This window comes from Leptodactylus fuscus, chromosome 9 (assembly GCF_031893055.1).
Source record: "Leptodactylus fuscus isolate aLepFus1 chromosome 9, aLepFus1.hap2, whole genome shotgun sequence".
Lineage (NCBI taxonomy): Eukaryota > Metazoa > Chordata > Amphibia > Anura > Leptodactylidae > Leptodactylus > Leptodactylus fuscus.
Genome location: NC_134273.1, coordinates 42,737,896 through 42,809,984, shown reverse-complemented (window position 1 = coordinate 42,809,984; position 72,089 = coordinate 42,737,896). Strand labels below are relative to the sequence as shown.

General features: G+C 42.9%; 1 protein-coding gene across 1 annotated transcript; it reads left to right on the top strand.

Moving 5' to 3' along the window:
• Positions 1-21,286: 21,286 nt before the first annotated feature.
• On the top strand, positions 21,287-52,848 carry TAB1 (TGF-beta activated kinase 1 (MAP3K7) binding protein 1). The gene is made up of 11 exons (XM_075287815.1): positions 21,287-21,360; positions 24,409-24,542; positions 24,928-25,081; positions 27,074-27,160; positions 28,411-28,549; positions 37,371-37,484; positions 45,601-45,712; positions 48,440-48,584; positions 48,760-48,982; positions 49,081-49,231; positions 50,634-52,848. The coding sequence occupies exons 1-11, from the start codon at positions 21,328-21,330 to the stop codon at positions 50,842-50,844; spliced, it is 1,503 nt and encodes a 500-aa protein (XP_075143916.1). The 5' UTR covers positions 21,287-21,327; the 3' UTR covers positions 50,845-52,848.
• The last annotated feature ends 19,241 nt before the right edge of the window (positions 52,849-72,089 follow it).

Below are 72,089 nucleotides of genomic sequence, written 5' to 3'. Positions count from 1 at the left end.
GCAGATTTGCCTCCATTCACTGTGTGAAGTGTATGACTGCTAGTCTCCACACATCAGAGGAGAATGCAAACTGCAAAGGGGAAAATTGGAAAAATATAATGACCAAATAAAATATTAATCCTCGTGTACACACAATGTCCTATTGATTTATGCAAAGTTTGTTGGAATATACAAATAAGTGCTCATTAGTGGAAAAGGGTAACTTGCTTTAGAGCCACCATTAGGAATGGAGCTCCTTGTAGATCATTGCCTGATTTTCCCCTGAAACCAGTAGTGCAATCTAGGATTAAGCCAAAATTCTTATTTATTACACCAAAATTGTGGCCATAAACACTGATCCCTATAGTGACCAATAAAATTCCACATTTTATTTTTATAGAGCCTGTTTGAATTTTTTTTTTTTTAAAGAAAGTATCTGAGTAGTTGTAATTTTGTCACTGTAATGGAAAAATTCCAACTACACTACCTGTTCCATATAAAAAAAAAAAGAATCTTTAACCCATTTTCATACACCCGAGTAAGAAATTCTTACCCCTGAACTGGTGAGTGACAGATGGTATTTGATAAAGAATAAAAATATAATACATTAATTGAAAAGTAGAATGCACTACCAGAATGCAGCACCACCTCTAAATTTGCAGGGTCTCATATGCATCATTATGTTGTGTGGATTGCGGTGTTTATTCACACAAATGATTTCAATGGTTGCAATAAAATGCTATAATATCCTACTCTATTTGCTTTATTTCAAAGGATGTGAAACACACAACCCCCGTCCCATATGCCGGAGCTGTGAGCCAGAGTGGAGAGCTGCTAATATTGGGCAGCTCCTATTCTGACAGCTGCGGGTAACTTACCGTGGGCAAGTTATCCTCATATTTTTATCAATTGTTGTGGTTGTTAGCATAATAGAATCAGAAATCCAAAAGCCTACTAAAATAATAATGTCATGTGCAAAGTGATGTCATCAAATGCTAGAAGTAGTGGGCACTAAATGCGGCCGCTAAGCAGCGCCTCCTGCAATTTAAAGGAGGGGGTCCCAAATTAGTCATCACATGCAGTTTGCACTGGGAATTAATGTAACATGAACTGCATAGAAAAAGAGAATCTATAAAGTAAGTAGTTTTTTTAATGTATTTATTTTACATTTAGACATAAAACCCCTTTCGTTCAGCTACAACAAAATTTGTCAGCCCATGTTAAAGGAGCTGCCCAGCGAAGAATAAAATGTGAACTCATCTAAGAATAGTGTAGAAAAATATAAAAGGTGATGCTCATCAGTCCCGGATGCTTCTTGGAATCCCACTGGTCTCTAATTCCTACTAGGATGATTGGCTAAAGTCAGGGTCATTTTAATGCAATGGGCGGCATGTGCAAACTTTTTGAAAGTGGTGCTCTCAATGCCCCCCCCCCCATAATTTAATTTCCCCTGCCCCCTCAACCGCAAATGTTATATTGTTAAATAAATTAAAAAAAGAATACTTAGCGAACTTCATTCACACAAACCTACAGGCTCTGAGTTAGATAGAGTTGAAAAAACTGCCTACTGTCCGGAACAGCGGGACAGCACCTGAAATGTGGGACTGTCCTGCTCGAATCAAGGCAGCTGAGGGAGCACCCGCATTCATAAGGCCCAGTGCGGCTGTAACATTGGCCCTATAGTTAAAGCATCCCTGGCTGCAGTACTCGCATGTCTCTGTGTAAAGACACCATCACTTTAACAGGTAGTAAGGAATGGCAGGGGATGGGATCATTAAATTATGACTTTTTTGTTAGAGATGAGCGAACAGTGTTCTATCGAACTCATGTTCGATCGGATATTAGGCTGTTCGGCATGTTCGAATCGAACACCGCGTGGTAAAGTGCGCCATTACTCGATTCCCCTCCCACCTTCCCTGGCGCCTTTTTTGCTCCAATAACAGCGCAGGGTAGGTGGGACAGGAACTACGACACCGGTGACGTTGAGAAAAGTAGGCAAAACCCATTGGCTGCCGAAAACATGTGACCTCTAATTTAAAAGAACAGCGACGCCCAGGTTCGCGTCATTCTGAGCTTGCAATTCACCGAGGACGGAGGTTTCCGCCCAGCTAGCTAGGGCTTAGATTCTAGGTAGGCAGGGACAGGCTAGGATAGGAAGGAGAAGACAACCACAACAGCTCTTGTAAGAGCTAAATTCCAGGGAGAAGCTTGTCAGTGTAACGTGGCACTGACGGGCTCAATCGCCGCAACCCAGCTTTCCCAGGATCCTGAATGGAATACACTGTCAGTGTATTCCCGTATACCCGATATATACCCCCGATACCCGTTCCAACGGTGTGCCCCCCCACCTTCACCCCAGAAATACCCTGCATGTCCCCTAGCAATAGAATTGGGGCTATATACACCCACTATTTTTGCTACTGCCATATAGTGCCATTGTCTGACTGGGAATTCAAAGAATATATTGGGGTTATAAATACCCTCATTTCTTGCTACTGCCATATAGTGCCAGTTTCTGACTGGTAATTCAAAGAATATATTGGGGTTATAAATACCCTCATTTCTTGCTACTGGTATATAGTGCCATTGTCTGACTGGGAATTCAAAGAATATATTGGGGTTACGTGCACCCACAATTTTTACTACTGGTATACAGAGCCAGTTTCTGACTGGGAATTCAAAGAATATATTGGGGTTACAAATACCCTCATTTCTTGCTACTGCCATATAGTGCCAGTTTCTGACTGGTAATTCAAAGAATATATTGGGGTTACGTGCACCCACAATTTTTACTACTGGTATACAGTGCCATTGTCTGACTGGGAATTCAAAGAATATATTGGGGTTATAAATACCCTCATTTCTTGCTACTGCCATATAGTGCCAGTTTCTGACTGGGAATTCAAAGAATATATTGGGGTTACGTGCACCCACAATTTTTACTACTGGTATACAGTGCCATTGTCTGACTGGGAATTCAAAGAATATATTGGGGTTATAAATACCCTCATTTCTTGCTACTGGTATATAGTGCCATTGTCTTACTGGGAATTCAAAGAATATATTGGGGTTACGTGCACCCACAATTTTTACTACTGGTATACAGTGCCAGTTTCTGACTGGTAATTCAAAGAATATATTGGGGTTACAAATACCCTCATTTCTTGCTACTGCCATATAGTGCCAGTTTCTGACTGGTAATTCAAAGAATATATTGGGGTTACGTGCACCCACAATTTTTACTACTGGTATACAGTGCCAGTTTCTGACTGGGAATTCAAAGAATATATTGGGGTTACAAATACCCTCATTTCTTGCTACTGCCATATAGTGCCAGTTTCTGACTGGTAATTCAAAGAATATATTGGGGTTACGTGCACCCACAATTTTTACTACTGGTATACAGTGCCAGTTTCTGACTGGGAATTCAAAGAATATATTGGGGTTACAAATACCCTCATTTCTTGCTACTGCCATATAGTGCCAGTTTCTGACTGGTAATTCAAAGAATATATTGGGGTTACGTGCACCCACAATTTTTACTACTGGTATACAGTGCCATTGTCTGACTGGGAATTCAAAGAATATATTGGGGTTATAAATACCCTCATTTCTTGCTACTGCCATATAGTGCCAGTTTCTGACTGGGAATTCAAAGAATATATTGGGGTTACGTGCACCCACAATTTTTACTACTGGTATACAGTGCCATTGTCTGACTGGGAATTCAAAGAATATATTGGGGTTATAAATACCCTCATTTCTTGCTACTGGTATATAGTGCCATTGTCTGACTGGGAATTCAAAGAATATATTGGGGTTATAAATACCCTCATTTCTTGCTACTGCCATATAGTGCCAGTTTCTGACTGGTAATTCAAAGAATATATTGGGGTTACAAATACCCTCATTTCTTGCTACTGCCATATAGTGCCAGTTTCTGACTGGTAATTCAAAGAATATATTGGGGTTACGTGCACCCACAATTTTTACTACTGGTATACAGTGCCATTGTCTGACTGGGAATTCAAAGAATATATTGGGGTTATAAATACCCTCATTTCTTGCTACTGCCATATAGTGCCAGTTTCTGACTGGGAATTCAAAGAATATATTGGGGTTATAAATACCCTCATTTCTTGCTACTGGTATATAGTGCCATTGTCTGACTGGGAATTCAAAGAATATATTGGGGTTACGTGCACCCACAATTTTTACTACTGGTATACAGTGCCAGTTTCTGACTGGGAATTCAAAGAATATATTGGGGTTACAAATACCCTCATTTCTTGCTACTGCCATATAGTGCCAGTTTCTGACTGGTAATTCAAAGAATATATTGGGGTTACGTGCACCCACAATTTTTACTACTGGTATACAGTGCCATTGTCTGACTGGGAATTCAAAGAATATATTGGGGTTATAAATACCCTCATTTCTTGCTACTGCCATATAGTGCCAGTTTCTGACTGGTAATTCAAAGAATATATTGGGGTTATAAATACCCTCATTTCTTGCTACTGGTATATAGTGCCATTGTCTGACTGGGAATTCAAAGAATATATTGGGGTTACGTGCACCCACAATTTTTGCTACTGGTATATAGTGGCAATTTCTAACTGGGAATTCAAAATGCGCAAGGCTCCCGGAAAGGGACGTGGACGAGGCCGTGGGCGAGGTCGGGGGAATGGTTCTGGGGAGCAAGGTAGCAGTGAAGCCACAGGGCGTCCCGTGCCTACTCCTGTGGGGCAGCAAGCATTGCGCCACTCCACAGTGCCAGGGTTGCTTGCCACATTAACTAAACTGCAGGGTACAAACCTTAGTAGGCCCGAGAACCAGGAACAGGTCTTGCAATGGCTGTCAGAGAACGCTTACAGCACATTGTCCAGCAGCCAGTCAGACTCTGCCTCCTCTCCTCCTATTACCCAACAGTCTTGTCCTCCTTCCTCCCAAAATTCCCAAGCTTCACAGAACAATAACCCCAACTGTCCCTGCTCCCCAGAGCTGTTCTCCGCTCCTTTCATTGTCCCTCAACCTGCCTCTCCACGTCACGATTCCACGAACCTAACAGAGGAGCATCTGTGTCCAGATGCTCAAACACTAGAGTCTCCTCCATCTCCGTTCGATTTGGTGGTGGATGACCAGCAACCCACCCTCATCGACGATGATGTGACGCAGTTGCCGTCAGGGCATCCAGTTGACCGGCGCATTGTGCGGGAGGAGGAGATGAGACAGGAGTTGGAAGAGGAAGTGGTGGATGATGAGGACACTGACCCGACCTGGACAGGGGGGATGTCAAGCGGGGAAAGTAGTGTGGATGTTGAGGCAAGTGCAGCACCAAAAAGGGTAGCTAGAGGCAGAGGCAGAGGTCAGCAGCTTAGGCGAAGCCAGGCCACACCCGGAATCTCCCAAGATGTTCCAGTTCGTACCCAGCCCCGAAAAACTCCCACCTCGAGGGCACGTTTCTCGAAGGTGTGGAGTTTTTTCAAGGAATGCGCCGAGGACAGATATAGTGTTGTCTGCACAATTTGCCTCTCGAAATGGATTAGGGGCTCTGAGAAGAGCAACCTGTCCACCACTTCAATGCGCCGTCATTTGGAATCCAAGCACTGGAATCAGTGGCAGGCAGCAACGGCAGGACAAAGGCCGCCTGCCGTTCACGCCACTGCCACTGCCTCTGCCACTGCCTCTGCCTCTGCCACTGCCACTGCTGACTGTGCTGGCGATGCACTCCAGAGGACGAGCCAGGACACCACTTCATCTGCCTCCGCCACTTTGTTGACTTCTCCCTCATCCTCCCCTGTTCCTGTCTTATCTCCTTCTCCTGCACCATCAAAGGCACCATCAGGCGCTTCTTTACAACAACCCACCATCTCTCAGACATTGGAGCGGCGGCAGAAATACACTGCTAACCACCCACACGCGCAAGCCTTGAACGCCAACATCGCTAAACTGCTGGCCCAGGAGATGTTGGCGTTCCGGCTTGTTGAAACTCCCACCTTCCTGGACCTGATGGCAACTGCGGCACCTCGCTATGCCGTCCCTAGCCGTCACTACTTCTCCCGGTGTGCCGTCCCCGCCTTGCACCAGCACGTGTCACTCAACATCAGGCGGGCCCTTAGTTCCGCGCTTTGCACAAAGGTCCACTTGACCACCGACGCGTGGACAAGTGCATGCGGACAGGGACGCTACATTTCACTGACGGCACACTGGGTGAATGTAGTTGAGGCTGGGACTGCTTCCCAAACTGGCCCGGTGTACCTCGTCTCCCCGCCTAACATTTCTGGCAGGGACACGAGAAGAACACCCCCCTCCTCCTCCTCTACCGCCTCCTCCTCCGCCACCGCCTCCTCCTCCGCCACCGCCTCCTCCTCCGCTGTTAGATTGACCCCAGCTACGAGTTGGAAACGTTGCAGCACTGGCGTTGGTAGACGTCAGCAGGCTGTGCTGAAGCTGATCAGCTTGGGGGACAGACAGCACACTGCCTCCGAGGTGAGGGATGCCCTCCTCGATGAGACGGCAATATGGTTTGAGCCGCTGCACCTGGGCCCAGGCATGGTCGTTTGTGATAACGGCCGGAACCTGGTAGCAGCTCTGGAGCTTGCCGGACTCCAACATGTTCCATGCCTGGCCCACGTCTTCAACCTAGTGGTGCAACGTTTCCTAAAGAGCTACCCCAATGTTCCAGAGCTACTGGTGAAAGTGCGGCGCATGTGCGCCCACTTTCGCAAGTCGACAGTAGCCGCTGCTAGCTTAAAATCTCTCCAGCAACGCCTGCATGTGCCACAACACCGGCTTTTGTGCGACGTCCCCACACGCTGGAACTCAACGTTTCAGATGTTGAATAGAGTGGTTGAGCAGCAGAGACCTTTGATGGAATACCAGCTACAAAACCCTAGGGTGCCACAAAGTCAGCTGCCTCAGTTTCTCATCCATGAGTGGCCATGGATGAGAGACCTTTGTGACATCCTACGGGTGTTTGAGGAGTCCACAAGGAGGGTGAGCTCTGAGGATGCGATGGTGAGCCTTACAATCCCGCTCTTGTGTGTTCTGAGAGAATCCCTGATTGACATCAGGGATAACTCAGATCACACAGAGGAGTTAGGGATAGCATCCGATCCATCACAGCTGGAGAGTAGGTCCACACATCTGTCCGCTTCACTGCGTTTAATGGAGGAGGAGGAGGAGGAGGAGGAGGAAGAAGAGTTGTCCGATGATGTGATGGTGATACAGGAGGCTTCCGGGCAACTTCGAATCGTCCCATTGTTGCAGCGCGGATGGGTAGACATGGAGGATGAGGAGGAAATGGAGATTGAACTTTCCGGTGGGGCCAGAGGAGTCATGCCAACTAACACTGTGGCAGACATGGCTGAGTTCATGTTGGGGTGCTTTACAACCGACAAGCGTATTGTCAAAATCATGGAGGACAACCAGTACTGGATCTTTGCTATCCTTGACCCCCGGTATAAAAACAACATCTCGTCTTTTATTCCGGTAGAGGGGAGGGCCAATCGCATCAATGCTTGCCACAGGCAATTGGTGCAGAATATGATGGAGATGTTTCCAGCATGTGACGTTGGCGGCAGGGAGGACAGTTCCTCCAGTAGGCGACCAAGTTCTCACCGGTCCACACAAACGAGGGGCACACTGTCTAAGGTCTGGGACACCTTGATGGCACCCCCTCGCCAAAGTGCCGCCACAGAGGGTCCTAGTGTCACCAGGCGTGAGAAGTATAGGCGCATGTTGCGGGAATACCTTTCCGACCACAGCCCTGTCCTCTCCGACCCCTCTGCGCCCTACACGTATTGGGTGTCGAAGTTGGACCTGTGGCTTGAACTTGCCCTATATGCCTTGGAGGTGCTGTCCTGTCCTGCCGCCAGCGTCCTATCTGAGAGGGTGTTCAGTGCAGCCGGTGGCATCATCACTGACAAGCGCACCCGTCTGTCAGCTGAGAGTGCCGACCGGCTCACTTTGATAAAAATGAACCACCACTGGATAGAGCCTTCATTTTTGTGCCCACCTGTGTAAAGCACCCCAACATGAAACTCCATGTCTGTACTCAACCTCTCCAATTCCTCCGCATCCTCATACTCATCCACCATAAGCGTTGCACAATTCTGCTAATACTAGGCTCCCTCCAACATGATTTCCCCCAACTCTGCTGGTTAGAGGCTCCCTCCACCCTGATTTCCACCAACTCTGCTGGTTAGAGGCTCCCTCCACCCTGCTTTCCCACAACTCTGCTGGTTAGAGGCTCCCTCCACCATGAATTGGTCCAAACTGGGCTGGTTAGAGGCTCCCTCCACCATGAATTGGTCCAAACTGGGGTTTTTAGAGGCTCCCTCCACCATGAATTTGCCAAAACTGGGCTGTTTAGAGGCTCCCTCCACCATGAATTGGTCCAAATTGGGGTTTTTAGAGGCTCCCTCCACCATGAATTTGCCCAAACTGGGCTGGTTAGAGGCTCCCTCCACCATGAATTGGTCCAAACTGGGCTGGTTAGAGGCTCCCTACACCATGAATTGGTCCAAATTGGGGTTTTTAGAGGCTCCCTCCACCATGAATTGGTCCAAACTGGGCTGTTTAGAGGCTCCCTCCACCATGAATTGGTCCAAACTGGGGGTTTTAGAGGCTCCCTCCACCATGAATTGGTCCAAACTGGAGTTTTTAGAGGCTCCCTCCACCATGAATTTGCCCAAACTGGGCTGTTTAGAGGCTCCCTCCACCATGAATTGGTCCAAACTGGGTTTTTTAGAGGCTCCCTCCACCATGAATTGGTCCAAACTGGGGTTTTTAGAGGCTCCCTCCACCATGAATTGGTCCAAACTGGGGTTTTTAGAGGCTCCCTCCACCATGAATTGGTCCAAACTGGGCTGGTTAGAGGCTCCCTCCACCATGAATTTGCCCAAACTGGGCTGTTTAGAGGCTCCCTCCACCATGAATTGGTCCAAACTGGGCTGGTTAGAGGCTCCCTCCACCATGAATTGGTCCAAACTGGGTTTTTTAGAGGCTCCCTCCACCATGAATTGGTCCAAACTGGGGTTTTTAGAGGCTCCCTCCACCATGAATTGGTCCAAACTGGGGTTTTTAGAGGCTCCCTCCACCATGAATTGGTCCAAACTGGGGTTTTTAGAGGCTCCCTCCACCATGAATTTGCCCAAACTGGGCTGGTTAGAGGCTCCCTCCACCATGAATTGGTCCAAACTGGGTTTTTTAGAGGCTCCCTCCACCATGAATTGGTCCAAACTGGGGTTTTTAGAGGCTCCCTCCACCATGAATTGGTCCAAACTGGGGTTTTTAGAGGCTCCCTCCACCATGAATTTGCCCAAACTGGGCTGGTTAGAGGCTCCCTCCACCATGAATTGGTCCAAACTGGGCTGGTTAGAGGCTCCCTCCACCATGAATTGGTCCAAATTGGGGTTTTTAGAGGCTCCCTCCACCATGAATTGGTCCAAACTGGGCTGTTTAGAGGCTCCCTCCACCATGAATTGGTCCAAACTGGGGTTTTTAGAGGCTCCCTCCACCATGAATTGGTCCAAACTGGGCTGGTTGGAGGCTCCCTCCACCATGAATTGGTCCAAATTGGGGTTTTTAGAGGCTCCCTCCACCATGAATTGGTCCAAACTGGGCTGTTTAGAGGCTCCCTCCACCATGAATTGGTCCAAACTGGGGTTTTTAGAGGCTCCCTCCACCATGAATTGGTCCAAACTGGGCTGGTTAGAGGCTCCCTCCACCATGAATTGGTCCAAACTGGGTTTTTTAGAGGCTCCCTCCACCATGAATTGGTCCAAACTGGGGTTTTTAGAGGCTCCCTCCACCATGAATTTGCCCAAACTGGGCTGTTTAGAGGCTCCCTCCACCATGAATTGGTCCATATTGGGGTTTTTAGAGGCTCCCTCCACCATTAATTTGCCCAAACTGGGCTGGTTAGAGGCTCCCTCCACCATGAATTGGTCCAAACTGAGCTGGTTAGAGGCTCCCTCCACCATGAATTGGTCCAAATTGGGGTTTTTAGAGGCTCCCTCCACCATGAATTGGTCCAAACTGGGGTTTTTAGAGGCTCCCTCCACCATGAATTGGTCCAAACTGGGCTGGTTAGAGGCTCCCTCCACCATGAATTGGTCCAAACTGGGTTTTTTAGAGGCTCCCTCCACCATGAATTGGTCCAAACTGGGGGTTTTAGAGGCTCCCTCCACCATAAATTGGTCCAAACTGGGGTTTTTAGAGGCTCCCTCCACCATGAATTGGTCCAAACTGGGGTTTTTAGAGGCTCCCTCCACCATGAATTTGCCCAAACTGGGCTGTTTAGAGGCTCCCTCCACCATGAATTGGTCCAAACTGGGTTTTTTAGAGGCTCCCTCCACCATGAATTGGTCCAAATTGGGGTTTTTAGAGGCTCCCTCCACCATGAATTGGTCCAAACTGGGGTTTTTAGAGGCTCCCTCCACCATGAATTTGCCCAAACTGGGCTGTTTAGAGGCTCCCTCCACCATGAATTGGTCCAAACGGGGGTTTTTAGAGGCTCCCTCCACCATGAATTTGCCCAAACTGGGCTGGTTAGAGGCTCCCTCCACCATGAATTTGCCCAAACTGGGCTGTTTAGAGGCTCCCTCCACCATGAATTGGTCCAAACTGGGCTGTTTAGAGGCTCCCTCCACCATGAATTGGTCCAAACTGGGTTTTTTAGAGGCTCCCTCCACCATGAATTGGTCCAAACTGGGTTTTTTAGAGGCTCCCTCCACCATGAATTGGTCCAAACTGGGGTTTTTAGAGGCTTCCTCCACCATGAATTTGCCCAAACTCTGCTGGTTAGAGGCTCAATCCACCCTGATTTTCAAAACAAATGTTGGTGCCAACCTCAACTTACTACAAGGGCCAAATTCACTGCTGGTGACAAGCTCTCCTCACTGCAAGTGCCAAATACACATGTTTCAAGGTGTTTTCCTACTGTCAGAGAGGTGGTATTGAGTGTGTAAAGTGTGTAGTTGTTAGGCTGTGATGTTGGGGTAATAGAGGGTCTTTGGTGTGTTAGATGCCCCCAGACATGCTTCCCCTGCTGTCCCAGTGTCATTCCAGAGGTGTTGGCATCATTTCCTGTGGTGTCATAGTGGACTTGGTGACCCTCCAGACACGGATTTGGGTTTCCCCCTTAACGAGTATATGTTCCCCATAGACTATAATGGGGTTCGAAACCCGTTCGAACACACGAACAGTGAGCGGCTGTTCGATTCGAATTTCGAACCTCGAACATTTTAGTGTTCGCTCATCTCTATTTTTTGTTATTTTGTACACCAGTAATTTTTTTCCTTGGCTGGGAAACTCCTTTAATGAACATATAAGGGCTGAGTGTCAACCCATTTCACGCCATTAGTTCTTTATTTAAGCTGGGGAATCTGTTGTGAAGGATAGCAACTAGAGCTAGGCTTCCACTATCATGTCCATACCAGATCTAATTTCTGATGATAAGATGTTTTAATGTTTTGTTTTTTTAATTAAATATACAATATATATATATATATATATATATATATATATATATATATATATGTTAGTAGTATTTTGGTTTATTGCTTTCTATTTTTCTTACCTGGGGAGTTTTTGGCTGCGCAGTGTCTGGGGTGGCATCCTGGCGCTGCGGGGTTGTCCTGTCGTGAGTATTGCTGCACACCTTCTGACTTACACGCGCGCACTGCTGGTAGGCAGCTTTATCTCCTGGTTGATTAGTCTGTCCTCCTATTTGCACCTGGGAGGAGTGGTCTCTACTCTGTATTTAAACCCATGCCTCCCATGGTTCTGTGCTGAGTGTCGCTTTTACAGAGCTAGGCCTTAGCAGGAGGAGTAGGTGGTGTTCTGGGATAGAGGAAGTTCCGTGGTTGGTATTTGGGAGGTTTGGGTGAACTAGTTGGTGTGTGTGTTTTCCCTTCTGTGTTCACCAATCCTACCTCTGTGTGTTATTGACTGTGTGAGTGAATTGCCTTATCCTTTGATTTCTACTCAGTTTCCCTGTGTTTGTTTCCTAGTGTAAGGTTCCTTCCCATATTGGTGTAGGGGAATCCTTTCCCACATGTTACCTGTGTGCTGCTTGTGTTGTTAGTCAGCGCACACCCTTGTCAGTCCCTGTCAGTAGCAGCTTCACTTGTTCGTTAGGGGTGACCCCCTTTAGTCTCCAGTCCCTAGAGATCTTATAGGGCATTCCTTCTCCCACTTCCCTCTAGGCCTACGGTTTCAGTGAGAGAGGAGCTGTCGGGGTCAGGCTTAGCCTGAGTACAGCCGACCCACACCCGTGAGGCAGGGACCGGGATAGCTAGTGGGAGTAGTGCAAGGCGAGATTTCCTACTGCTATTCCTTTGCCCCGTTGCAGCTACCTGGACTGACATAACAGTACACTCAGCCGTAAAAAAAAAAAAAAAAAAAGGTTCGTTTGCATTATGACGGACCTGAAACAGTTGTACCAGGCGGTGCAGCAGATTTCCACTGAGATGGAGGGGATCAAGCTACGAATGGATGCCATCCAAGCTTCTGACGTATCTCAGTTACAGCAGTTGGCTCAACACACAGCCTCTCAGGTGGAGGGCATACAGAGGCAGGTGAGTAGCGCCCCTGTGGGTCGGCCTCTGGAGCCAAAAGTCAGCTTACCTGAACCCTTCCGAGGTAAGAGGTCAGATTTTTTCCGATTTCAAAAGGACTGTCTTTTGTATTTCCGGCTACGGCCGTTTTCCTCCGGTTCTGAGGTACAGAGAGTTGGGATTATTATTACTTTATTGAGAGATGATCCCCTCATCTGGGCACATTCGTTACCAGCCGACTCAGCTTGCTTACTAACAGTAGAGGCGTTTTTCTCCACAATGGGGTTACTGTATGACGACCCAGACAGGGTACGCACGGCTGAGTGTAACCTACGACGTTTGGTGCAAGGGGATCACGCTATAGAGAAATATTGCACAGAGTTTCGTAGGTGGGCAGCAGAAGTACACTGGAATGACCCCGCTCTACTTAGTCAGTTTGAGACAGGACTCTCAGACCAGGTTAAAGACCATCTGGTTTCTCACCCTGTTCCGGGAGATCTAGATGAGGCCATGCAGCTGGCAATTAGAGTTGGACGGCGCCTCCGGGAGCGTTGAGACAAGAGTCCTAGGGGGGTTAGCCCTCCTCAATTCTCTGTTTTTAGAGAGGACCCGGGGGACCAACCCATGCAGATTGGGGCCACTGTGCGAAGTGCTAGACCCAAGAGTGAAGGGTCCCGCACAGTACGCTGTTTTGTGTGTGGAGGGATGGGACATGTAGCAAGGGTATGCCCCTCCAGAGAATGGTTCGCCAAGGAGAGTAATAACCCCAGGTCTATTGAGGGTAAAGGGAGAAAACCTACTAAGGAGGGAGGTGTGCATATTTCCTGTACTCAGACTGCCGGGTTGACCCTTGAAGGATGGGTAAATGGGCAGAAGTGCCGGATTTTGGTTGATTGTGGTTCGGCAGTCAACCTTATTGACTCAGAGTTTTGCGAGCAATTAAGGGTGAGTCCTTTGGTCTTGAAGTCTCAGATACCGGTGTGGGCTATTGATAAGACCCCTCTACAGCAAGCTGTCATCTCCAAACAGGTGGAGGGTTTGGAGTTTATTGTGGGTGGCCACAGGGAAGAGATTGACTTGTTCTTGTTGTCTAAGTTACCAGCACAAGTAGTGTTGGGGTGGCCCTGGCTGAAGCAGCATAACCCTATTATCAACTGGGAGACCGAGTCAGTAGTTTCTTGGGGGCAGGGGTGTAATGGTCGATGTCTGCCCATATCCGTTATGTCTTTGTCTATAGACAATTTGCCTCAAGAAATATGTGAGTTCAGGGAGGTCTTTGAGGAAAGGGCAGCCAAGACATTACCACCACATCGCACCTATGATTGCTCGATTAAATTTATACCTAATGCAGTGCTACCCAAGACACGGTTGTACAATCTCACTATTCCGGAGAGGGAGGCGCTCAAAGAGTATATTGAGGGGAGTATAGAGGTGGGGCATATTCGCCCATCTAAGTCCCCAGTAGCAGTGGGGTTTTTCTTTGTAAAGAAGAAAGATGGAGGGTTGCGCCCTTGTTTGGATTTTAGGGAGATTAACAAAATCACGGTGCGGAATCCCTATCCCATTCCGTTGATCTCGGATCTATTCAGCCAGATTACGGGAGCCCGCTGGTTTAGTAAAATAGATTTACGTGGGGCGTATAACTTGCTGAGAATCAAGAAGGGGGATGAGTGGAAAACAGCGTTTAACACACCCCTAGGACACTTTGAGAATCTTGTGATGCCTTTCGGTCTAACCAATGCGCCTGCGTTTTTTCAGAATTTTGTTAATGATGTACTAAGTGCCGTCATAGGGAGGGGGGTTGTGGTCTATCTGGACGATATACTCATTTACACCCCGGATTTGGAGACTCATTGGGAGAGAGTGAGAGAGGTTTTAGATCTCCTGAGGGTTAACCAATTAAGTGCTAAGCTGGAGAAATGTGTGTTCGCGGTCAATAAATTATGTTTCCTTGGCTATATCCTATCGGAAAAGGGATTCGAGATGGACCCTGAGAAGGTCAGGGCAGTCTTGGAGTGGCCGCGACCCGAGAACCTAAAGGCGGTCCAACGGTTCTTGGGGTTCTCCAACTATTATCGCCAGTTTATCAAGGGATTTTCTGAGGTTGTGAAACCTATCTCGGACTTGACTAAGAAGGGGGCTGACTGTGCTAAGTGGTCGCCAGAGGCACTAGCCGCGTTTGAAGAATTGAAGAAGCGATTCTCGTCCGCTCCCATTTTGAGACAGCCGGATGAGAGGTTGGCCTTCCGAGTGGAGGTGGATGCCTCCTCGGTGGGGGTGGGAGCAGTACTTTCTCAAGAGTTCGAGGAGGGTACGCATCCCTGTGCCTTCTTTTCTAAGAAATTCTCTGCCTCTGAACGGAATTATGACATCGGAGATAGGGAACTACTGGCAATAAAACTAGCGTTCGAACATTGGCGTCATTTCCGGGAGGGGGCCAGAAGGCCAGTCCAGGTATTTACTGACCACAAGAATTTGGTTTATCTTGGGTCGGCGAAGAGATTAAATGCACAGCAGGCCAGATGGGCTCTATTTTTTGCGCGGTTCCATTTTACCGTGACTTATGTGCCGGGTTCGAAGAATGTTAAGGCTGATGCTTTATCCCGGTATATGTCGACTGAGGAGGAACGAGAGGCGCCTGCCACTATTCTTGGGGATGGAGTGGTGGTAGCAGTATTGGGCGCGAAATTGGAGAAGGCCTTGATCGAAGCGCAACACGCTGCACCTTCCAAGATACCTAGAAACAAGCTTTTTGTCCCAACTACTCTCCGACAAAGTCTCCTGAGGGAGTGTCACGAGTCGGTTCTTGCTGGTCACCCGGGGGTTTCAGAGACCATGAGATTGGTGTCTAGGAATTTTTGGTGGCCAGGGTGGAGTAAGGATGTCTTGCAGTTTGTTCAAAATTGTTCGGTCTGTGCAAGAGCCAAGGCGTCGCATACCCGTCCCCACGGTCTTCTACATCCATTGAAACCTCCTAAGGCACCTTGGACTCATCTGTCTATGGATTTCATCACGGGCCTTCCGGTGTCTAAGGGTTTCACGGTTATTTGGGTAGTCGTTGACCGCTTCACGAAAATGTGCCATTTGATCCCGTTTTCCAGGCTGCCATGTGCCAAGACACTATCAGAGGCGTTTATTAAAGAAATTGTAAGGTTGCATGGTCTTCCTGAGGAGATCGTTTCGGACAAGGGTCCGCAATATGTGGCTAAATTCTGGCGGGCTTTTTGCAGCAGGTTGGGAGTTACACTGTCGTTTTCCTCCGGGTTTCACCCAGAATCTAACGGACAAACAGAGAGGAAGAATCAGGATGTGGAACAGTTTTTGAGGTGTTTTGTTCGAGAGAACCAGAATAATTGGGCTGACTTTCTCCCCCTGGCAGAATTTTCCCTAAACAACCATGATTCCAATGCCACAGGTACCACACCTTTTTTTTGCTCCGGTGGTAGACATCCTGTTTTCGGAGTATTTTCTTCCATTTCTTCCCCAGTTCCGGAGGAGGAGCTATTTTCTAAAAAGCTGCAAGGGGTATGGTCCCGTATCCGAGAGAATCTGGTGCGGGCGTCGCACCAGGCTAAGGTCCAGACGGATAGGAAGAGAGGAGAGTTGCAGTTCTTCCCTGGTGAGATGGTTTGGTTGTCCACCAAGAATATCAGGTTGAAGGTTCCTAGCAAGAAGCTGGGTCCCAGGTTTGTGGGTCCTTTTAAGATCATCAAGATGGTAAATGAAGTGGCGGCGCAGCTGCAACTACCTAAAAGGTGGAAGATAAACCGGGTGTTCCATGTCTCCTTGTTAAAGAAGGCCAAGAAGGGAACGTCTCCAGTTAAGGTTCCACCAGTTTCTGAGTCCGGGGAGTATGAGATATCCCGAGTTCTGGATAGCAAATATGTTCGGGGATAGCTACGGTATCTGGTGGCATGGAAGGGATACGGTCCTGAGGATAATTCTTGGGTTCTGGAGTCGGATATGTCAGCCCCCAGACTCGTGAAGAAATTCCACAAGGAGTTCCCGAAGAAGGATGCTCCTAGAGAATCCGGAGTCTTCTCCTTGAGGGGAGGATCCTGTTAGGAGTATTTTGGTTCATTGCTTTCTATTTTTCTTACCTGGGGAGTTTTTGGCTGCGCAGTGTCTGGGGTGGCATCCTGGCGCTGCGGGGTTGTCCTGTCGTGGGTATTGGTGCACACCTTCTGACTTGCACGCGCACTGCTGGTAGGCAGCTTTATTTCCTGGTTGATTAGTCTGTCCTCCCATTTGCACCTGGGAGGAGTGGTCTCTACTCTGTATTTAAACCCATGCCTCCCATGGTTCTGTGCTGAGTGTCGCTTTTACAGAGCTAGGCCTTAGCAGGAGGAGTAGGTGGTGTTCTGGGATAGAGGAAGTTCCGTGGTTGGTATTTGGGAGGTTTGGGTGAACTAGTTGGTGTGTGTTTTCCCTTCTGTGTTCACCAATCCTACCTCTGTGTGTTATTGACTGTGTGAGTGAATTGCCTTATCCTTTGATTTCTACTCAGTTTCCCTGTGTTTGTTTCCTAGTGTAAGGTTCCTTCCCATATTGGTGTAGGGGAATCCTTTCCCACATGTTACCTGTGTGCTGCTTGTGTTGTTAGTCAGCGCACACCCTTGTCAGTCCCTGTCAGTAGCAGCTTCACTTGTTCGTTAGGGGTGACCCCCTTTAGTCTCCAGTCCCTAGAGATCTTATAGGGCATTCCTTCTCCCACTTCCCTCTAGGCCTACGGTTTCAGTGAGAGAGGAGCTGTCGGGGTCAGGCTTAGCCTGAGTACAGCCGACCCACACCCGTGAGGCAGGGACCGGGATAGCTAGTGGGAGTAGTGCAGGGCGAGATTTCCTACTGCTATTCCTTTGCCCCGTTGCAGCTACCTGGACTGACATAACATATATATATATATATAGATATACAGATGTAGCAAAGGTTATCATGTATTTTGACTGTCAATGGGTTGTCAATGGCTTCTGTTGTCTTCTGAGATAGGATATTTCTTCTATGTTACTTGAAGAAATAAAGAATATATACAAAATTGGAATTCATTTGTTGTTACAAGGTTATGCTTTAGGTAAAAAAAACCCAACAAAGTCTTTGTGAAACCTCTCCCAATGTAACTGCCTTTATCAATTTCTATTTCCCTCAATCGCATACAATGTATGATATTATGTATTTGCGTATGAAAAGTATATATTGTTAGAAGGTGACAGGTAAGATTCTGGAAGGTCGCTATGTCTCCCCCAAATTCCACAGTTATGTGTGGTAAGCGAGGTTACAATTCAGGTAAACCTTATCTGTGGGAAAGCTTCTGTTAACCTCTTCTTCTCCTACTAAGGAGGAGCCTTCAAGTACAGGTGGGAGCTGGGCCTCATTAAAGAGGACCTTTCACCACTTTTGGGCATATGCAGTGTTATATACTGCCAGAAAGCCGACAGTGCGCTGAATTCAGCGCACTGTCGGCTTTCCCGATCTGTGCCCAGTGTAAAGAGCTTACGGTGCCGGTACCGTAGTGCTCTATGGTCAGAAGGTCGTTTCTGACCATTAGCCAGAGACGTCCTTCTGCCTCGCGGCACCTATCGCGCTGTGCTGTGGAGCGGGGAGGAACTCCCCCCTCCCTCTCCTGATAATACTCGTCTATGGACGAGCTGTTTGAGCAGAGGGAGGGGGCGTTCCTCCCTGCTCCACAGCACAGCGCGATAGGCGCCGCGAGGCAGAAGGACGTCTCTGGCTAATGGTCAGAAACGCCCTTCTGACCATAGAGCACTACGGTACCAGCACCGTAAGCTCTTTACACCGGGCACAGATCGGGAAAGCCGACAGTGCGCTGAATTCAGCGCACTGTCGGCTTTCTGGCAGTATATAACACTGCATGTGCCCCAAAGTGGTGAAAGGTCCTCTTTAAAGGCCTATAGAAGGTTGGAAAATTCTCACTCCTGAGCAGTTCCTGGGGAGAGAGCTCAGTTCTAGCCAAAACTTGTGAAGACAGGTGAGACTCCTGGTTGAGCTGCTGCTAGTGTTTTGCCCTGTGTGTTGACAGTTTGGCTGAAGCAAGCCACATGTACAGTTAGGATATTTCCTGTTTAGTTAGAAGCTCAGACGAGCAGGAGTTTTTGTTACTGTTTTGCCTAAAATTAAGGCTTGCTTATTTTCTGCCAGTTTTTCCAATTTAAATGTACAGGGTAAAACCCTGTTGGAAGCTGAATTTTTATTTCTCTCTGACTGTCTGAGTCTGCTGCTAATCCCCTCCCCCACAATATATATGATAATAGTCTGCCTTTGCTTACATGTTCTATGCGAGATTAGTTTCTCTGACAGTGTGTTATCTAAATAAAAATAATGATTTAAAAAGTGGAAATAATCGTTATTATTCATTTTGTAGTCCAAATCTACACTTTGCTTTTTATAGTCACACGTTCACACACACGAACCAATTCTTCAACTTGCCCCTCCATATTCTCCATTTCCTCCACCAACAGGTTGTTCTTGAGAAAAAATGACAAGCTCAAGTGGGTCTTAAAGAGAAGCTGTCACCAGGATAGGTCATCAATATGTGACGGGTGGAGGTGACATTTTGGTGCAAGCCCTTATTCCACATAAGAAAACATTAGTTAAATAGCATATGATAGGTGGAACCCAGTTACGTCCTTGAGATGACTGGTCATACCTCTCTACAAAAAATGCTGGTTTTCTGTTAATTGTCATTAAACTATTATATAGAAAAAAAGTAACTGGGTGCTTGAAAAAATGTAACTTATCAGGAGGTCATAACAGAGTGGATTATTGCTTTTTTGGAAATCCAAAGGAAATGTATTATACAATAGTGAAATAGCAAACTTGAGATCATGAACTAGGCTGCAAAACAGGTGGTGAGATTGTGGAGGATCATGCCAAGGGAGTGGTGTCACTAGGGGTGGCTCTATAAATTGCCTCTCATAGTTTTTGCATTGCCTTTAAGGGTTTTTAGTGGATGCGTGACATCCATGTTACACACAGACTACAGGTGAACCTCTTGCATGTAGATGTCCTTTCTTTTCCCATGGACCAATGGTCAGTGGAAAAAGATTGGAAACATGATCTATTTTGGTCCTTGTTGATGAATGACATGTCCTGTGACTTGTGAAATGACAGCTGAGCTGAAGTCCTCAAAATCCCCTTTAAAGAGGACCTTTCATGGTTTGGGGCACAGGCAGTTCTATATACTGGATTCAGCGCACTGTCGGCTTTCCCGATCTGTGCCCTGGGTAAAGAGCTTTCAGTCCCTTTACTGTTGCTCTTTACAGTCAGAAGGGCGTTCCTGACAGTCAGTCAGGTACATCCTTCTTCAAAGCAGCGCTTATCGCGCTGTGCAGTGTGAGCGGGGAGGAACGCCCCCTCCCCTCCTGATAATACTCGTCTATGGATGAGCACTGTGAGCAGAGGGAGGGGGCGTTCCTCCCCGTTCACAATGTACACCGCGATAGGCACTGCTGTGAAGAAGGACGTACCTGACAGGATGTCAGGAACACCCTTCTGACTGTAAAGAGCCACCGTACTGGGACCGAAAGCTCTTTACCCGGGGCACAGATTGGGTAAGAGAAGAATAGCCTTTCTTAAGGCTATTCTGATGTGGTACCTAGAAAAAACTGTGTGTGAGTGATAGGATCCCTTTAATATAAAGTTGCACTTGGGGGTATTATTCATTATATGTTATAATTGGGGGTAGCAGCAGGATGGGTGTGCAGGTGAGGGCAATGTGGTCGGGTGCCTGGAAAAGAGAGGAGCCAAAGATGTCTGTGCTGCAAACTTTACAGAGATTGAAAGAAGTGGCCATGGCGGCCCAAACGGAAGAGAAATGAAATGGAGATGTGAATGATTAGTCAGAGACGTCACCTGTAAGTCACTAAATGTTACTTTCCTGCATTCACCTAAATCGTCTGCAGAGTCCTGTGTAGAACCGATATCTATCATTATATGGTCACTGTATACCTAAGTTGGGGGCCCACTTGGACATGTTCGTCCCCCCTGTGCTATAACGTACAGGAGAGATATTGTAACCCTTTAGGCACATTGCAGAAATGCATCGGGTTTTTTTTTACCAACGCCAAGAAAGGCTACAAAAGAAATGGGAAATATATAGGAAATACTTAACTTCTCCCTTCTGCTCTATCTATTCCTGACTTTGGCTCAAAAAAATGCAGCGACCTTTTTCATTTTCCTTTCCCGCCTTTTTCTAGGTTCACACCTGTGCTCGGGAGCCCCATTACACATTTTGCATTTGGGACCCAGAAACTTCCAGTTACACCTCTGGTAAGCACTATGGCCCACATTTATCTAGCTGGAGTCATTCTGATCAATCATACACCTAAAATTGTCCTGGTATTTGTTATTGTATTTTGTTGGGTTATACAAAGGCTGTATGAGTGCTATATATTATGCAGGGACTGTCTGGCACCAGGGCAGTATATAAATTGCTATTCCTTAGAAACTACTATTTTACGCATGTATTACATGTGTACACGAACATAGTTATTACCCTGCAGATCAATACAGTAAACCCGACTTCAGTCCTGTGAAGGAGAGACTTTATAAATGGAAGGGACACATGGTGATCATTGATCCATCTTACACATGGTGAGCATCGATCCGTTTTGGTGAGGATGGATGTTACGCCTGGAGACTTCCAATCATGTAATAAAATTGGATCTGCGTCATTTTGTATTTTGTCCACTAGAGGCCGCACTAATACCGTGCTCGGGTAACTTAGTCACGTGATCGCTATCAGCTGGCTCGTCACTTCTGGTCCAAGATGGCCGCGCTGAGGAGAAACCTGATGCAGAATGTAAGAGGGTGTACGAGGGGCTGTAGAGGAATGCTGAGGAGGAAGATAATGGGGCAGAGTGAGGTGTCTGTAGTGTGAGCAGAGGCTTTAATGAGAGCAGCAGTGTACTTATGTGTATAGGTGGCTCTTACCAGAGCTGTGCGCACATATGCCGTCTATACTGGACACTCTTGTGGAACTTCCATATTGGACTTTGTGGATTATAGTCTCGTGCATTTTAGAATATTTTGGTTATTTGGTGCAGTTTGTCTGTGGTTTTAGCTGTGAACCATTTAGAATCAAACCATTGCTGATGTGTTCCAATGTCAGACACTAGATGCCAGTGTAACCTTGTAGTCCAAGATTGGAAATGTAAAAACAGCGCCACTTCTGGCCATTGGTTGTGTCTGGTATTGCAGCTCAGCCCCATTCACCTCAATAAAGGTTAGCTGTAATACAGAAACTGTGAACAGGTGAGGCTACGATTTTGGAAGAAAGCGGCCATGTTTTACTAATTCTAGAGATCCCACTTAAAGGGATTCAATCATTAAAATGGATTTTTTTCTCCCTAACATGTAGGAATAGCCTTAAGAAAGGCTTTTCTTCTCCTACCTTTAGATGTCTTTTCCGCGCCGCTGTTCCGTAGATATTCTGGTTTTATTCGATATGCTAATGAGTTTTTTCGCAGCACTGGGGGAATCCTCAATACTGTGAGAAAATTTTCTAGCGCCAGCCTCTGTCTTCTTCTGGCTTGCCCCCCATGATGTCGTCTTCCGTCACTTCTTCTGGCTTCAAATGGCATGCATGCGCAGTCGGTTCTGCCATTGGGCAGAGCCGACTTTGCATGCCTGTGGCCATTGTCTTGTGGCCGCTTTACACAAGCATACTGAAGACATCCACGGACATGCGCAGTCGGCTATTTGAGCACTGGAGCCCGCTCCCAGTGCGGCGAGAAAACTCATTAGCATACTGAAGAAAACCGGGCTATCTACGGAATGGCGGTGTGGAGAAGACATCTAACGGTAGAAGAAGGCTATTCCTACGTGTTATTGAGAAAAAATGTCATTTTAATGATTGAATCGCTTTAATGTTTTCTGTAAATTGTTATGAACCTTAAAGAGGACCTTTCACCATTTTGCCCACAGGCAGTTCTATATACTGCCGGAAAGCTGAGTTCAGTGCACTGTCGGCTTTCCCGATCTGTGCCCGGTGTGAAGAGCTTACGGTCCGGTACCGTAGATCTTCTATGGTCAGAAGGGCGTTTCTGACACTCAGTCAGAGACGTCCTTCTTCACAGCACAGCCAATCGCGCTGTGCTGTGAGAGCTGGGAGGAACGCCCCCTCCCTCTTCTCGTAGTACTCGTCCATAGACGAGCATTATCAGGGAGGGAGGGGGGCGTTCCTCCCGGCTCTCACAGCACAGCGCGATTGGCTGTGCTGTGAAGGACGTCTCTGGCTAAGTGTCAGAAACTCCCTTCTGACCATAGAAGAGCTACGGTACCGGACCGTAAGCTCTTCACACCGGGCCCACATCAGGAAAGCCGACAGTGCGCTGAACTCAACGCACTGTCAGCTTTCCGGCAGTATATAGAACTGCCTGTGGGCAAAATGGTGAAAGGTCCTCTTTAAAGGGAAGATGCATTTAAGGTCACAAATATCTCGGTTGTAAAGCTGTCCACCCCTGTATTAAAAAAAAAAAAAAATTATACTTGCTCTAAGTTCAAACTAGTGTCGCCTAACCATTGTTCTGGTCAATTGGAGAACCAGAACAATATACTGGTGGACTCCAATAAAACCAGTTACACACAAAGTGAGACGGACCCTATTGACTAGTGTGGGGTCCTTCGGGTGTCCATTGTTTTAGAACTGTAATTGATTTTCAGCTGGAGACTCCAGTGCAGGTGTGAGCATAGCCTAACCTAGTATCTTTACTCATTGAGTGTGTGCAGTTGGTGAGGCCTGAGTGAGCACACCTTCACTGTACATGCGCCAGACCTCAGTGGTATACTTCTCTGGCTTCAGTCAGTAACTGCAGAGGCACCAGAGTAGACTCCACTGAGACTCTTTATGTTAGTTTTTCCTCCCCACCGTTGGTACAGACAGCTTTGCCACTTGGCTATTTGGGCGCTGGGGGTGGTTCAGTGTCACATAGCATCCTAAGGTTCCCTTTAAATTGGCTATTTGCTTTCCCTGCACTGGATACATTTTGTTACTAATATACGGTTAGATCCCTGGTAGCTACAATGAATATATTTACAGAGCACAGCGGGGAAGATCAGCAGTCCCTGGGTTTAGCCTTCCCTGCTGTGATGTCATTAAGCCTGATCTGGTGTAATATGAAAGACAAGATTCTACAGATATTAGTATACATATATGCAGCTCTTGTATCACTATAACGTTAACTGTGTTTTTAATTGGTAATATCTTCAGAAATAATACAGTTTTTTTTTGTTTTTTTTTTTTGGGGGGGGGGGGGGGGGTTGGGAGGACTAAAAGTCTTTGTCACAGCATCTCCTAGGTTGCAATGAGACTCCACTAACTTACAGTAGTGCAGGGCAACATGACAATCTTTGGGTATGCGACAGGAGTCATGACCAAAGTTGCTGTGTGGCACTAGAGTCACTTAAATTCCTTGCCTTTAGTTTAAAGGGATTGTCTGGACATTCTCGTCCACCAGCTCTGTAATTAGACATAGAGGGACATTGCTGTATACAGGACACGCTGAGGGTACGGGCACCCATTGTGGTTCACTGCACAGTGGCTAAAACCCCATCTATCCAGAGTGGCCAGTGGCCCCATGATAGTCTTCAGAACTGTGTCATTATTGGCTACTGCAGGTGAGATTTTTTTGGGGGGAGTGGGGGACCACCCCTTCTATGGTCTGATGGAGTGTTGTGCTCAGCTGTCTCCATCATTCCCGTATTCTATGGTGAACGCTATTCCACATTGTAGCTACCTAACAAAAATTGCTTTCTTGTAAATTTAGAAACACAATTTTCACTTTTGCATAACTTGCTGTATGTTTTCCTGTTTGGTTGCTTGAGCTTATTCAATCTGGAATTTTTACAGGAACAGTTGAGCTGGACAGATGACCTACCCCTCTGCCATTTATCTGGTGTAGGATCAGCGACAAATAGGACCTACAATTCAGATGGAAGTGCAAAAGAAGAGCATCCTTGTGAAGACAACTGGCTCAAGTTCAGGTTGGTTTTGTGGGGATTAAATATCAGATTACATCTATTATGTGTGAACCCAAAATATTACACTCTGAACAAACTGCTGTAACCAGGGGACTTTCAATGTCCACTCTAATTTTCTGTCAACTGAGATATTTAGTCATTTTAAAGGAGATAACTGTGTTGAAGAAGGCTCTGTTCACACTTTTCTGATTTCTGTCGTTCTGTCAAGAAGAATAAAGCTGCATGCCAACCTGCTCAGGTTCCCCAGCTCTCTTATATGCTGCCTGCAGTCCTACAACATCTTCACCATGCCATGTTAGAAATAATAGGTGGTCTCTGTTTAATCGTTCTATACTATATAACTGGTTATTAATCTCATAATTTGTAATGTACTTTTTATTATCTACAGAGGAGAAAATAATATATATCTTTATGGAGTTTTCAATGGCTACGATGGCACTAGAGCCACAAATTTTGTTGGTCAGAGGTTGGCAGCTGAACTCCTCTTGGGACAGGTGCATTCAGATGTCACAGATGTAGAAGTTCAGAGAGTGCTGTTACAGGTTGGTACCATTAATGACATTAATGGGGTTTATTTAACTGCATAGAGGATGGGATCAAAATTTGTAACATATCTTAAGTATAGATTTGTATAGGTGGATGAGGAATATGCACAAATTGTATGTTGTCAATTGGGTATTTGCCTAAAGATTATAACACATAAAATTATAAAGTCAGTTGAGAACAGATTGCTTGCCCTATCAGTGGGCATCCAAAATTAGCAAAAGGTGCCAGGTTTACATTAGCCTTTGTCGCTCTGCAGCCTTTTTAAAGAAATTATAAATGTTACTGACGAGCACTTTACTCTGTATTATACATATCACAGATAGAGTAAATAAAACATAACTTTTAATTAGTGTCTATTAAAATAAAGAAAAACCCTGTGTGTATTAAAACATCAACATGGGATAGATCTGGACAAGCTCAGAATGATGTCATCCAAGCCTATTAATATACAGTATGTATCCCATATAGTCTATAATCATCAGACTGGTCTCATATGACTAATGTCACAATTGTTTATAAATATCACCTGATATTAAGGTGACATGCATGGACAGGTAAAAGATTCTTCCCAATATAGGCAATAGATTGACTGTGCTTGTTTATATTGGCATAAATATCCCCATACACACACTAAAGCATATATGTATCTATGGGCTGAGAATACAAATATAAGCCAATATTGATAGTATCTAGGGGAAAAGAACAGAATGTACAAATTGTACAGCGCTGCGGAATATGTTGGCGCTATATAAATAAAATGTATTATTATTATTAAAGTAGCCAATAATGATGTATTAGCAGACATGGATAAATTAACGGGTTTGGTCTATAGACTGAACTCACTATACTATGTAGCAGTCTGTTTACCTGTCTATAGCATGTCTGCCTATAATCTCAATTCTAAAGGGGAAGCGCACGCAGGTTTTCGGTGGCCCATATGCGACAGCTCTGTGTTGACCGTTCCATTCAGGTAAAAATGCGCTTCGTCGTTCCACAGGATATTCCATGGCCAATTGGTATCCACTTCCACTCTGGCCAGAAACATTAATGCAAATGTCATGCGGGTGTCATTGTCACGAGGAAGCAGTTGGTGATGATTTTTAAGGTTGTTTTTTTTGTTGTTTTTTCATGCCGTCCATTTCCCCATGCCTTGATTAGCACACAAATTTTCAGGCAATTCCGTCCATTGGGTCAGCCAGCACATGACTCCAAACACCTGAGGTTATATTATGGCCACCCTGTATAAAAATGAGTGTCTGTCCGTCTGTCTGTTCTTCATGTGAACCAAACGACTGGACTGATCTTCACCAAATTTGCTACACAGGTATATCAGGTGTCCAGGAAGCCGTATTAATCTCTGGTCAAAATCCACCTGCCATGACAGTCACAGCTTCCCCCTCCAGAGTCGGTTCAAATGAATGGGCCGACTCCGGAGGTTGCTGCTGCCAGGTGGACACCACGGCTCAATGAGCCGCGGAATCCGCCTGAAGAAAGGGCAGCTCGCTTCTTTTTTCCGCTATTGGAAACATGCCGCTATTGGAAAAAGGAACGCTAGCGGTCTCCATAGGCCACCATTGTGAGGGGTCGGATTATGACGTGGGTTACGCGCCATAATCCGCCCCCTCTGTGCCCGTGTGAATGGGCCCTTAAAGCGTCTCCTAGTTATTGCCGTTTAAAATGTCACAGTATTGAAAGGCAAGGCCTGGTCCTTAACACGCTTTTGTATCTTTAAGGGGTTAATTATGGGCTGGATTTAACCATAAAAAAATTTCTTAATGAGACAACCCTTTTTTTAGAGTAAAAGAAATTGAGATGTTTACAACATACCGAATATAATGTATGGTGTAAAAACCCATTTAAATCTTAAAAAAGTGAATCTCGTCTGAGTTGTGTAAACTTCCTCTTACTATCATAACTTTCCTGAGAGGTGGTTAATGTTCTGTTTTACCAATCTAGTTCTTCATCATCCAAAATTGTGTTTCATTTAGGCATTTGATGTGGTTGAAAGAAGTTTCCTTGAGTCTATAGATGATTCCTTAGCAGAAAAAACAAGCCTTCTATCTCAGCTACCAGAGGTACGTCCTGCTGAATGTTGAATATTTACTTATTTAGATTTTATTTTCCTTTGCAGGAATAAAAGGTTTTTTTTGTCTTTTTGAAGCACCCGGAAATAATTTAGCAGGTTGCTTATACTTATGGTCACATTAGCTACTTTTATTGTGTAATAGCTGTAAGATTGGGGTCTCACAGCGACTATGGCCACAACTAATGTTGAGCGAAAAAAGATTGGGTTGCCCTGTGATTCCTTCACTAAAGTTAGCAAATAATCACATTGCAACCCCAAAGGTACCACGACTGAAACCTCAAGTCGAACATAGTTTAATTTTTTTTTTACAACTCTTAAGTTGTGGAGGCGGCACTAGGAGGTTTCAATTAATGTTCTCTAACATTAGTGAAGGAGTCACAAGATAATCCAGCGATATTTGATCGCACAACCAGAGTTGCGACCAAAGTGGATGTGTAGCCTTAGCCTTATACCTACGTACAATTTTTATATATATATATATATATATATATATATATATATATTATACTTTGTTTATGTGCTTAACCCTTCATAGCAAAGCTAACAATGCTGCCAGCAACAAACACTCCTTTTTCAATTGCACAGGGTTATTCACATATAGTGAGAATCGTATGTAACTGTGTCATAGACTGTCTTCATTCTGAGACAGCTGTTGGTGCCATCCTATCTAATGGAAAGTGCTGAATAAGTATTGGACTAAGCAACTGGTTAACTAAACACTTACCAGCTGTCATTAAGGGCTAGTTCACACGTGAGTATAAGGGGAGGTTTTTGACAGCGGATTTCGCGTCCAAAACCTCCCCTTATAATGGTGGTCTATGGAGACCGCTGGGCTTCTTTTCTCCGCTAGCGGCGGGCTGCCGCTAGCGGAGAAAAGAAAGGACATGTCCTTTCTTCAGGCGGAAGCCGCGCAGGCTCAGCCGCGTGGCTTCCGCCCCCGGCAGCTCCCTCCTATGTCGGCTCATTCATTTGAGCCGACAGCAGAGGGTTAAGCCGCGACAGCGATGGTCGCGGCGGGCGAGTTTTGACAAGAGAGAGACGCGGCTCGCTGCGTCTCTCTCTGTGTCAAAACCCGCGCGGGCAGTTCACGTGTGAACTAGCCCTAAAGGGACTTTAAAGCTACAAGTGAATGATAATCTATATTGTCCTGTACCTGTAAAGAATGTCGTATCATTTAAGAAAACATTTGCAACTTATTAATTTCATCTGTTCATCTTTATTTTCCTCCCTGGTTTCTAGGGTGCAGTACTTCAACAACTCCCTAGCCAGTATCAGAAGATTGTAGAGCGACTTAACACACTCGAGAAGGAAATTTATGGGGGAGCAATGGTCATTGTGGTGTTAATTGTGAACAACAAACTTTACGTTGCTAATGTTGGTATGTATTACATAAATTTCATTATCAAAGTATTATAATTCTCTACCCCCAACAGAAAAAAATAAGATAATTTACTTTTATTGGTAATCTTAAAAGTTGATCCCCAAAAGACATGGCATCTACCCCCACAAATACAACAAGTACTGTATATTGTCCCCTTTCAATATACCACTGATGCCAGGGAACTAATAAACATCTCACAGGGATATCACTTGCCACCTTACCTCACTCAAATCAACAGGTCAGGATTGCTATATTTCTTACTATCCCCCATCAGCCAATCTAAACCCTGTCAGAATATGATACCCAAATTCAGCTGTGCTCATGAATTGGGACCGTCAGATGCCACAGGTAGTAAGAGCCTGCAATAATTGTGAATACAGTCATGGAAGCGATAGCAGAGTGGTATAAATGAATCAATATAACAGCAGACCCCAGAGCAATGGATCAGCCTTTCCCCAGGGCATGCCATCTTTACAGTGCTCCCACCATGAACTGCTCACATAATTGCACTTGAACCCTCAACACTAATTAATGCCTCAACAAGTTTGGCGTGGCCGAGTGTGCATTATGTGTTTTTCAATGGAGAGAGGTGAGTAAGCTGCTGTCAGACACTCTTCCAGCAACTCATCTTCTGTGAGAAGAAAAGATTGGGCATGTCGAAATTCAAGAGTGCATAAAAGATAGCCCTAGTCAGTACAGTTAACACAGCACCTATAAAACCATGGACGTGAACATGTTTGGTTCTTGTGCTGGCTGTTATTCCAGTTTTATAGTAAAATGTAGAATACAGACTTAATATCAATGATCCCATGTTCACAGTCATAGTTTTTATTGATCCCTATAAGGCCATATGACTGACATGGCTTCATAATATGGCGCAGATCCAATTTATGTGCATGGAGCTTATTGGACATCCCATATTATTAATCAGATGAAAAATGTCCTTACCATGATTCCGTAGACAAATGAGATTCATGAGATGGCATGGTAACTGATCACATTCTCCTTAGATGACACCATGGACAAGTAATTTCCAAATAAACAGTTCCATATGCATGATGAAAGTTTACCATGACGCTTCCTTAAAGGGGCTCTATCAGCAAAATCATGCTGATAGAGCCCCACATACGCGTGCATAGCCTTTAAAAAGGCTATTCAGGCACCGTAAATGTTAAATTAAACTACCCCCCCGTTTGAAAATAATAACTTTAAAAAAGAATGTTCTCTACTTACGGAACGTGCACTGTGGGCGGGCATTCAGGGTGTGTCTTCATCTTCTTCCCCACCTCTTCTTCATCTGACGTCTTCGGGTCCCGTCCTCCTCCGGCGCTTGCTCGCGGACACTGATAAAAAAAAAAATAGCCCGGGCGCATGCGCAGTAGCCGTAGTAGAGACCGCGTGCTACTGCGCATGCGCCCGGGCTAATTTTTTTTATCAGTGTACGCGAGCAAGCGCCGGAGGAGGACGGGACCCGAAGACGTCAGAGGAAGAAGAGGCGGGGAAGAAGAAGACGGCGCACCCTGAATGCCCGCCCAGGGTGCACGTTCCGTAAGTAGATCACATTCTTTTTTAAGTTATTATTTTAAAACGGGGGGGTAGTTTAATTTAACATTTACGGTGCCTGAATAGCCTTTTTAAAGGCTATGCACGCATATGTGGGGCTCTATCAGCATGATTTTGCTGATAGAGCCCCTTTAAGCTTACCCCTAACAAGTAATTTTTAGGGCAAACTCAGGCGTTTCTCATGTGTGTTTGGGCATCTCAAGACTTGCTTTATTTTGTATCCAAAATTTATGGTATACCTCTGCTCTAAAGAAGTCTATTGATAATCTGGTCTACTGCAATACAATATTTAATTCCAGATGTGCAGTATTCTACATCCTATGGTGTGAATAGATCCTTATGGCTTATGCACACAATAGAACCCTGTGCATGGGGCGTATAGAGCGGGTGATAGGTGCTGAACAACTTCTTAGTGTAGGGCTCTATATGCTCATATTGCCTGCTAGAAGCAATGAGTCTGATGAATTATTTTTCTATATGAAATCATTAACCTATGCAGGTACAGTAGAGGGCACTTGGATCCCTATGGCTTCTATTATGCTAAGTACAAAATGGAGCAGTAATATAGCTGTGTGCATGAGTCCTTAAAATGCTTATGTGAGCTTATAAAGACATTGGAGCACGCATCATTCACTTTAATTAGTATATTTTTGAGTTGGCAATTCCTGGTTACACAATATAAATCTGAGAAATGGGGAAAAAAGATCCCTTGCAATGTTTTTCTTGTACCCGCCTCTCCAATTTTTTTTCAATTTGTATTGATTCCCCTCTTAATATTTCTATGAGTAAACACATATAAATGTATAGAAATATATGTATATTAGAAAATGATATGGAATCCTGTTCTCTTTAATTGTAAAAGTTTAGTGATGTATACACATTTTGTTTTAGTTCTGTGTTGCATTTGTTACTGGTCCTTACTTAAAGAAGTAGCTATGGGACGGGCTCCTAGAGCTATGCCCTAGGAAAACCACATGGCAGTATACATGTAAAATTGAAAACTGATGTCAGCTGGTGTAAGTTGACAATCTGACCTCAATCTGACCTGAGGTTAATACAGCGTGAGAATGGCGAACTCTGTCATGACTCCCAGCATGAAGAAACAGTATGCACGCTCATCTACTTCCTTCTGCATATTGCAGTCATAATGGTGTTGGAGTGGCTATGGGGACCGATGTAACTCATAGCATTCAGTGGATTTCCTAGAAGTCAGACCCCACTGAACCTTGTTTATAAATTATGTAGTAGTCAGGTGATATTCCATGCCAAATATATAAAATTCTGCTCCATTCAAACTCTTTCTTACGACCGTAGTACAGGTACTGGGGTCTTTGAACCCCACATATTTTGATCAGAGATCCTGTGGATAGATGGATGGATAGATGGATATAATATATTTTGTTACGAGAAAATGCCCTTCAACCTTTAAACAACACATGGAGAAAATGTACATCCCGGGGGTTGCCTATGAATGCTCCATGCTGTACATTTCCTTAATTGTGATCTTACAGGTATCTTGACTGCATTACACAGCTCTACTTCTACTGTATCGAAGTGGTTAGACAGAAGGAGGCGACTCCCTTAGCAATGCCATCATTAGTGCTGACCTACCAATAACCTCCCAAGTTTGCCATATTCATGTTCTTCTACCCTCTCACAAACTAGCTAACTGGGCTGCATTGGAAAGGGGAGGGGATGGGGCTGTTAGCACTTAGAACTAACAAGTGAAAGGCAGGGACAGCTGAATAAGAATTCCATTAGAAGTAAAAAAGCTCATTGATGTATTCATGCATAGAAAGAAGAGGCTGGCTGAAAAGCTTGGGTCTCTTAGTGCTGCTAAGGAGAGGCTTCAGATCCTAAATACCTTAACCCTCAACAGTTTTCCTTGTCTTCTACTTTAGCTTTGAGCAAAGTACCTAACTGTTTAGTCCGAGGGAGCGTTTACTAAAAACTGCTCTAGTTTGGGATCTGCAGGGGCTGGAACCGTGTTATGGATCTTGTTTTGTAACCAAGGATATTGCTTTTAAAATAAGACCATGCAAATAAGACCATGCCTGTAGCCCCAGTAGAACCAGAGTCATTGGTTGAAATGGAGCTGCATATTACAGCTCTGATTTCAGCCAGCAGGCAAGGCAACGTAGTGTAGTGTTTCATTCGGGCCAAACACATCCAAACCGGAGCTGCTATTATATGATGGGGTCTCTTCAGAGTATCAGTAGTAGAGGCCCATGGGTTTTGAGTAAGTTACTGTGAAGAGACTCCAGAGTATAGTAGTTCCAGTTTGGACTTTTTCAGTCTAAGTGAAACTGCAGGTAAAGACTTGTAAATACTACAATACCTGAACTGACGTGTAAAAAATCACGTAATGTTAGTAAACCGATTAATTGCTTAGCCCTATAAAAAGCCTTAAAAATCAGATGCCAGAATTTGTTTTTGTTCATGTCACCTCTCAAAAACAAAGAAAAGGAATTCAAGTTGATCAAAAATCATAGGTTCCACATCATCATACCAAAAAAAAGCTAAAAGACCTCCTACAAGAAACAAGCCCTCATTTGGCCACTTTGATGGGAACAATAAAACGTACAAACTAAAGCTGGGCGATTAATTAAATTAGGCATCCCTTCTCCCAAAATGCCCAGGCTAGAAAAATATAAACAGATTTAGCCCATCAGTGGGGGTCAGACTGCCAATTCCCCCAGAGATCAGGTGACCAAAAGTCCCCCTAAAGATTCCTGGTGAATTTGCATCATTGCGCTTTCATGACCGATACTGCTTACACATCTACGGGATTGTAATCTCTAGCAACGCCTGCAACTCCATACAAATGAAATGAGTGCCCATTATACAACCACACTGGCGCTGCATTCAGTGCCTTAGGGGGACTTTCAGTTCCCCATTCTCCTGATCGCTGGGAACCCAACAGCCAGATTCCCCAGCAATCAGGAGAACGGGGAAATGAAAGCCCCCCTAAAGCTGCTTCAATGCTGTAGTGGATAGAGCATAAGAGTCCTTAACAGCACAACCCCTTTTATGTCTTGCCGCACACCCTCCATCAGAGCAGTCGTGTACAGCGTGTTTAGCCAGCGATCCCCTACGTGTAGGCTTTCTCCTTCAGCCTTTAGCTTTGATCAACACTTCTTCGTTGTGGTCAATAGTTGGGTGATAGAACAGGAAATCTGCATCAAATAGATCTGACTCCTCCAGTGCCAGCAAACTGAATTTGAGGGTTTTAAAAAAAAAAAAAAAAATCAAGACTAAAATCGCCCATTAAACTTCTGGATTTTTTGGGAAAGTCACCCAGCAAAAGTAGCAAAAAAAAAAAAACAACAAAAAGGGCTGCGAGTACCTTTAAAAACAGCCAAAATTGCTGTTTTTTTTTTTTTCCTCCTATATTCTCTACCAAAAAATATTCAATGTATTATATGTACCCACCAAAAATTAAAGATCTTGTAAAGCTACATGTAAACAGAATTAACTAAAATGTTGTGAACGCTGGAACACAGAGAGGGATAAATGTATTGTACTTCAGATGGACAGACACTGTGATTTCCCCAAATATGGGAAACTTAACTGCATATTTTGTGGTAGTGGGAAGGGACTGCATTTGCACTTTCCTGTAAGAAAAAAAGTGACATTTTTGGGAGGGATTTAGCAATGTTAGTGTAGATGTTAGGGTGTTAATAAATTATATTAGAAAAATGTTTATATTGCATTCTATACATTTAAAAAAAAAAAGCAAACCCAAAGACACTTTCACTTGAAGGGGTTAATGTAGGAGAGAACTATCGTTCACAGTAAAGGATGCTATAACAATGAATATATATGTATATGTATATTGTTCCCTGACGGCAAACACCATTATATATATCTGTGTGGGTGCAGGTTATTATTCTGTGCCATTCCTGTTTTATGTGTTTGTCGAAGACCATTACACTCTATAATACAAGTGTTTGCTCTACAGCAAGTATACAACTATTAATAATATTAAAGCAGTCTTAGATTTTACTGAAAAAATGCAGGGTGTATTCTAGTTATTATATAGTATAAGAAGTTACATAATACGGTAGCACAATGGCACAGCCAGAAGAGTATATAGAGAGAGTTGCATGTAGCAAAACTCTGACACAAAGAAAGTCTTTTGGACTACTGTATGATGACCGTTCAGAGTCTTCATGCACATGCAAGCGTGTGCCGTCCGAGGGGTCGTATGAGGGTCCGGTCCATTCTGATGAAAATAGAGCAGGTCCTATCCTGCTTCATTTCATCAGAACAGACTGGATCAGAAACCAGAATGAACTTGGATCATAATTGGATGTCACTCTGCATTACGCTACAAAATCATCCCCAACTTGGATGCACGCTCAATCGTGTGCATGGGATTATATTGCTTGCTTACGTTACTTAAAGGGGTTGTCAAGGATAAAATTAATTCCCTACACTATTTTAAACACCCTCCCCAGCCTAGTTTCTAAATGACATTTATGTATATTTACCCATATATCCCAAGGACAGATGCTTGTTATCTGGTGACGATCCGCTTCCAGAAACGGGATGTCACTACTATAAGAATGCTGTTTGCTGCTGATAATCTTCCATCTCTTATGCTGCTGCACTGCCCAGTGTAAACAGGGTTGTGCTGCCAGTAGTCAATACAGCTGAATGGGAGACACCCGTGAACAAGGTAGAAATTATTGCAGCTGCTGTAATAATGGTGTTCAGTGTGTAAGTCAGTTGCTTGAAGTAAATTAAGCAAAAATTCCAATGCACTTTGCTTTGTTATTCTCCCCCTGTATCTTTGAAGAGAAGCGGTTACCACTGCCATCTTCAGATCCTTTACATCCTTTAAAATGGGCCACTACACTGATTCCAGTGCAGTCGGAATTTTTCCTCTTACTCCCTCCATTTCCAAGCAATTGTTTTGGTGCCTGATATGTTAATTAATCTCTTTAGTGTCAGGTGGGCGGTCCCTAGCTGGTCCAGTAAAGCGGGCATGATTTTGAGCTCTGTAATGTTGGCCAATCAGAGGTGAGCAGTGTCAGCTCTAATTAGTAAAGTGGCACCAAGCGGACATATAGGGGACAGGATAGGGATTAAGTATCAGGTCCATGATATCTGACTGCTCGTACCCCCACGAGCTCATGAGCAGTGGTTGACCATTGCAGCCACTCACTGGCTTCAAGGCATAGACAAAAAAAAACAAAGATCAAGAAAAAAGAGCATGGTTTTCAATAGGTGAGTAATGTTTCTTTTATTATTTGATGTCATTGTCCCACTCCCCTCACTCTTTCTTAGCTAGCAGCAATCTCTGCATAGTCTTGGTGCAAACAGTCAGGTATAAGTCCTACAGAAACACAGAGATTACTCAGCTGTTGGTCAACTCCATCTTTGGCTAGAGATTGACTGACTGAGTGGGTAGTGGGTTGTATCCACAGGACAGAGGATATCACTATCCGATCACTGGGGACCTGATCGCTAGGTCCCCCCCAGTAAACAGGGAATGGAGCACCATTGTTTGTGTGACCAGTACTTCATTAGGGCTGCCAGGACTGTACTCTCCTCATAGAAGTGAATGGAGTACCGGTCATGCAAGTGTACTTGCGCGGCATTCACAGGGAAGCCTTAGGGTGACTTTTGAACCCCCGTCCTCTTGATCAATGGGGATCTGGTGATCGGGCACTTATCCTCTGCTCTGAGGATAGAGAATAATTGTCTATAACAGGACAACACCTTTAATTATAACCTGAGACAAAATAAGATCAGTGTGTATTGTCTGGCTTTAGTGTTCCTTGGATAAGTGGCTAATTGAATATCAGAAGGGGTTTGACACCCAGGATCGACTTTTTGTCGGCACTTTACAAGCCAAATAAAATCATGTCCTGTTCAAAGCTCAATCCCATATGATTGTATAGGTTTGAGCTGTAATACCAAGAACAGCTTGTATATAGTGTGTGGTGCCCTGCTTGGTTTTCTGTGCAGAGACGGCAGTGTTCACCTCAACAACTCATTGGATCAGATTCTGGTGTTGTTCCCTGCTGATCTTAAAGGGATTCTATGACTTTAAAAACGTTTTTTTTTTTTTTTTTTTTGTTTTTTTATAACAGCACATCGGAATAGCCTTTATCTTTATCTTGTAGGCTATTCATCTCTTACCTTTATCTTGCAGGTCCGTTCTGCCATTTTTGAATTTTTCTTTTCTTCTTTATGCTAATTACGCTCAGAAAGCATGGGGATCGTGTCCTCTGCTATGAGCACAGCAATCCAGCACCGCCTTTCTTCTGTTCTGTCCGGCATTTTCCTTCTCTTCACTCCTCTTCTTACAAAAGACCACTGCAAAATGACTGACAGAAATGTGCAGTTGGCTGTTTTGTTGGCCATTTCGCGGTAGTCTCCTGTAAGAAGAGGAGGAGAATGCTGGACGGAGCAGAAGAAAGGCGATGCTAGAATGATGTGCTCATAGCAGAGGGCACACCCCCTGTGCTGTTTAAGTGCAATTAGCATAAAGAAGAAAATACTTTTTTTTTTTTTTTTTTTTTTCCCCCTCTCCCTTTCTGGGTACCATGTAAGAATAGCCTTAAGAAAGGCTATTCGTCTCCTACCTTTAGATGTCTTCTCTGAGCAGCTATTCAGTATATAATCTGGTTTTTGGCGGTATGCAAATGAGTTCTCTTACAGCAATGGGGGCGGGTCCCAGCACTCAAACAGCACTGGGGGCGTCCCCAATGCTGCGAGAGAACTCTCCAGTGCCGCCTACATCATCTTCAGGAACGGGTATTCTTCTGGCGGTGGCTTCAAACTTCTAGGCCTTACACAGTATTGTAAGCGGCCATTTTCTTGTGGCCGGCGGGCATGCGCAGTCTGCTTTGCCCTAGGAGAAGACATCTAAAGGTAGGAGACAAATAGCCTTTCTTAAGGCTATTCCTATGTGGTACCCCCAAAAAATGAGTTTTAATGACAGGATCCCTTTAAAACTGTTTTTCTTTTGTTTTTTTTTCATTATAGTATCCCTTCAAATTGATGTCCTATCTTAAGGATAAGCTATAGGTTGATAAGCCTGGAAAATCCCTTTTTTGAGGAAGAGATTCTTCACTATTTTAGGTTTCTAAATTACTTCTATACAATTGTGATTTTATATTCTTAAAAATTTGTTTGTTCTATTTAATGGCAAATGTCATTGTCTCATTCATTTTCCATAAAGTTTAAAAACTATATCCATTTGTTTTTTTAATGAGCAAATAAGCATGTATTTATCTTGCAGGTACCAACAGAGCTCTGCTATGCAAATCCACAGTGGATGGACTGCAGGTCACACAACTTAATGCTGATCACACAACCGAAAATGAAGATGAGACATTCCGGTTATCCCAGCTAGGTACGTTCGTATAAGTGAAAACAGCAGTGATGTGTTTTATACCGCAGCTGGAAATAATTATTAAGAATAATGTTATAAGGGTTTTCCAGGAGTTCGGAGATCCCTACAATAGATCAATGTGTTTTCTTAGAAGCTAGAGAAGATTTATAGTTTTTGGGTTGTTTTGGGGGGTTTTTCTACTTGATGCATAACAAAACTTTTAAATATTTGATTTTCTGGCAGTATTTGTATGATTAATAAATATTGTAACCTACTTTATTTATGAATTTTGTTTCCTCTCTGTTAAATTCTGCTCTGAAATCTACTTCTGTTCCTTTATACTTTGCCTTGTTTCTCTCACTGTTTCTCACTGGAGTACAGGTTTTAATACAGCATGTAAACGAAAACTGGGAGTTGTCAGTTTCTACTGTTTTTTTTCAGACATTTTGAAACACAGTACTGTGCTCTTGTGATCATATGAAAGCTAATACTGCATTTAATGAAGCATATTCAAATATTTAATGTTAGAAATGTTGACAGAAAATCAAAAGTTGTTTGAAAGTTTAGTTACACTTTTTTTTATTAAACTTCAAATCTCCTTTTATGTGCATCAGATTTTTTTCTGGATGATTTCTGGTTTGGGGGCAGTTCCTTAGCTTCTGTTTCTATCTGCAAACACAACTGTCCTGTGTGTTCTAGACTTACTGACTTACTACGACTGTCTGTAGCATCCCGTGTATGTGAACTTTGAGACAATGCAGCAAAACTATGCACACAGTCCACACACAATGCTATATAGACAGTGGTAATAGTTCACTGGATCAACTGGTACATGTATTTGCAGACTGTAGCTAGAGGACACACAGGATAGTTGTGACTGCAGAAAGTCAGAATTCTGTACCTGGTTGTTAATGAAAGGCAGGGAAGTGGCCAATATCAGAAGTAGTGCTATGCGTGCTAGTAATGGTCTTTAATAGTACTACAAGTGTATTCTTGTGGGCAAAATCCAATAAAGCCAAGCTTAGGCAATGTTTGTTTTTTTTTTTTATAGATATGCAGCTCAATCAACAAGTGCACTGGGGAGAGGCCTGTTTGGCTAGATTTGCTTACAGACAGCTGTGATGCAGATGGAGCCTAAGGGAGGGTTCACACGGTGTAACGTGCCGCGTGAGCTTTTGCGGGCCGTTCACGCTCCCATTGATTTCAATGGGAGCGGGGATCGTATGCGCCGCACTATTTTGCGGCTGTGATTTTGCGGCCGCAAAATAGCGCGGCGCATACGATCCCCGCTCCCATTGAAATCAATGGGAGTGTGAACGGCCCGCAAAAGCTCACGCGGCGTCTACATGCCACATCACTCGGCATGTTACACCGTGTGAACCCTCCCTAACAATGTCATTCACAGCTAGAGGGGCATCCTTGGTCTGCAAATCCAGAGTAGAGCCAAAGCACTTGTCAGATTTACCTATAGTCTGCTTCAAGTCAGGCCTAGCCTCCGATTCACTTGCAATCTGACGTGCATAGCTATAAAATGATGGTTATCTCAACATTGCTTTTTCAATTTGTGGCACCTATGCTCCTATATAGGCCACTATACAGCTTGCACATTCGTTCCATTACTTACCTGATTGATTTGGAGTTATACATAGATTTCTTTTCCATGTACTTAGGTTAAAACTAGAACGGCTGGTTCCTTTTTGACTCTGGATGGGCATTATCCGCCTTCTGCAGACATTCACATGACTTAATAGCTTGCCTATAATTGTATAAAGTGTATGGAGACTTACTGCTGTAAATGCCACTTGTACATTTAGACGCCATTTAGTTTTTCATCTGGGTAAGTGATGGCAGGTTAGAGAAATCTTCCATTCTCAGGCTAATTAATATTACATTCCCTGAGACTTGTCCTTTTCAGACATAGGAGTACATAAAGCGGTCACTGGTCAAAAATGGATCATAGCTGGAGTCAGGATCCATATGGCTGTCATTCAGACAAGCTTCAAAGTGTTTCTCAGCTCACTGTTATATTCAGATCCACCACAGTTATTTTAACCTGCCAGGGAATGGCAAGCAAAATATTTCAAATTTTGTGCATACAGTATATGGCCACGTCCAACCCCACCTCTTCTCCTCCCTGCACTGTTGCACTTAATCTCCCGCTACCTGCCCACATGTAACCTCAGGTCCTCCAAAGACCTCCTACTCCGCTCTACTCTAATCCGCTCCTCACACAACCGTCTCCAAGATTTCTCTCGTGCATCCCCCATACTCTGGAACTCCTTACCAAGACACATAAGATTGATCCCCACAATCACAGGCTTCAAGAAGGCCCTGAAGACTCACCTATTCAGGAAGGCCTACAACCTCCAATAACACTACTGTCACCACCATCTGAACAGTCTCTCCCCTCTCCTTCTGTCTCTATCCCTCTTCCCTCATAGATTGTAAGCCCTCAAGGGCAGGGCCCTCTACCCCACTGTGCCAGTCAGTCATTGTTAGTAGAGATGAGTGAGTACTATTCGAAACAACCGCTTTGAATAGCACGCACCCATAGGAATGAATGGAAGCGGCCAGCACGCGGACTTTGCCGGCAACCAGCCGCTTAATCCCCCTGCGGGTAGTCTACGTCCATTCATTCCTATGGGTGCGTGTTATTCGAGACTGGAGTTTCGAATAGTACTCGCTCATCTCTGTTAGTACTAGATCTGTTTGTACATTTGTGTACTGTATGTAAACCCTCAAATATAAAGCACCATGGAATTAATGGTGCTATATAAATAAACAATAATAGTAATATCCACAAAATATGACATGTTATCTGCTAATTTGCAAATAGTGCCCTGTCTATGGTTGTTTTTTGCATGTCTGTAAAAAGCAGGTTACTTTTTTTTTTCCCCCACATACTTTGTGTCTCTTGGTCTGTGGAAAGAGGATAGATGCTAGGATCCTTTCCCTTTTTTTTTTCCCCTCATGGGCCTATAGACTTACACTGATGGGATGCATGAGTGAAAATAAAAAAAATCATTCCGTGAAAAAAACAAAAAAACAAGACCGCTAAATTAAAACATTGAAATGGATACAAGCATACGCCATTTACATTGTTCTTAGACTGCGTACATATCCAGCCATTTCAATGTCAATGTAAATAAGACCTTAATCTGGTTTGTTCACAGCTTTCCAGGGATCTTAAAACATTTGGTTAAAGAGCCTACCAACCCCAACACCATTTGTAAATCATTTATATAGTCTTGTGCCATAGAGTATATACTATTAGTGACATAGTGAAAATACATTTTTGTGCCAAAGTGTAATCTTACTGCTGCAAACATCAGTTTTTAATCCATATGTAAATGTGTTGTTTGTTGTATATTGGGTGAGGCAATGACTGTTAGGTTGCGCCTTGATGGCCGGCGACAATTACCCCCTATTACCGTAATAAGTTTAAGAAATCTGAAAGTACAGTAACCATATGTGAAAACAGATGTTCTGGCAGAAGCGGCCATGCCCCACATGCAACAGACAGCTTGTTTGCCTACTGGTGTCTGAAAGTTTATTTTCCCACCAATAAGATTACACTTAATGGGGCAATTCCCTTTTTCCCCCTCAGTGTTATGGCATTAAAAGGGCTTTTCATGTGAAATGCCACTGGATAGCTAATAAATATTAGATTATTGGGAGTTTGCTGGGGCCTGCACTGACCTCCATCCTTCTTATCCGCTCCACAGTGGCGATTGAATACAGTGGTGATGGAGAATGTGCACCGCTGCATTCAGCCTCTATGAAAGGTCCTAATGCAGTGAAACAGTACTCTGAATCAATGGAGTTGGAAGGCCCTTGACAGGTTATCTATATCTTGTCTTATTTTGTATCTGCTCATCCTACAGTACACATTTAGACTAAAACCCAGATGTGAGACACTCAGATATGACTGAACTGGAGTGGCTTACCTCTTGACTGAGGGGCAATACAATTTTGGGGCTGCGTGTTTAGCTGAAGGCTGGAGCTACACTTACTTAGTTGAAATCTTTCAGCTATTGAGTATCAGACCTCTTACATTTAATTGAGGCATTTAGTTCTCCGTGTATATTGGCATCTACATGTGCTTCTCTGTGAATTGACTTTGCAGCAGATGTTCCTCCTTTGGGGTTATCCCAACACTTTGAGCCATTCCCCTCGATCTGTGCTGTGACAGTAGAAGTCACCTGGATGGATTGCTGTGTACAAATAGTTGCAATGCAGGTGGGTGACATAAGTCTGTTGCAGTGATAGGCTTTTCTCCTCACCATCTTCGAAGAGGGTATCCACTGCAGGATGTGTAGGTGTCAGTCTCTGTATAAATAGTCCATCCCATTTCCGGTATTTTGATTTGCAGCTATTTCTTGCTTTTTCCTAGCCTGTCTATCTTGGACACTAGTCTAGTACTTGTTTAGTGATGTTTTGAGCATCTGAAAATTACATCCAGATGGTGTGACAACTCAAGTTTATCTTGGAATCCTATAAACATCTTCCCACGCCGAATAGTTTGAATCAGTAAAATACTGCAGATGGCATTAAAGGAGTTTTCCGGGACTTTTAAATTGATGGCCTGTCAATTGAAGATCCATGGGGTTCTAACTCCCAGGACCTCCGTGGATCAGCTCTTAAATGGGCTGAGCTGCAATACCAAGCAGAGCTGATGCCCAAATATTCAGACAGAGCTCGGTAAGTACTGAAGAGGCTGTAGCACTCGCCCAAACCCTGTCACCTTCTCACAAAGCTGATCAGCCAGGGGTCTGGGAGTTGGACCCCTGCCAATCTTTAATTGATGACTTATCCTAAGGATAGATTATCAGTTATATTAGCCTTTAAAGGGGGTTGTCTCATCACGTCTTTCATTAACATTAATTGTGGTTATTCTGTTGCTGATCAGTTGCAGTCACCGCCACACTCTGCTTAATTCTTTGGGGTGTGCAGGTTCTTTAAGGAGCTGTAAACGTTGCAGCGACCTTGGAGCCAGGTGCTTGTTCCAATCACAAGACCAGGGTAGAGAACTAACCACGAAACCCTCAGCTCCTGGTTGAATAAAACCCCAGGGGATATAAGTTAAAGAAAATCTGTCAGCGGAAAATTGTTTATAAATTTAGTCTCGGTACTTTGTAGAGGTGATTCTAGAGTTTCCAAATATGCCTGTGGTGTTCAACTTTGGAGCCCCATTTTCATGTAAATCTCAGTTTTGTGGATTTTTGCCCACTTATGATGATTGTGTGGGAAGGGGGATGGATCTCAGTCAATATGGTTGCACCTGTGCACTACCATTCTCTATATCATTCAGTTGCTACAGCCTAAAGCAGTAAACGTCCACAATCACATAGTCTCTGAATACAGGCATTGCTCTCAGGTTTCCGTCATGTAAGGGCCCCTTCACACGGAGGATACGCTGGCTGATTCTGAATGTGTAAACTTTCCGAATCAGCGGCGTTTAAAACAGGTCCCATTGCTTTCTATGGGAGCCAGCATACGTGCGCTCCCCATAGAAACGAATGGGCTTCTTTTTTCCATTCATTACACGTTCAGAATCAGCCAGCGTGTCCTCTGTGTGAGAAGGGGCCCTAAAACAGTAGGGGACAGTAGGGGCCTAGCGGATCCTGCTAATACTTCTGACATGTTGCTGCAAATACCTATTGCACCAGCAATGCACTAGACTTGAGCTTACAGCCTTCTACCTTCATATCAAGGTCTAGCTACTAAATTTGTGATCCCTGCGGGTTCTTTGTGTAATCCTATTTCTGTATAGATATTGCTTCTGTTGTATAATTTTATTGTGTGTGTATTAGTGCGGTTGGTGATTTACTTCACCCTTTTATTTTATGGTATGGTAGAGTGAACACGGTTCTTTAGGTTTATTTCTTACGACGATTGATTCATAGTACTTATGAGAGACTTGTAGTTGGCATCACTTGGGCTATGTGGTTTTACGGTCTCTGAACATATAACACTGATGTGAGAGATGCTTTGGCTGTCATAGAGGCCAGGTGTATTTTAGAAATGGAAGTGCTTAGCAACAGACACACAGTACTGATAAGTATAATACATTCATGGTCAACAATGACTCAACAGGTAGTAGGAAACATAAGTCTGCGTCATATTGAATGTCAATGATCACTTTAGTGACCACTTCACAACAGAACGTTACATCTACTTCATGAGAACACGTATTACATTAAAAAATCGTTATACTTTTTTGTTTGAGAGGCAAAAGAGGACTGGAAAAAGTCTTATGCAATTCACCTTGGTAGTTATCTATTAGTGCATGTCTGCAACGTGTCCTAAAGGGAGTCTGTCAACAGGGAAATCAGTATAGAATTCATGAGAGTACCTTATAGGGTGGCTTCTACACTTTCCATAAAAGCCTTTCTTATTCTGCATTGCAGATCCATTTTCAAGGAAGTCAGTGTTTTATTCTTATGCGGATTAGCTGAAAAGGGCTTTTGTGGCGTTTCTGTTCCTGCTGGGGCTTCGCTCTCTGCCACATCGGCCACTGTCTGCAGTTAGGAGTGGTTATCTGGAGCTGAGAGCACCAGGAGGAGAAGAAATTCTCCTAAAGTCCTCTCCAGCTAATCTGCATAACAATAAAACACTGATTTTCAAGAAAGATATCTTTCAAAAGCGTAGAAGCCGCCCTACAAGATACTGTCATTAGTCTGATACCAGTTTTCCTGCTGACAGACTCCTTCTAAATGTACATTTACCCCTTCTTCACCTACTTTATCATTTCCCTCTTTTACATTAGACCCTTTTCATGATGGAAGGCATGGTAGGCCATCAGTGTGGGGGTTTCCGCCCCTGTTCTGCAGGGATGTTGTGCTCTTCATTATAATCACACAGACGCATGTCTCTAGGGTACACATACCTGATGCATTTTCATATTTCTGCACTCAGAAAAACTGTCGGCCTTTGGGTGTAGGTTATTGTCAGCCACGTATGAGCAGTACAGGGCGCCTCAGAACAGATAGCTCGAGGGAGGCCTGACAGCTTCACTGTTTCTTGGCAGAATACTGAGGCACAGGCAGTCCTGTTTGCGCTGCACAGTGCAGCTCGGGCACACCTTAATGCACTCGGGCTCAATAGCTTATCCACAGAAGCAGCTTTTCCTGGGAAATAATGTCACCTCTCAAAACTGAATATAGTAAAGTGATGACTTTAAGGTACTGAGGTGGATAACTTGTTTTTTTTGCTGGCCCCTTTTAATGTTTTTTTTGTTGTTTTTTTATCTTTACTATATTTATCTAAATTATTGTATATTTTATGTGGCTTCATTTTGTTCCATTTTTTCATCCTTCTTGTTAAACCAAGTTCACATCTACGCTGTTCTATGCATTCTTATGGAGTTAGGACCAGAAGAGTAGAAAAACGGACAGCAGCATTTCGGGCCAAATAACAGACAAACACTGATTCAAAGGAACCCCATTAACTATAATGGTGTCTTTTGAGTGTCAGGGGGTTTTTTTATTACTGAAATCAACAGATGAAAACTCAGACTTGCAGGATTTTTTTCATCCAGTAATTTGTGGCGGATCAGTGCCAGTCAGACACCTGACGCAAATGTGACTGTAGCCTAATAAGGGGTTTTGTTGCAGCATTGTTTTAAAAGAGACATTTTAATCCGTGTGCCCCTCCAAAAAGTACCCAGATGGCAGTTCCCCACACTGAAATGCTCTGCATTGATCCACTGCTCAGCCCCTCTCCTCTGAGTAACCACTATAGAGATCTCAGTGATGGGGAGTAGTTATGGAGAGCCTCAGTATTAGGCACTGCTTTTGGGGCACATGCTAGTTCTGCTTGTTGGATTAAAGCATCTCTTATAAATGCTGACACAACACTGGGCCACATACGTGTGTATAAACTACTCTCCGGGGTCCTTCTTAGCACTGTGTGCAGTTCACTTTAGACCTAATGAAGCTACAGTGACATCACTTGGACCGCCAGGTAACATTACTATATAATAATATTTCTGTATGCTACCACCTATACTGCGATTTCACATAACTGGTCTTTTAAAAAGCATATTTCATTGCTATTAATTATACATGTGAGAAAAAAAGACCGATTCCTTCAGGATAACTTACAAGGGTTTTCTTCCTGTCGTATGTCTATACAGGGTTGGATACAGCCAAGATAAAGCAAGCAGGAGTAATTGGAGGCCAAATGAGCACTCGCAGAATTGGGGATTACAAAGTCAAGTATAACTACAATGACATGGAGCTGTTAAGGTCAGAGAAGCTACAGCATGTTTCTTACTTTGTATGTGATGTCTGCCCTCCTTTGTTACACTGTATTTGCTCTAAGGTTGGGTTCACACTACTGCTGCTAATGTCCATTTCCGTCATCATAGGATGACAGCAATAAACATTAAAAGGGTTTGCCGGGCAGAAAGAAAGGTTTGTTAGTGCTAGTAATGGGTTAATAAGTACACCCATATACCTTTAGCAGTGTTTGGAGTGATTTCTGAGTGTCTCTGGCAGCTGCTGGCATTCTCTGCCTTTGTTTACCAGCGTTAAGTTCCTGCAGTGCAGCTTCCTGTGTAGCTACTACACTAGTTCCCTCTGTCAGCCCCCCTCCCTCTCACTCTTACAAACCCTCCCTGTCTCACTAAGCCTAGCGATTCTGCCCATTACTAGCCACTCCCACCATCCCCCGTCTCTCTAGCTAATTTATTCTGCCCACTACTAGATAACAGGAAGAGGGGAGCAACCATTCCCAGGACACAGGAAGACTTGGTGAGTATTGATGGGGATAGGGAAGGGAGAAGAGTAATGGTGATGTTCCATTTTGGAAGCAGTGAATTGGAACGTCACCGGATTATGAAAGTGTCCCTGGGGTGGTCACTAGTGTTGAGCGAATAGTATTTGTCTAATACTTTGCTCCCATAGGAATGTATGTAAGCAGCCGAACTTCAAGGGGTTAATCGCAGTGAATATTTGATGCGCTTAACCCCTTGGTGTTCAGCCACTTACACGCATTCCTATGGGAGTGAGTTATTCGACGAATACTATTCGCTCAACACTAGTGATCACATGACCGCACCAGGGATATTGGTAACTATAGATTTTTTTTTTATTTTTTTATTTTTTTTTATAGAAGTTAGGTGGGGAGAGGGAGTTTAGTTTAGGGGATAATTCTGTTTCTCCTGGACAACCCCTTTAACTGTAGCAGAGTAACGGACGCAGCTGAAGCCTCATCTGTCTGTCTGTTCCCATTGACACTAATGTAAACCACATGACTGAGACTTTCTTCCATCATGTTTGTATACTTTTGTACTTTTGTAATATAAGAAAAACTCCTGCATGCACAACTTTTTCTTCTGCTAGAAAAATAAAACAAAGTTGTGGTGAAAACAGACGGACGCCCGGCAGAGGGGGCTCTGCCTGCATTGTACATTTAATGTCTGTTGCTCTTATCCTCTGACTGATCAGTACAACAGACACTAATAACAGTAGTGTGAAACCATCCTTATCTAATAACTGAGTGCTCATTTTATGGAGGATCGAAAGAAAATCAAAATGTATTTTAGAGTAAATTAGGTGGAATGATCTTTTTTGAGGAGATATCTGAATGTCTCAGGAGGAATATTCTTGTGATAATCTGACCCCCAATATAATGAGTAAAGGTCCAGTTGTGGTATTTGGCACACAAAGTACTGTCTTGTTAATCCAGCAATAGTTTTTATACCAATGTATTCGGGAGCAAATAAGTGTGAACCTGTTGTTCAGTCAGAATGTATCCTTAAATAGTTCTCGTACAGCACCAGGTTCATGGTATTGTAAGTGTGGATTTTAGGTATTAACCTTCATCCAGATGTCCTGTCATTGTATATTTATTATATGAAATATAGAACAATAAATCGTAACTTTATTATTTTACTTGGATTTCTAGGTAGCACAGTTGGGAGGGTGGGGGGAACTCTTCCTCCAAGTTCAACTAAGGGAATTGACGTGGTGTACACTGCTGAGGGTTAAATCTTATAACTTTGTTCCTTCTTATTGAGCCAGAGGGAGCCAAAAACCCAGTCATCTGCGTATCATAGTGTTATGACAGATTGTAAGCCCTTACTGTGGTTCAGTGGAATCCAGGCACTATAGAAATGACTGTATAACACATTCCAGACCATCATCATCTGAAATAAGCATAAATATAGTCAAAATAGACTGCGCAGAAGTCTCAAAAGGAATCCACATTGCTACAACCAGCCAATAAGGTAGTTCAAAACCTGCAAATTGTGTGTGTTTGCTCCTAACAGTATATACATTTTGTCTGAAATGAGAAGTTCATGCAGACTTACTATCAATGTGTTAGAAAGAAACTTTGCAAAAAAAAAAATCATCAGGATTGCAGGGACCTTCATTCTGGCCAAAGCTGCTGTTCTCTACCTACTACTGTCCTGATGGGGGCCTCGATGTATTGTAGGTGAAATGACGCCGAATCTGAGAACAAAGTGAGTTTTTCTCATCACACCATGAAAACCACAGCATTATAGACCTAAAGCACCAGAAAACATAAAGAAAATGCAAAGTCTCAGAAAGAAAGAGGAATCTGATCATAACAAAAAAGCATGATATGCCCACAGTAGGAATGGATATGGTGCATTGATTTCTGTCATTTTATGTCACTGTTTGAGATATTCCCCAGCTAGACATTGGAAGCAGTTTTCCCATAGACATAACCATATTTAAATTTGTAGAAATTAAACATTTTTGCAAATTTAATTAAAATTTGCAACATTTTAAAGAATTTCTCAAGCCTTCTTAGTGGTGACATCTTTTGTCATGATCGTTTGCCGATAGATATCACCATGAATGCAGCAACTTTCTATGGGACTTGTCAGGAACCCAGCCATGTTGTGTTATGATGTGATCCTGCATTGGTTGTTTATGTTCAGTTTGTTGTATTCATTTTGTTCTCCTCATTGCTTCAATTGCTTGTTATGTTTTCGTTCTCAGTGCAGCAAAATCTAAGCCAGTCACAGCAGAGCCCGAAATCCATGGATGTCAGCCACTGGACGGTGTAACCGGCTTCCTGGTATTGATGTCAGAGGGGCTTTACAAAGCTCTGGATGCTGCACATGGACCTGGACAAGCAAATCAGGTGTCGTTGATAACTAGAAATGTATTCCTATATGTTGTATTTTGTGTGTGTGTGAATATATATATATATATATATATATATATATATATATATATATAAATTGTTTTTTGTTTTTTTTAAATAAACCGTATATATAATATTTTCTTACCATTTATTCTCTCATTCCAATCTAAAGGAGATAGCTGCAATGATTGCCACAGAATTTGCTAAGCAAGTGTCTCTGGATGATGTTGCTCAGGCAGTGGTGGAGAGAGTCAAGCGGATTCATCATGGCACGTTTGTCAGTGGTGGAGAGCATGCCAAGTTCTGTACCAAACACGAGGACATGACCCTGCTTGTCCGTAACCTGGGCTACCCTCTGGAGGAGATAAACCAGACGACTCTTACTCCTACCCAGGGTTAGTGAAATATTTTAAGCAGGTGTTGTGTTTTCTTTTTGTTTGTTTTATTAAGTGAACCATTCTCCAACTCTAAACAGACATGTTCTATGTTCTAGGTGGCCGAGTATACCCAGTGTCTGTGCCATATTCCAGCGCCCAGAACACTAGTAAAACTAGTGTAACACTGTCTCTGGTTATGCCATCTCAAGGAACAATGGTGAATGGTACTCACAGCAGCTCCACACTAGATGGAACAACTCCAACACTGTAAATATCATTGGGCTATGACAACAACCTCAGAATACTTTTTTTAAAGGGTTTTTCTGACTATACAGAAATGTCCCAAAAGTCTGTAAATAACTAAACGTAACCAAAAGTGATATACAGATCTGTACTCATGCAAAGATAGGATGGGCATGAACAATGCAGCCAGTCTCTGAGGTCAGTGTGTGGTATATACTGGCTGAATATTCCATGTAGCATGTACCATGGTGATGCTGATGAGAATAAGACACAGGATGGACCCTGGCAGGGGACAATAGTAGGATCTGTTTAGTCATCTACAGTCTTTTAAATCCTTTTCGCTGATGCCAGAAAGTATTTATTTTGTGCATGTAAATACAGTATTGAAAATGTAATCTTCTGGAAAACACTTAAGAAATTGGGTAAATGTAGAGAGAGTGATAGATAAATGGAAATCTCTGAGACAGTCTTATGATAGCAGCGTGTATGATATGCTTATTATATATGCATTAAGTCAGTGCGAGAACCTGGAAGACTGTCTAAAACTCATTTCACATTTGTGTTCTTGTCTCTGTTATCAAATTCACCAGATTTGATGGAGGAATGGTGCTGCGAGCAGAGATATATTTACTGCAAAACAAAGAAATCTTGGTGGCCTGAATCACATCATAGCAGATCATTGTGGTTTTCATTATCAACAGCTGCCACAACACAAACGTATCCCAAGACTGTAGTGTTTTGGAGTTTTTATTGGGGGGGGGGAGGGGGGTGTTAGTGTTTTGTTTTGTTTTTTGCCCAAAATCAAATTGCTTCCATAACCCATTTTAATGATAGCTGTATTCAGCTATAAATGCTTACTTTGAACATTCGGTTCTAGCATAAAGTTATATATTGTTATCCTATGATAGATTAGATTAGATTTTTTTTTTTTTTTTTTTTTCATTCAAAGGGATCTTCTGGAAGTTGAATGTTGATGACCTCGTCTTAGGATAAGCTCATCAATATCTGATCAGCAGGGTTCTGATACCCAGGAGCCCAGAAGATCAGCTGCTCACAGTCACACAGGCCAGTGACATTTCTTAAGCAGCCTGAATGGGACTGAACTGCATTACCAAGAACAGCCTCTACAGTACTTGTTATTCAGTATTCAAACAGCTGATCGATGAGGGTTCTGGTCATTGGACTCCCCCACTATTTAGATACCAATGAGCTATCCTAAGGATAGGTCATGAATGTTCAACTCCCAGAATACCCCTTTAATTGTATGGGAATGCCAGAGATAGAAGAGCGTTGTACTCTGCTTTAGTTTTCAGCAGTCCATACAAATGAATGGGGCAACTTTTGTTTCATTCAAACAAGGAGATGGGAGGTCTGCTGTATAAAAAGTCAATGTTGTCATTTCTGTTTTTTTTCTGTTTTTAATTAGGCAGTCACCAAGTGCAACTCTTCAGTCCACCAACACTCACACACAGAGCAGCAGCTCCAGCTCAGATGGCGGCCTCTTCCGCACTCGCCCATCTCCTTCCCTTCAGCCCGATGAGGATGGTCGGGTAGAACCTTATGTGGATTTTACAGAGTTCTATCGACTTTGGAACATGGAATACGGTGATCCCACAGCTCTAGTCACCGCTCAGTGAGCTAGATAATAAATTGTGGTCATCTACTGTCATGATCCGCTAGGACTATTGCAATTTTTATCATGTACTATAAACTGCAAGAACGTGTCATCTATGGTGGCCATGAGAATTTTGCATCTGAGAGTAGTTTTGGTTGTTCTAATGTGCTCTTGGAGGATTGGAGGTTCAAAGTGAAATCAGTCTGTCCCTAATTTTATCCCTGTGGCATTGGATGTTGTGCCCATGGGTATTTTGTGTATACTTTATCCATTTGTATCTGTTATCCAGTGACTCCTTCCTGAACATTCTATGGGGACACAGGAAAATACATCTCCACAGATCATCATCACCCAGATCATGTATTATTCTTAAATTTTAAAGCAATAAATATTTTGTTTTCTTAACCAGGGTTTTCTATCCTAGAAGCCAGATCTTTCTTTCAATAATGAGACATTCCAGTGAAATCAGATGAGATCATTTCTTGTTTTCTTTGGTCAGAATAGTGAAAGGCTGACGGCCAATAGAAGCAAAACAAATTGATGCTGCAGTGAAGGTTTTTTTTTGCTTCCAACATCATGAATTCGAACTATGAAATGTTTAACTGTGAAAATGTAGAGTTTTGCTTCACACTGGGATGACATTACTTGGACGACCTCCATTACATCCTTTCACAGTTGCAGCTAGGATTGTGTTTTATCCAGGGTAAAGATTACTTTCACTGCACTAGCCCTATGTGTAAACGTGACTTCTTGGCACCCAGTGCACCAGCTATGCTACTAGTTTGCAAATATTTCACAAATGATGGCAAAAAAATAACCAACTACAATTTTTAAGCGTTTATAGTATGATTAAACTTAAGGTTCTGCTTTTTACTGTAGTGTTTCCTCTTCCTAGTGATTTTTTTCCTCCCAAACCACCGCATTAAAACCCAACCCAATCATCATGCATCCCCCATTCTTAAGAGAGTGGTTTGGCTCCATTCACTTCAATGGGCGCACCTGAGATAGCTGAAGTACAGCGCTCATCTATCACCAGCACTCCCATTGAAATGAATGGAGCTTGGAAGCCATGATTCTAAATTTAAAATGACCATACAGAAGTGTTGGGCAAGTGTGCATATGTATTCTAAGGATATGCTGCCAGATCCGCCATACACTTTAATGGGTAGGTGGCCACATTAACAGGGCTCACTGGACCTTCATGTTATCAAAAAATGAGGGTCCCTGAGGTATAACCTTTATATATATAATGCTTATTATGTGAATATCTCTGTAATAACCCACTTAAAAAACCTACTAGGATGTGCAGATTAGTGTGCAAATTGAAGTTTCTTCTATTAAATGAAAATATTGAGTATTTTATACTGTTTATTTAGTTTCTTTGCTGCATAAGCTGTGCATCACCCTCATTTCAATATGGGTCAGAGTAGGACAACACTTGAATTATTGCAATCCTTTACTTACTTCCTACTGAGAGTTATATCTCAACTATCCTAAATATATTACCTAAACTGGATGTTACATATTGCCTATGGTGGAATGCTAGATAATACAGTCCTGTTATTACAGGAACCTCTGCACTGTTTCAATGTGAGAGGAGCACTGGTAAGAATAATGCTAGCTAGCAGGCTTGTAGAAATGGTGAACATATCTGGGCTACAACTCCTCTGTATCTGTAACATGGCCCACAATGACAACAACTTCCTGTCTGGTGAATTAGGAAGGAGAAGTCTGCAGCAAAAACGGCTTTACTCTCCAAAGTACTGTCTGTAAAGATCTAAGAGCACTGTGAAGCTTAAAAACTGGATGCTTGTACAGAGAAGGATCTCTACAGGTACAAATAACATCTGATTTTAGGTAGACCTTCAATCTACTCACACATGGTTAGCAGCAGCAAAACTTGGATCACAGTTAGTGGAATGTTACATGGATTTATTGTATATGTATATATGTGCATACTATAAAATGACTTCCTTTTTCGTGTTTCCTCAGTTCATGTTTGTATTGTCTACACAGAATAAATATAACCGCTATTTTTTATATAGTTGTTTGTGGCCTGTTATGTTCTTTTATCTTGCACTGTAGATTTACTGTAAATATTAGCCATACCAACTTTTTAATATATACCTTATTTTGGAGTTCTTGCTCTTTATGGGTGCAAAGTAACACATTGGTTGTGCTAGATGCCAGGTTAGTGGCTCTTGAACCATGCTCATTCAGCAAAGGTCCAGCGTGTGTATTATGGCCAATATTCTTCAGCGCACTATCGGCTTTCCCAATCTGTGCCCGGTGTAAAGCGCTATCGGTCCCGGGACCGTAGCGCTTTAGTGTCAGAAGGTCGTTTCTGACACTTAGCCAGGGACGCCCTTCTGCCCAGCAGCGCCTATCGCGCTGTACTGTGGAGCGGGGAGGAACGCCCCCTCCCCTCCTGATATTACTCGTCTATGGACAAGCTGTGTGAGCAGAGGGAGGGGGCGTTCCTCCCCGGTCTTAGAGCACAGTGCGATAGGCGCTGCTGGGCAGAAGGGCGTCCCTGGCTGTCAGAAACGCCCTTCTGACACTAAAGCGCTACGGGACCGATAGCGCTTTACACCGGGCACAGATCGGGAAAGCCAATAGTGCGCTGAATTCAGCGCACTGTCGGCTTTCCAGCAGTATATAAAACTGCCTGTGCCCAATCTGATGAAAGGTCCTCTTTAAAGGATGGTCGGGTGGTATCCCCAGGAAAGCATCAGGGCAGACGCATCCTTTTTTTTTTTTTTTTTTTTTTTTTTTTTTTTTATTCTCTACGTTTTATAAATGTCTGATCTATAACTATTTGAAGTGACCCTCCTACCCTTTTTTTTCCTTGCATTGCACACAAGCCTGTACACAGTGAGATGCAGGGACAGCGCTCAATAGAGAATCAGAGGAAAGAATAAAGAAATGCCGGATTCCACAAAATGTTTTAATGACACAAATATCGCCAAAAGATCAAAAGTTGTTAGAACGTTTAGTTACACTTTAAGTTGTCTAGAAGACTACAGGAAGTTGATACAGGAAGTATAGTGGAAAACTATGTCCCCACAAGAGCACTCTAAATCTTGAGAAGTTTTAATTTCAGTTAAACCACACATCACATTATTGTAGTTCTTGCAGATGTAGAGTTTTAATGTTGATACACAGACACAATCTGTATTGTGAACGCACTGACAGTATCCTACCTTTTGCAGTTCTGACCTGGAACATTTTATAATACTTGTATCGATCATATTCACTGTATTGCATAATAACCAGACCTAATTTACTGCTCATGACTGATCAGCAGACACATGTCTTTGGTCCTTTATTCGTACTGAACATATTAAGTATGGATCTCTGGGCGCAATAGAGTACAAAATGTGAAAAGACCAAGTAATAGGATCATTTTGTACAGCATAAATAGATAATGAGCTATAATTTGTATTCTACTCGGTACAGGTGCCATCTAGAGCAGGAGAAATGTGCTCTTGCTGAACAAACTGCCAAGATTTCATCAACTTATTGCGAGCAGAATGCCACTTCAGAGGAGGTTTTTGTCTACAAAAGGTGTGTAACGTGTAGATAAATGTCAGTTGCAACCACCGATTTTAGGTGGGTAATGGATAACAGGTAACTAATGGGTAACTGGCCTGATGACTCTCCACTAACAGGAAATGTTAAAGGGAGAAGACCAAGTTAAGCAGTTGGGTTTTACCTAACACTTTTATTCTTGGGGAGATAAACAAATAGGGTTTTCCGATCTCCCTCTCTCACCAGTTTGCTTGATCTCTCTTCTTCTCACTTTCTGTATTCTTCAACAAGCTGGTGGGCAACTGACTGATGGACAGAATACTATGAAGTCCCTCAGTAGATATATACATTGCCTTTATCATTATAGATTATTTATAATCATTACTAGAAATCTATAGTAATGCAGATCAAATACTATACGCAGTAAATGTATATTACATTACACAGGTTTGGAGAGGAAAAAAATTTACAAGCTGCCAGAACTGACAACGGACTTGCAGTAAATTCAGTGTTATCTTTGTGTTTACATAGAGCCTTTATCAGCAAACTAGATGACCTGATTGCCCAGACTGGAGAGCAGGAGATAAATCACAGCATCAAAGCATGAAAGAAGTGGTTATGGCATCCCAGTCCAGATAGAAACAGAAAATGTCAACACTTTTCAGTCAGACCCATCACCTGTAAGTCATGAAATGTTTTCTGTGCTGTCTTTACCTAAACTGTCTATAGGGCCTGTACTTGCCACTATATGATAATATCAGCATACCTGAGTTAGGGACCCACCTGGACATGTGTGTTGTCCCTGTGCTGAACCCCTAACTACGCCTCTGGGGGCAGGTAATATTTGCATTTAGCTGACTGGTAAACCCTCAGACAATTACTTCAACACTGGATGTTGGTCTCAAGGCAGTGACCATGGACAGCATGGCTAGGGTGGTACACGGTGGTGAAAGAAGTGCAGCATTGTGGAGAGCTTTGTGAGTGAGGGTGATAAGTTTAGTGAGGGGGAGCGGCAAGACCAATTAGTAGGGAGTTACAGTAGTCCAGTTGAAATTGAATTAGGTTGACAGGGTTTTCATTGTAAGAAAAGCACTTAGTTGAGTTTTTAAAATATTAAGTTTCACATAGAGGGAAAACATGATATTAAAAATGGCAGAGTGGCCTTCCCTGATAAACTCTATTAGTGCAGGGGTGATGTCATAGGAGGATGTATATAGTTGGGTCTCCTCAATATGAAGTGAAGTTCCGTTTCGCTGTTTACAGAGACTGAGGGCCACCAGTACTCCTCTCCCCAGTCCCCCTCGTATTTGCCAACACTCTTTTCCTCTTCTTCTGCTCGGCATCGCTTCCTTCACAAGGGGGCCGTAGCCGGCGCCTGTGCAATAAAACGCCAGCAAAGAGAAGCAGCATTCTATTGCACGTGTGGCTTCTGCTGGTGTTCTATTGCGTAATCGCCAGGTCCATGTCCCGAGTGCAGGCAGAAGAGCAGTGCAGCACCTCAAAGTCTTCTTCAGGACGAGGCAACAGGTCAGTATGATGGAGTAGCGAGGGGGTTTGAGGACTGAGTTAGTTAGTTAGCTAGCTAGTAGTTCACGGGCTAGCTAGGAAAACTGGGGGGAGAGGGAGGTAGTGAGGGGGCATCTGAGTGAACTGCAATGCATCAAGGTAGTTGTAGGCTGAGACAACAGGAAGCTACCCAGGAGCTCTCAGAGAAAGCCAGGAATCATTCAAAACACTGCTAAGGGTATTTGGGTGCACTATTTAACCCATTGATGGCAGTAACAGACTAACTTTTTTGACTGAAAAAAATCTTTAGGCTGAGGCTCCACAGAAACGCAGCTTTTTTTGTTGCAGATTTTTCTGCAATTTTTTTTGAGCCAAAAGGCAAGAGTGGATTGAGCAGGGGGAGAAGAATAAGAGTCTTCTAGATATTTCACATTTCTTCTGTAGCCACTCCGGGGTTTGGCTCAAAAAAATGCAGCAAAAGCTTCAACAAAAAAAAGCTGCATTTCCGCAACCTGGGTCCTCAACAAACTGACACATGTAACTTATATGTAACATATTTCTGTGTACGGGGATGTATAGGACATCTTTTTTTTTTTTGCAGGTCCAGGTGCACTTTTTAGTTATATCATTTTGGGGAATAACTATTACTTTGACTTTTTATAAAAAAATTTTATCAGAGGCAATAAAAAGCATCTCAACACTTTTTTTTTTTTTTCCTGCTATGGTGTTCACTAGTCGGGAAAAATATTTTCTAAGCTTGTGCTGCTTTTGGACCCTGGGATACCTAATGTTTGTGTTTTACAGTATTTTTTTTAACTTTTATATGTATTTTAGGGAAAGGGGTGTGATTTACATTTCTTACTTTTTTTTTAAAATTTGTTTCCTTTGTTTTTATATTGTATTTATTATTTGACATCCCCCCCAGGGGGTCTGAACACTAATGCAATGCACTACAATGCTAATGCATTGCAAAATATTGGCATTTGTGTGACAGGCTGCATTGATCAGCCTGTAATACAAATCATGGCTAGAGAAGCCTTGAAGACTTCAGTAGGCTCCTGGCTGTCATGGCAACAGAGTGCTGGTCCCAGATCTTGTTCTACACAAAATATATATGCCATAAACATCCTTAAACCTTCAAATACCTAATATAGAAGCACTCCAAAATATACTCTGACCTGTTGGAATAGTACATGATAGTACATGAACTGTAGTTAAGGTAATTTTCTTACTGGCAGCATTTGTGAATAATTTACTCCCTTTTAGTCCTCATCTGTGTCATGTGACTGACACTCTGAATCTCTGACACAGCGCCTTGTGTGGACAAGCAATCTGTGATAAATATACTCGATGAACCACCTTTAACAGCAATTACTTCTCACTCTCACATTATTCTGGTAGAATTTTGGCCTAGTCTTCTTTCCGTTGCTTCATTTCTTTAAGGTTTGTGGGCATTATGTTATGCACACCTTCCTTAAAGTCCCAGCACACCAGTTTCATTGAGTTGAGGTCTGGAATTTGACTGGGCCATTGCATATCTTGATTCTTTCCTTTTTCAGTCTTTCTTTTGTAGATTTGCTGGTGTGCATGGGAATATTGTCCTGTTCCATGGCTCATTTTTGGACAAGCTTTTTAGATGGCCTCACATTTGACTTGAGGAGTTAAAGGGGTATTCCCACCTCACATACTCACCAGTCTTCACTCCTGTAAATTCTTCTTTCTTCCTGGTTTCTTGCATCATTTGGTGGGCGGGGTTTCACGTGCAACCTGCTGTTTAGCTCCGCCTCAAATTAGTGTGTAGCTCCGCCCACCAATATTGGACTATGAAGTACAGGCAGCAGCAACTCCATTCTGTGTTACATACAGAGACTAGTCACAACCAACCAAATTTATCCATCAAATAATAAATAAATAACCTCAAAACTAATTCAACTAAACAACAACAAAAATTGAGGAATCCAAAAAAACGCGAAACGCGCATCGGGGTGTCTTGGTTCCCTCACTCCTGTTGTTCCGGGGTTAACCCCTTATGGTTTACTTACACTGCCAAAATGTCTATGGGTATGTATTGACTTTGGACCTATGACTTTCATTGTTATACCTCCTATTCACCTCTTAACTAGTTACTCCTCATTATACGTATAATATACCCCAATTTTTGGGATTGTGTTATAGGGGTTACACTCTTTTGGAGGTCTATATGTATATTTTATGCACTTTGTTTATTATACATATGTGCATTGTATTGGTGCAGTGTATTTATTTATTTCTATAAGGAATTGATTAATTAGGATTATACACCATATATATAGGGAGAAACTCTCTGGTTCATCAGTAGTGAGAGGGGTACGGTTCTGTCGGACTGTTTTTCTACAGTCGGACCCCTCTGTGTTGCCCTCCATTGTATGTTATATGTTTTGTATGTTTTTTATTGTTTTTTCAATAAATAGATATATTTTTATTATTTTTTTGGATTCCTCAATTTTTGTTGTTGTTTATATACAGAGACTGCCTGTCTCTGCCATAATGAATACAATTGAATTAGCTAGCCTGATAACTGGGAGAACAGAAGAAATGAAAGCAGCTCCTCTCCTCTATATGATAGCAGGACCTAGGTCACATGTGTGGTGTAGACACAGGAATATCTAGATACACAGGCTGGCTCCCGTGCACTTAGCCCCTCCTCCCTCCCCCCTGAGTGCAGGCAGATACATCACTTGACTTTTGAGCAGATAAATCAGGGCTGTGTCAACAATGAATTGAATAAAGTAATATAGTGGACAAACAAAGCAGCTTTGCTGAAGCAGTGTATTTAGGAAAAGTCTTACTTCCACATTAACAAGATAGATAGGATCCTTGTGATGGGACAACCCCTTTAATGGTTGACTCAATAACTACAAGGCACCCAGGTCCCTTTGGTGCAAAACAAGCCCAAATCATCACCCCTCTCCTTCCATGCTTGATAGTTGGTATGAGGTGTTTTTACTGATATGCTGTGTTTGGTTTTCATCAAACGTTGTCCACTTTGGTCTCATCTCTTTTAAAGGCATTATTTCAGATGCAGCTTTCTCCTTGCAACCCATTCAAACAAAGCTCTGTTGTGCAATGGAACATCTAACATGCTAACTGAGGCCTGTAGCAGCATTAGATGTAGGCTTCTCTGTGCAGTGAACAGTCTGACTTTGTAATGAATTTGCTGGGATGCCTTCCCTTGGGAATATTATCAGTTTTCTTAATGATAGTCTTCTTCAAATTATTTTGAAATGGTCTAAACCCTTCTCAGATTTATGGGCAGTAAAAACTGCTTCTCTACAATCATTGCTGATATCTTTATTAATAATAAATTTTATTTATATAGCGCCAACATATTCCGCAGCGCTGTACAATTTGTAGGGTTCAAATACAGACAGAAAGATACATTACAAAGAAAGTCATTTCACACAATGGGACTGGGGGCCCTGCTCGCAAGAGCTTACAATCTATGAGGTAGAGGGGGTGACACGAGGTAGCAGGGGCGGCATTGATTATGCAGAGGTCAGACACTTTTGTAATAGAAGTGACTGTCATTACATAAACATAAGACTTTGATATGAACGTGCGAGTGATTCAACATGAGGGGTGAAGGAAAGCTCTGCGTCAAACATGACCCCGAGGCAGTGGGCCTGCTGCCTAGGAGTTATAGTAAGGCCTGAGACTACAATGGATATATCAGGGACAGATCTATTAGATGGTGGAAACAGTAGTAGTTCTGTCTTGGAGAGATTTAGTTTCAGATAGAGTGAGGACATGATATTTGAGACAGCAGAGAGACAGTTGCTGGTGTTCGGTATGAGTGCAGGGGTGATGTCACGAGAAGATGTGTATAATTGGGTGTCATCAGCATAAAGATGGTACCTGAAGCCAAATCTGGCAATGGTTTGTCCAATGGGGGCTGTGTAGAGAGAAAAGAGCAGGGGGCCTAGGACCGAGCCCTGAGGAACCCCAACAGCAAGGGAAAGGGGAGGAAACAGAGCCCGCAAATGATACACTGAAAGTGCGGTCTGAGAGATGAGAGGAGAACCAGGAGAGCGCAGTGTCATTGAGGCCAACTGAGCGGAGCATAGTGAGGAGGAGTTGATGGTCAACAGTGTCAAAAGCTGCAGAGAGGTCCAAAAGAATAAGAAGAGAGAAGTCACCATTGGATTTAGCCATTAGGAGATCATTGGAGACTTTTGTGAGAGCCGTTTCAGTAGAGTGCAGAGCGCGGAAACCAGATTGTAAGGGGTCAAGCAGAGAGATAGCAGATTAAACGAGAATAGACCAGGCGTTCCAAGAGTTTAGAGATGAAGGGGAGGTTAGAGACGGGTCGATAGTTAGCAGCACTGGATGGGTCCAGGAAGGGTTTTTTCAATAGCCGGGTTATAACAGCATGATTGAAGGAGGATGGGAAGATTCCAGAAGAGAGAGAGAGGTTAAATATTTTAGTAAGGTAAGTAGTGACAGCAGGTGACAGAGATTGGAGAAGGTGTGAGGGGAAGGGGTCACTACTGCAGGTTGTAGGGCGAGATGAAGAAAGTAGTTGGGAGACTTCCTCTTCTGTAATAGGTTCAAAAGATGAGAATGGACAGTCTGAAGTGCGGTTGGTGAGGGGATCAGTACTATGGTAGGTGTGGGAATCAATGCCACCTGGGGCTTGGGCAGTAATTTCCTGATGGATCTTATCAATTTTATCATGGAAATAAGTGGCAAGGTCATCGGCACTAAGGTCTGTGAATGGCATCTGCACCTTGGGTGTGAGTAATGAGTGAAAAGTTTCAAAAAGCCTTTTAGGGTTGCTGGAGAGAGAAGAAATGAGGGCGGTGAAAATCTTTCCTCCATGGCATTATGTTAAGACATACCTAAATGTCCCATCCCAGCAAACCTCCATAGAGGGCATTTTATTAACAGTTCGGAGCTGCTACATGCCCTATTAATTCCTATGGAAGCACCTAATTTTCACACAATACTTTTTGCCCTAATTTTGTTAAATAATGTTCTCATGTGTTGTTGTTCATCTGAGGTTGTATTTATATAATTTTAAGACCTTTTAAGAACCATATGTTTTTATTTTATTATATCCTGATACTTTGCATAAAACCATCAATGCGTGCGCTCTGTGTATCAGAGTTCTTCTTTATCCTGCACATATAGACATTGAGAGAGAGAGAGATTCTACCACTAAAACACATTTTTTTCTAGTTAACACGTCGGAATAGCCTTTAAAAAGGCTATTCGTCTCCTACCTTTGGAAGTGCTCTCCGCCGTGCCGTTCGTTCAAAATACCGGTTTGTACCGGTATGCTAATGAGTTCTCTCGCAGCGATGGGGGCGTTCCCATCGCAGGAGCAGCGATGGGGGCGTCCCCATTGCAGCTCGAAAACTGACCACAGCGTCGCCTCTATGGTCTTCTGTATCCTCCCCTTGCTTCTTCAGCATCCTGTCGGACGCCTGCGCAGTACGCTCTGTTCGGCGAAGATTGCCGAACGTACTGCGCATGCGCAAAATTGCGGTCCCAGCCATAGTGCGGGCACTACAGAAGACCATAGAGGTTTTCGAGCTGCAATGGGGACGCCCCCATCGCTGCGAGAGATCTCATTAGCATACCGGTACAAACCGGTCTTTTGAACGAACGGCGCGGCGGAGAGCACTCCCAAAGGTAGGAGACGAATAGCCTTTTTAAAGGCTATTCCGACGTGTTAAGTAGAAAAAAATGTGTTTTAATGGTAGAATCCCTTTAAGAAAGTAAAATATGACTGGACAAATTTCTATTTTCTACATCTACTCTGTGCACAGTTCTGCTTTACTACATTTCCACGTTGCGTTCCATTTCTAGTGGTAAACAAACGTGGAGAGTGAACATTTGCACTTTCGTTCTGCTGTTCCATGACCCAGATCCAGTACATACACTGCACCTTATCAGAACAGCAGAAAGGATAACCATAGTTCATCGATTTCACCCTTCGCTGCGGAGTTGAAAGAGTTGTGCAAATGCTGAACTGTATAATATTACCCACTTTGAAAGAATCTGTTGTCAGGGGGAGGACATCCTTGTGCAACTGTTGAAAGGAGAGTCTATATTGAGTTGCACCACACTCCATGAGACCTTTGAGCAAACATCTCTAAATAATTGACAGTCTTTATCTGTGAAGTATAAAGAGGGTAAAACGAATGAAAGATGTCACCAAATAGTTAGGACTGCCTATAGAGAAAATGAGGGCACAAACCATAAAGGGATCCTCACTATTTTTAACAATATTGCTTGCGTTTGAAGAATTGACAAGTCATACTGTAGATTTATCGTTGCCTCTAGTTAGCACCTACCAGTCCTATTGATCTGACTACCATTGCCTGGTGTACTAGGACCAATATGTACTGAGAACAGAAAAGTAAAGACGCTTTTATTTAGTTCATTTTAAGTTGCTGGCACATATTACCTCCTATATAAGAAAGTTACCCATACCACAGTCAATTTCTTCGTCCTTTTGGGGGGCTGTGAGTCTTGTATATAACCACCAGTCATCATCCACAGGTGTAAAGTTCTGACTTCTACAAGTAACTTACAATCCAGTTTGTATTGCAGGTGATATCTTGAAGGCTATACACACATTCACATAGCTTTCTTTATTATTACTGATTTGCATGTGTAATTTTTGTAATTGGGTTTATTTAATAATACATTTTATTTTGTTTGCCTTCTACAGTTGTGTATACAAGCACTGCAATACAAGCTGTAGAATGCCATTTATTAACTAATCTGTCAGATATCGATCTACCATTTATTCTTCCATCTGTCCCTTCTTTCTATGGTTCTAAACAAACTTTTAGGCTGATTTATAAGCCAGTGAGAGAAGTTCTGGAGAAGGAGCCATCGGGCAGTCAGTCTGATGGATTAGCTAATACCTGACTGCCTACAGTTTGTAGTGTAGTGCTTATACATACAGCTGCAGGAGCCAAACAAAGAAAAACGTTTAAATCCAATCACAAAAATGCTTTTTAGCCCAAAATACATAAAAATCACTATTTAAAAAATAAATAAATTAGATGATGTGCAAGACAATGTCTTAAAAAGAAAAAACACCAACTTTTAAAGACTGACTTATGTAAATAGGTGTAATTGCTAAACAGATGCTAAAAACATGATGTGAATGTACCCTAAATGGGCGATAAACCTCAAATTTGTTCAGAGCCAGTACTAAATGGCTATGACTCTACTTGTGGTGGCAGAACATTTATAACAAAAAGCAATTTTGGGTTTATATTTATTATTTTGCACTGTTTTTTATAGTTACAACACGTTCACCCACATTTATGGAATAGGTTGTCTGTGGACATTGAGTGAAATGCACCGATCTGGAGGGCTAGAAAATAAAAATACATGGATACTTACCTACATCCTCCCCTCCATTGCTCCACTGCGCCACCCGTCTCCTCCACTGCTTCTATAAATCTGCCTACAAGCAGCTGCAGTGGTGATGTCACATCCACAGGACTACTATTGTCCTGTTTAGGATGCAGGTAAGTATCCATATATTTACCATTTTCTAGTCCTCCAGAACTGTGTGCTTGCAATTCAGTGATCTCTTTAATGATGGCATATCTTATACCAAGAAAATTGGAGAAGATATTGTACCTCATTTGGAGTGACTTGTCTCTCTAAATCTGTTGCATTTGGAATTTTCTTTCTGCATTCATTGTTTTGCCTGCCAAAGGCAGCTGAACGGACATTTGTGCCAGTATCGTGTGATTTATTTAACCTTCACTTGTATACTTTGACCATGTCTGCTTTTCTCTTCCAGTAGCGAGAATAATAAATGTGGGCCATTGTCTTAATGTAATCATACCTCCTAAAAACAAGATTGCCCACATTCTTTACCCGTACATGACTCAGAGGTCATTTACCAGCCAAAGCACTCGATCAGGAAAAAGGTGGAATAAATGTATGAAAAGGAAAAAATGGTTCACAGCTCAAATCAGACTGCAAACGTTTTATAGAAGTCGTGAACCCCACAAGCTAGTCATTGCATCCACCAGCAGACACCGCATGCAGTTCTTATTTAATGTGCAAGATAATCCAAGTTTTGCAGGACAAATATATTAATGATCTAACTTTAGGATAGATGCTCAATATCAGCTTAGTAGTAGGCCGACATGCGATGTTCCCAGCAGCCAATATACATAGAGATTTGCCAGAAGCAGACAGCTCTGTTCATGGTGCAGTGGTTGAGACGTGTCATTGCAGATCCGCTCCTACTCTAGTGAATTAGAGCTGATCTGCACTTACCCGGTTTGGCCACTTTATTCATGGCCACAAGCTTTGAGGCACAAATTTTGGATTTCCCACAGTTTGCTGGTTCATGTTTTTAGATATTTTACTCCTATGTTTCTGTGGTATAACAAAGTACAATTCTAAGCATTTAAAGGGGCTCTATCAGCAAAATCATGCTGATAGAGCCCCACATATGCGTGAATAGCCTTTAAAAAGGCTATTCAGGCACCGTAAATGTTATATTAAACTACCCCCCCAATCCCTCCCCCCGCGGTTTTAAAATAATACCCTAAAAAAGAATGTTATCTAAACTTATCTCCTCCAGCGCTCGCGAACTGACATTGCTTAAAAAAATGGCCTGGGGGCATGCGGAGTAGCCGTAGTAGAAGCAGCATGCTACTGCGCATGCGCCCAGACCATTTTTTTTTTTAAGCAATGTCAGTTCGCAAGCGCCGGAGGAGGATGGGACTGGAGGACATCGCAGGAAGAGGAGGCGTGGATGAAGAAGACGGCGCACCCTGAATGCCCGCCCCCGTGCACGTTCGGTAAGTTTATCACATTCTGTTTTAGGGTTTTATTTTAAAACTGGGGGGTAGTTTAATCTAACTTTTACGGTGCCTGAATAGCCTTTTTAAAGGCTATTCACACATATGTGGGGCTCTATCAGCATGATTTTGCTGATAGAGCCCCTTTAATCAGTTTTTTATACTTTTAATGAGAAATATATCAAATTTCTGCAAAGACTCAATATTTATAATGTTGACCCTTATTTATCAAAACTTCTACAATTCGCTCTGGCTTGCTGGGTATCAGCCTCTGGGTCAGATCCTGACTGATGACAACCCATTCTTGCCTGGTCAGTGTTTTCTGTGTTTTGTTTGTTGACCCGCTTGAGGATTGACCACACGTTCTCAATGGGATTAATATTTGGGAAGATTCCTGGTTATAGACCAAAATTTTAATGATTTGTTCACTGAGCGACTTAGTTATCACTTCTTGCACTGTAACATAGTTCTCAGTCATGCTAGAAAAAGTATTGTTCATCATTGTTAAATGAGGATGTTTAGATACCATTCTTTATTTACGGCAAAATAGTGAGAAAGCCCTTTTCCTTGGATGAATGCAACCCCACGCATGAATGCTACACTGTTAGCATGACACAGGACTTATGGTAGAGCTAACCTTATCTTCTCCAGACAATCATTATTTCAGATGTTGCAAACAGTCTGAAGGGGGCTTCATCAGAGAAAATAACTTTACCCCAGTCCTTTGCAGTCCAATCCCTGCACTTTCTGCAGAATGTCAGTCTGTCCTTGATGCTTTACTTAGAAAGTAGTGGCAACTGGATGAACGATTGTCCTAAGAAGAAAATGTGAGTGCTACTATGAGTCTTGTGTCTTGCCAACAGCAGAAAGCCGGGATGTAACTTTTGGAGAAGGTGCAACCCCGGCCCAGGAGACTTAGAGGGCCCCTAAGATGCCTCTTCCCAGCATGAGGAGGCTAGTGCTATAAAATATATATATTACAGTTGGGGGTCTGGTACAGATTGGGGCCCCAGGAACCTTTGTCTGAGACTATTCATGTGTGGAGTTGCTTTTCATCCAAGGGAGTGGGCTTACACACAATTTTGCCTTTCACTCCTTTCATCATAGCCTTCTTTCAAGAAAGTGGAGAGGGCACTCTACAAGAGAAAAAGTTGCAATTTTTTGCACAAACCCTGATCGCAATATACCTTGTGAAATAAACATGCCACTCGCTGATACTACTGGGTGTAGATGCAGAAAAAGCTTTTGACAGATTGGACTGGTACTTCATGAGAGCTACTCTGGAGAAATTCAGCTTTCATATCGGCCTCATCAGTGCGATTTTTGTTCTCTCTGTGAACAACCCTCAGTTCATATTAGAGTCAATGGCACACTTTCAGAGATCCTTAAAATTTCCAATGGCACAAGACATGGCTGTCTCCTGTCACTCACACTCTTTATACTAGTGCTGGAGACTCTCCTGCAGGTAGTCTGACAACACCCGGAGGCTCATGGCTTTTCCATAGAAGACCAAACTCTACAGGCCTACTGCCTTTATGGACGTCCTTCCAGTCATAGTAGACCTTTTAACATCATATGGTACAATTTCGGAATATAAGGCCTATTTTTCTAATTTTAAGTTCCTGAATATCACGATCACTCCAGCCTTACAAAAACCCTTAAGCTCCACAACTATGTTGTGTTCCTGTGGAACACTTACTGTAGTCTCTTTCATACCTCGGGATAATCCTCACAATGGACTGTAGGAGGATTTTACTTTGTAGGGCAAATAGAAAAATGGTTGAGAATGGGCGGAGTCAGTGAAGTGGGTGGAGCTAAATTTGCTGCTGTGCGCATGGCCCTCTAGAACCGTTACAATTTCTCATGTGGCCTCATGGGAAAATTAATTGCCCACCCCTGGTCTATCTTTATGCCCCTTTCTCTTTTGCTATCTCAACTGTGTGCAGACTTTGTGATTCTATTCGTGTTATATTTTGAAAACCCAATAAACTTTGAATTGAAAAAAAATCCTGACCTCAAATTTCTCATGCCTCATACACCAGAAAACTCGCCTGCAAGACATGATAATGTACTCCATTAATGTTACATACATTCTCAGTGCAGTCTAGCCAACATATAGTCTATGTAGTCTTACCATCAAAAAGTAGTGCCACATACAATTTTATACGGGCCAACCTAATCATTACTGAGGGAAGAGAGTCCTTAGCAGCTGATACGTGTCACACGCAATATGATGCATGATTGAAGAAAAAAGAAAAGATAATCCAGCATCAAAAGGTCAATAAGTTAAAACTTAGCTTTTAATGAAGCTTTGTAAAAAAACATTGTGCTTATACCAGATTGTAACAAAAATATAAAAAACAGGAAATTGTGGTGAACAAAAAACATTGAAGACAATACGAGACCTACATTGTGCGAAGAAGCCGCTGACGTGTTTCGAGGTGTGTATACCTCTTAGTCATAGCGATAATAACCAGACCAACAGCATAGGATATATACCCTGCCCGGCCCAACTTTGATTGAACATAATTGGATGCACATGATCATTGTAGTTAACATAAACACATATACAAACACAATACAACCTGTACTATTTGTAACCAAAGTTATATCAATTATATATATCAACATAATAAAATAGTGAAAAAAGGGGAAAATATAAAAACCTTTCGCTATATTAATCCCTAGCACTTTTTTTGAATTTCAGGAGAACTAATAGACCAAAAACCGCATGAGCATATTATATGCAATAGTTCACACATGTGCCTACATACCAAGAGACCATGTCAAGATCCCTAACAGGATACAATGGACAAAAACACAGCATGTGGATAATAAATGATAAATAACAGAGAAAAAACAATAAACTTACCGTATTTTTCGGACTATAAGACGCACTTTTTTTCCCCCAAATTTGGGGGGAAAAGAAGGGTGTGTCTTATAGTCTGAATGTGGCGCCTGGCATCCGCTGTAATAGAGAGGCGGAAGCCGGCAAGTGATAGACGCCGGCACAGGTGCCGGGGCCTGAGACATCGCTGCGCTCCTCTGCCCTGCATGAAGCCAGCAGCGGGAGGAGTGATGCTATTCCGCTCCTCCGTCCCCCCGCCGCTGGCTTCATGCAGGGCAGAGGAGCGTAGCGATGTCTCAGGCCCCGGCACCTGTGATGGCGTCTATCCCTTGCCGGCATCCGCCTCTCTAGTACAGCGGATGCCGGGTCAGTATCGGCGGCCCCTTCTCCCCCGGGGCCGGTCCCCACCGGCCCCATACCTGTAAAGTTGCAGGCCGGCTCCTGCGCGGCGATATCGCAGGAGCCGACCTGTTCGGGTGAGAGCCGGGAGCCTAGTGAAGGCTCCCAGGCCTTTCACGGCTATATATTAGTATTGCGGCTGGTCTCTATGACCAGCCGTAATACTAATATACAGAATGGCCCATAGACGGCAATACAGTTGTATTGCCGTCTATGGGACTTGCAATCAAGTGACCGCAGGTTCAAGCCCCGGGGGGGGAATAAAATAGTAAAAAAAAAAAAAAAAAAGCTTTAAAAATATGAAATAAAAGTTCTAAATCACCTCCTGTCCCTAGAATATATATATATATATATATATATATATATATATATATATATATATATATGTAGAAAATCATATATCATAAACCACCGGGTTTTTTTTCAATACAAGGTGATCTAAGAAATAGATATTCCCCAAAATGGTATAACTAAAAAGTACTTCTGGCCCCGCAAAAAAAAAACCACTCTATGCATCCCCGTACAGCTGCAGGGTCACCTGTCAATGTGGCCTTGCAGCTGTTGCAAAACTACAACTCCCATATATTAAATATTTTACCAGTTTTTGCTGCAAAATTTTTTTTCCCTATTTTCCTCCTCTAAAACCTAGGTGCGTCTTATAGTCCAGTGCGTCTTATAGTCCGAAAAATACGGTACATTTGTTTCATAAATCACGACCGGAAGATGATTGAGATAAAGCAACCTCCCATAAACAAGATGTTAAATCCCGTCGCGCCTCACATGATATCATTGATCACGGCCCGGAGGCAGCCAATGTAAGTCGCCTCCTGTAGTCATGGTTTTAGATCACGTGACACATCAGCTGATGTCTCATAGAGATCACATGATCGCGACTGTATCTTAGGCATGAAAATACATCTGCCAATACAAGAAAGAGAGGGAGGGAGAAAGGGGGGAGAAAAAAGATGTATGTTGCAGAAAAAAATCACAAATTAAAAATTTGTCCTCTGATAATAATTTGTAAATAAATAACATTAGTTATTCTGTAATATTTATGAAAAGATAACTATATTATATTAATGTGACACGCCTAGCATGTCAATACAGATTTTATCCAAGCTACAGTAAATTGGAAGACTATAATAATAATGTTATTTATAATTGAGGGACACTGAAGCTATAGTCAATAGAAATATGTGAGATCAGTTTTAAAATTCAACCCCTCTGGATATCGAGTGGAAAGCTCGAAGATCCAGTAGGCTTCTCGTTTCTGCAATTTACGTCTCCAGTCTCCTCCCCTATTTGGTCTATCCACCTGTTCAATGGCATAAAAACGAAATGATGCTGTATTACCCTGATGGAAAGAAACAAAATGCTTTGATGCTCCTGACATGTCGGCATCATTGGTCTTGCCACAATCTCTGAGGTGCTCAGTGATACGAACCCTCAGGCATCTGGTTGTGCATCCTACATAGTGTAACTTACACGCAGTACAGTGAATGATATAAACAACATATTTAGAACTACAGTTAAGAAACTGTTTGATATGATATTGTCTGTTATCTCCACTGTTAGAAAATACAGAGGTCTTATAAGCAAATTGGCAGACTGAACATCTGGATTTACCACATCTATGGAAACCAGAAAGAGTTAACCAAGTTTCCATAGTATCAACGTTCCTCAACAAACTGGGGGACAAAATATTACCTAATCTCTTCCCTCTACGTGAAATAAAACGGCAACCTGAGCTCAAGATTTTCGCCGTTGAATCATCCTGCATAAGTAGAGGGATATATCTCTTAACAATATTTGTAACCTGTCGAAAGTTGGAACTAAAATTCGTACAAAAATAAACATTATTGTTACTCCGTGTAATGTCATTAATATTTCTTGGTTTGTCCTCTAAAAGTATAGATCTGTGTCTGTCCTTAATCAAGTCATCTGCTCTTTTAAGAGACCAACTAGGGTAACCCCTACGTTTAAGTCTGTCAAAGGCCTTAAGTTTTTTGAGAGTGAAATTCTTATCATCTGAACAGGATCTTTTGGTTCTTACAACCTCACCTATCGGCACCGACTTAACGGTATGTGCAGGATGGCAACTAGTGGCGTGAAGGATTGTGTTACCGGCTGTTTCTTTACAGTATAGAGATGTAACAACTTTATGAGAAACAATGTCACCTGTAAGGGTCAAATCAAGAAAATTTACCGATAATCTATCCGCAACATAAGTGAATTCTAAGTTCATATTGTTACTGTTGAGATATTCAAGAAACATTGGTACGGCCGCCACATCGCCCGACCATACAATTTGGAGGTCGTCGATGTAGCGGCCACACCAATGAACGTCAGCTGCATATGGATTATGGACAGAATACACATTTCTCCTCCCACCACGCCATAAATAAATTGGCGAGTGACGGGGAGAAACGGGCCCCCATGGGGACTCCACAAATCTGTAGATAATATTTATTTTCAAAAATGAAAAAATTGTCTCAACAAGTATTCAGTAACTGTAATTATGAACTCGCACAGCTCCTCCGTGTAATTAGAATAGTTGTACAAATGATGAGAAAGGGCTACAAGAGCTAAATTGTGTGGAATACATACAGCGATTTGACATCGTAAGATACCCACGTAAAGTTATTCTGCCAGTGAAAGTCATTGAAGACCTGAAGTATCTGTTTTGAATCACGGAGATATCCTGGGATACGCAAAACCAGTGGTTGCAAGACATCGTTAAGCCACTCACATGTCCTCTCATTAAGAGAGCCGATGCCCGATATAATGGGGCGAAGAGGTGGTACGTGGGCATTTTTATGCAGCTTGGGTAAACCATGGAATATGGCAGTTATTGGTTGGTGTACAAGGAGATATTCTAGATCCCTCTCTCCAATTATACCTAATTCAACACCTTCATTAAGGATTCTTTCTAAAATATTGGCAAATACTTGTGTAGGATCCATAGTTAAAACCTGGTAAGTATTAGCATCCTGTTGAATAGTCATAGCAGATGTAATATACTGTACTCTATCCATAACAACCACCCTCCCCCCCTTTGTCAGCCATTTTGATGACTAATGAATTATCATGTAATAATTCCTGTAAGGCTAACCTTTCTCTGTGTGTCAGATTATCTTTGACTTTCAAATGGGTTATGTTTGAATGCAAAGTTTTTAAATCCCGTTCCACAGCATGCTGGAATGCATCATATGCGGGTACTCTTGAACTCACAGGATAAAAATAGGGGCTTTTTGTTCTCACTTTAGTAGAATGTATACTACGTAGGGGTGTGTCATTTTCAAGTTGAGATTTTTTGAGTTGAACTATGCTAAATTGTTCCTGAAAATTACGTGTTTTAAATTCATTTACTATAGTATCCTTGCCAATATGAGTATCAGCTGTAGAGGGAACCACCTCATCATTAGCCATAAAATGCCTTTTAATCGTTAGAGACCGTACAAACCGGTTAACATCTAGCATAGTCTCAAATAAATTAAAGTTTTCCCTAGGAACAAAATTCAATCCCCTACTCAAGAGAGATAACATGTCTCTTGACAGAACTTCAGAGGATAAGTTGGTAACACTAAAGACTGCAGACAAATCAGTGTCTTCCGCATGAATATCATTATTGATACTATCATTATATATAGAAGAACATGGCCCAAATGGTTCCTCAGACATATCACAAGGACTATGCGTCAATGTACACTCATTGGTATTAGACATTATAGTACCGTCAACAAATTCATTATGGCCAGAATTACAAAACCCAGATGACTTTTTTGATGTACGGCACAATACACCCATTGGTTCCATCCTGTGGGTAATAGTATCATGGGCAGGGAAACTTAATGTCTCATAGATCTTGTTTTCCTCAGAGAATATCTTCAACTTCCGTGAGTGTTTGCGTTTTTTGATCGATTAAATGTGCCACTAGTAACCGAAGAACTGTTGCTGGATCCTTGTGTGTCCTCAAAAAAATTTTCCCCATCAGATGGTTCCAATTCCGAGGAACTGAAGGAAACTCTACGAGATGTATTAATAAAGCGATTGTGAGGATACTGTGCTCTGTTCTTTCCTCTTGGGTTCTTTAAAATAGAGCGAGGAGTTGAAAATGAAGGAAGTTGATTTTTCCACCTGTAGATTTGACCTGTT

Excerpts from the sequence above, each read along its gene's own strand:
- TAB1 (XM_075287815.1), top strand. The coding sequence starts at position 21,328 with ATGGCCGCGCTGAGGAGAAACCTGATGCAGAAT. Across the intron at positions 45,713-48,439 it reads AATGACATGGAGCTGTTAAG|TGCAGCAAAATCTAAGCCAG; the intron begins GTCAGAGAAGCT and ends TTTCGTTCTCAG. Across the intron at positions 49,232-50,633 it reads GATGGAACAACTCCAACACT|GCAGTCACCAAGTGCAACTC; the intron begins GTAAATATCATT and ends GTTTTTAATTAG.